The sequence below is a fragment of the Callithrix jacchus genome, chromosome 11 (assembly GCF_049354715.1).
Source record: "Callithrix jacchus isolate 240 chromosome 11, calJac240_pri, whole genome shotgun sequence".
Taxonomy (NCBI): Eukaryota; Metazoa; Chordata; class Mammalia; order Primates; family Cebidae; genus Callithrix; species Callithrix jacchus.
The window spans coordinates 41,251,940-41,324,028 of record NC_133512.1 but is presented as its reverse complement, the minus strand read 5'-3'; positions in this window follow the sequence as shown (position 1 = coordinate 41,324,028).

Genomic DNA, 72,089 nt, shown 5'->3' with positions numbered 1-72,089 from the left:
GGGGTCCAGTTTCCATTTTCTGCATATAGCTAGCTGTTTTCCCAGCACCATTTATTAAATAGGTAATCCTTTCCCCATTGCTTGTTTTTGTCAGGTTTGTCGATGGTTGTAGATGTGTGGTGGTATTTCTGAGGTCTCTGTTTTTTCCATTGGTCTATGTATCTGTTCTTGTACCAGTACCATGCTGTTTTGGTTACTGTAGCCTAGAAGGATACTTTGAAGTCAGGTAACATGATACCTCTAGCTATGTTCTTTTTACTTAGGATTGTCTTGGCAATATAGGCCCTTTTCTGGTTCCATATGAAAATTAAAGTTGTATTTTCTTTTTTCTTTCTTTTTCATCATTTTTACAGGGGTTGACTTTTCTTTTTAAAAATGCCTTTTTGTATTGGCTACTGTTTCTATTAGAGTAATAAAAATGGTGATAGCAGATAAGTAATATCTAATTTCATTGCAAGGTTTTCAATATTTTATCATGAAGCATGAAGTTTTCTGTAAGAATTTGATGAACACTCTTTATTTAAGAAAGTTCCATTCCATACCTAGTTTGCTAATAGTTTTCATTGTAAATTGCTATAGGATCATATAAAATGTTTTCTTTTCATATATCACAATGATTGTATAATTTTTATCTTTTCTGCCAGTGCATATCAACAATTTATTTTTCAATATTAAAACACACTTGTATTCCTAGAATACATCCACTTTTTGTGATGTGTTAACTTTTTATCAAATACATTTTTATACAGCAGTTTACTCATGAGCTTGATAGTCACTGGGTCAAGTATTTAGCTCCATATTTTAACATAGATTAAGTTATCTTTGATATCTTAACTTTCGATGTTTTTTAACATTTTAAGTCTTTTAAGAAGTAAAATTGGAAATATCTACTTATTCTGACTGTTGTTATAGTAGACATGCTCATGCAGGTAATACCTCAGAAGCTTTCCAGTCATTAATGTCCGATAATGTGTAGATAAAACAGACTGATCTGTTCTTACACTTTGGATAACAAGAATTTCTACAACTTCTCCAGGCTCCATAAATCAGATATACTTTTTTTGAATGCCCAAGTAGCAATAATCCAAGTCACTATCCTACCTATCTGTAAAGTCTTTAACATCGGGCTGGGCGCGATGGCTCATGCCTGTAATCCCAGCACTTTGGGAGGCTGAGGCGGGCGGATCACAAGGTCAAGAGATCGAGACCATCCTGGTCAACATGGTGAAACCTCGTCTCTACTAAAAATACAAAAAATTAGCTGGGCATGGTGGCCCGTGCCTATAATCCCAGCTACTCAGGAGGCTGAGGCAGGAGAATTGCCTGAACCCAGGAGGTGGAGGTTGCAGTGAGCCAAGTTCGCCCCATTGCACACCAACCTGGGTAACAAGAGCTAAACTCCGTCTCAAAAACAAAAACAAAAACAAAGTTTTCCTCCAAGAACACATTTTAGCTGGGTAATTTTATGTTCCCTAGTGTCTCCTCCATTTCTCAAAGAGTATCATTCCAAAATAAAATATATTCTTTACCTTTGCAAAACCAACAGTTCCATCAAAGTATTTTTCTTTAATTAAACATGTAATTTATCCACAAAAGGGAATCCAAACTTCTCATTCTGTGGAAAATTTGAAAAACTACAATTTAGAGGATTCTGTTATTATATTTGCCTTTCCCATTTAGGAATGAATTCTGACCTTTGTATATGTTACTTATTGTGTCTTCTTTGTATTTACATTATTTTAAATATTTTTTATTATATTTTATTTCTATTTTAATCTAGAAATCAATTAAGAACAACTGCAGTTAATCTAATTATGGATTAGACGGTTGCAGGAAACATTAATTTACTCTAGGAAGGGAAACAAAAATGAGTTATTGTAAGGACACAACAGGCAAACTCAAGAAATAAAGTACCAGCACGCCACAGCAGAACTAACTAGAACTGGAAATTCAGACACAAGTTTACAGTTTCCATCTTGAAAAGGCTTATCTTTGTTTTTTCACTCTCATTTCTCTTTAGCTTTATATTTTCTACATGTCCTAGCATGACTGCTTCTCTCTCCCATAGTTGTGTGGCTTTAATACTCATGTACTCACTTTTTTTTTAATATTAGGGAGGGAAGACTCTTATCTTCCACTTCTTAGGTACCCAGATGAAGACTTTCAGCCGAAATAACTTTTCTTTTCTCTCACTCTTTTTTTTTTTTTTTTTTTTTTGAGACAGAATCTTCCTCAGTTGCCGCCCAGGCTGAAGTGCAGTGGCGTGATCCCAGCTCACTGTAACGTCTACCTCCTGAGTTCAAGCAATTCTCTTGCTTGACCCTCCCAAGTAGCTAGGACTACAGGGGCCTGCCTTCACACCCAGCTCGTTTTTCTATTTTTAATAGAGATGGGGTTACACCATGTTTGCCTGGCTGGTCTCAAACTCCTGACCTCAGGTAATCCACCCACCTCAGCCTCTCAAAGTGCTGGGATTACAGGCATGAGCCGAGACCGCTCACTCTTTTTCTTTTCTTTTCTCTTTTATTTCTTCTAAACAAACAAACAAAAAATGTATAGAATGTGCAGATTTGTTACATAGGTATGTGTGTGCCATGGTGATTTGCTGCACCTATTTACCTGTCCTCTAAGTTCTCTCTCCTTGCCCCCCTCTCTGCGTCCATGTGGTTTGAATAGTCAACTCCCACTTATGAGTGAGAACACATGGTGTTTGGTTGTCTGTTCTTATGTTAGTTTGCTGAGGATGGTTTCCAGCTTCATCCATGTCTCTGCAAAGGACATGATCTCATTCCTTTTTATGGCTGCATAGTATTCTATGGTGTATATGTACCACATTTTCCTTATTCGGTTTGTCATTGATGGGCATTTGGGTTGCTTCCATGTCTTTGCTATTGTATAGTGCTGCAATAAAAATACATGTGCATGTGTCTTTATAGTAGAATGATTTATATTCCTTTGGGTATATAACCAGTAATGGGACTGCTGGGTCAAATAGTATTTCTGGTTCTAGATCCTTGAGTAATCGCCATACTGACTTCCACAATGGTTGAACTTATTTACATTCCCACCAGCTGTGTAAAAGTGTTCCTATTTCTCCACAGACTTGCCAGTATCTATTGTTTTCTGACTTTTTAATAATCACCATTCTATCGCGAGATGGTATCTCATTGGGGTTTTGATCTGTGTTTCTCTGATGATCAGTGATGTTGAACTTTTTTTTCATATGTTTGTTGGCCACTAAATGTCTTCTTTTGAGAAGTATCTGTTCATATCCTTTGCCCACTTTTTGATGGTATTGTTCATCTTTTTTTTGTAAATATGTTTAAGTTCCTTGTAAATGCTGGGTATTGGACCTTTGTCAGATGAGTAGATTGGAAAAATTTTCTCTCATTCTGTAGGTTGCCTGTTCACTCTGATGACAGTTTCTTTTGCTGTGCAGAAGCTCGTTAGTTTAATTAGACCCCCATGTGTCAATTTTGGCTTTTGTTGCCATTGATTTTAGTGTTTTTGTCATGAAGTCTTTACTCATGCCTATGTCCTGAATGGTATTGCCTAGGTTACTCTTTATTGACTCCACATCTTGAAAGGAGAAGGGAATATTTTAGCTTGTGTGTTTGAAATAACTTGTTGAGCATGCTCTGCTTAGCACCTTTCTCCTGGCTCTGTTCAGTTGTGTCTTCCTATTGAAAGGAAAGTTTCTTACCTACTTGCATCCACATCAATCTGCCAGTGATGGGGAAGGTCAATAGGGTTCCACCTGTGCCAGTGCCTGGGTGAATACATATGTCCAATTTAGGAGTCAATTCCTAACAAGCCTATTGGGTTTTAGATTCAAAGTTGTAATCTCCAACCAGGTTGTTTTAGTAATAAAGGTGATATTTTGAATTCCATTGTCTTGCTTTTTTGTCTCAGTTCCAAAAGAAGAAAAAGATCTATTATTTAGTAATCCACATGAACCCAACATAGAAAGAAAAGAGAGTACATAATTCCATCATATAAAAAATAAATTTAAAATACACGAAGATTTCAATGAGAAAAAATAATATTTAAATATACAGGCATATCTCAGAGATACTGTGTGTTTGGTTCCAGATCACTGCAATAAAGTAAATATGGCAATAAACAAAGTCACACAAATTTGGGAGATTCCCAGTGCATAAAAAAGTCATGTTTACCCTATACTGTAGGCTATTAAGCATTTAAAACATTATATCTAAAAAGGTATATATTTTAATTTAAAAATATTTTATTGTTCAAAAATGCTAATGATCATCTGAGCCTTTAGTAACTCTTAATTTTTTTTTTTTTGGTAGAAGGTCTTGTTTGATGTTGATGGCTGCTGTTTGATCAAGGTGGTGGTTGCTGAAGGTTAGGGTGGCTGTGGCAATTCCTTAAAATAAGACAGCAGTGAAGTTTGCCGCATGAAAGGATTCTTCCTTGAACAAAAGATTTCTCTCTAGTATGCACCACTAACTCATAGCATTTTACCCATAGTATAACTTATAAAATTTGGGTCAGTCCTCTCAAATCCTGCTGCTACTTTATCAACTAAGTTTATGTTTGAATAGTAAGATTTGGAGTTAATTAAATATGCAGTGACTATTTTGGGGAAACACTGTTAGGTTCTGTGCAGAAAGAATCCCATGATAGACATTTCTAGTAGTTTCAACGATGTCTGGTGCTCCTACTCTTCTAGGCAAGTGTGAATGCATTTGAGCTTCATATATCAACAGGTCAGTTTCAGAAACCTGATATTCACTAAAGGAAGCAGAAGGCAGAACACATTCAGGTGATTGTATTTCTATGCATTACATGTAGCAAAATTATAAGGAAAATAAAAGATGGGATAACTATTGAAATATTTTTTAAGCTAAATGGAACATGCATAAATAATATTAAATAACTAACGAAGTGCTCTATACATTTTATGTATATAAAATACTTTATAATTTCCTCCAAGAAAGGTTTCCTTATTCTGAAATCATGTGTGGTAAGTAAAGCTTGTGAAATATGGATAATAATATGATACCTGCAGTCATCACCCTGGCACAATTAACACTCATTGGCTCTGTGTTCCTTACTAGAAAGAGGGTAAATGTCTACTTAGTGGGGCATAGTTCTTTTACAATTAGAATCTTACCTTCCTTTCTATACTTCTCTTTTCTTCTTCCTGCTTACAATGTGTACACTGAGTAACCAGTGAATCAATCTCAATTCCTTGAGTGTGATTTTAAAATATTTTTACCTGAAATACTTTGTTCCTTAACTTCAAACCATCCTTTACAACACAGTTAAAATATTGCCTGTGTGAAACTATTTCCAATTCTCATGCTGTGTTATATACTTTAAGGTACCATAATGGGCTTACATATCTGTATTCTCCATTAAGGATAGCTCATGGAAGTGGCACCCTGCTTATTTGTCATAGTTTCCATAATACTTAGCCCAGTGTTTGGCATGCTAAATGCTTAATGTTAGACAGTTTATTTAGAAGAGGTGTTGAAATGTTAAAATGTTCAAAATGTTGAAATTTCTGAGTTAATGACACAAACAATGATTAGCATAAAAATTCAGAGACTGTCACTGTGGATTAGAGTAATCTGGAAAGATTCCATCAAAGCTGGTGGCTCTGAGATAGGTCTAGCAGGATGGGTAAGATTTGCAGTCATTGAGGAGAGAGGTGAGCTTCCCAAGCTAACCAATCATGAGAGCAAAAGGTTGGAGAATGGGAAGTCTTCCATCATTCTGCAGATCTCCATGCATATGTGACTTCCTTTAGGAAGCTACTGGTTTTTTTTTTCTGTGTTCCATACACTGTTCACATTTCCTGTGTTTCTGATGATTTCTCTAGAATCACAGATTGTGTTAGGGCTTCAGATTCATGAGAAATGAAGACAGAATGGGATAATACTGTAGATGAAGCTACGCAAGGATACTTGTCTCAGTTAGAAGGTAGCTTCAGTGGACGGCCATCATGGCTCATGCCTGTAATCTCAGCACTTTGGGAGGCTGAGGTGGGTGGATCACCTGAGGTCAGGAGTTCAAGACCAGCCTGGCCAACATGGTGAAACCCCATCTCTACTAAAAATACAAAAAATTAGCTGGGCTTGGTGGTGGATGCTTATAATCTCTGTTACTCAGGAGGCTGAGGCAGAAGAATTGCTTGAACCCGAGAGGCAGAGGTTCAGTGAGCTGAACACCACTGCCCTCCAGCCTGGGGAACAAGAGTAAACTCCATTAAATAAAAAAAAAGGTGGAGGAGGAGGAGGAGCAGGCAGCTTCAGCCTTATCCTATAGGAGGCTCTCAAGTGTGAGTCACACTGAATTGATCCCACCTTGAGGAAAATACAGCTGTTTATATTCCCAGATTAGCCAGTTATTAACTACAGGCTGTCTCTAGGGAAGAGTGCCAATTTCCCGGGCAAGAGAACTCTCATTTGGCTGAAGGCAGTTCTCTAGGGAGGGATCAGCTGTGACCAATGAGCATGCCCAGCATGGGTGAACTTGCTTGCTAAGGCACTACCAAAAAGTCCGCTCAGTTACCCTAGAGTAACTATACATTTTTGTCCACTCTTCTGCTTTGACCCTACTCTGTGTCATGCTGTTGTTCTCATCTTCTGGGCTATTTATTCTGGTTTTTGTTGTTGTTGTTGGGCACTATTGCTTTCAAATTGATTGTGTTCTTCTGAATACCACTAAACCTCCTGGTTAGTGGCACCACTTCTTGGCAATATGGCTATTTCTATTGGACACCACCTTTTATTTATTACCAGGCAATGTCAGCTCCTACTGCTGATTCTGCAGCTTTCTGGGTGTCAAATTCTATTCAGGGTCAAAACATGGGAGAGAGCTCCTTGTATTGTGTTGCATTGTATATGTTAAACCCAAAGGTGGAGAAGACTGTACCCTGGTGCTTTTGAGAGTTAATAGTATACTTAGTCTTTCACTTGATACTTAGAGCACTACCCTACTAAATGCTACTCAGATTTCCCTTTCTCTAGTGACTAATGCTTTGTTATTGAAACACTATTATCTTCTCAACTCTCTGTTCCCTTTCTGTGAGGTCCATCCTCACTGGTCTCTCAATCTCTCCTGCAAAAAGACTTTTGGTAGGTCTGTGCTATCAAAGCTTCAGGCTGCTGAAATGTCTGAATTCTAGTAGTGGCAAAACCATAACCCCGGCTACATATGCACAATTTTAATTAAGACTAAATTGTTTGGATACTAGAAATTGTAGTTAATTCAATATTCAGTGACTATTATGGTGAAAACACTGTTATGTTCTGTGTAGAATCCCATGATAGACGTTTCTAATATTTTTAACAGTGTCTGGGGTTCTTAACCTTCTAGGCAAATAGAAAACAGCCAGTGAGCTGTCAGTAGAAATGACTTATGGGATGAAGCATTTAATTACCAGTGTCCTTTCTGGATTGAAGTGTTTAATTGCTCATATGAGATTCCCTTGAGCTCTTATGCCCCTGCTGTATTGAGTATGGAGAAATCCTGTGGACGCATGGTGAAATCAATGATTGAGCAGTCTTTATCGCATGAAAGAGTTACTCTTGAGTTTCTCAGACCCACAGTGGATGTTGCATAAATGAGAGAAATGAGAAATAGTGTTTTTCTGAGTTAAGCCATTGAGATTTGGATTCTTTGTAAGCATAGCATAAACTGTGCTAACTTATCTTCATTAATGAAAACAATCCTGTTCTTTTTCCTCTCATTCTCCATTCAACTAAATAAATGGTCTCCATAATGAAGAATTCTGGTGAAGGCTACAAATTAAAACACTTCATAGTAATGAGTACTCCCTTTCCCTGCCCACTTTTGACTCATTGTCTCTCCTGGCACATTATAAAGAAATATCTATGTTTGAATAGAATGGTTTGGCAAAATTTTAGTGAACATAAATAGATTGCAGTTGGTTAATTTGCTCCAGTTGTTTAAATAAGTGAAATACCTAAGTTACAAAATAACTGGCCTACATAGTGTAAGAAGTGAGTGATCATGTCAGTTGCAATGCACTAGAAAGCCAAACCTTTCAAATTCTATTTTTTTTACTAAGTTGGTCAGAAGTATGCTTTCAATAAAAGTGTTCATTTTGGAAAGTCTGGTAACTAATGCTAAGAGTTATATAAATAGACAGTAAAATACATTTCCTCACTGTAATCCTCCAAAACAAATAAATCTCAGAAATACCTTTGTTTACACTCTCTTCGTGGTGAGTTCTACTGAAATGAAAAGCAAGACAGAATTTGAGATGTTTATGTAACAAAATAAGTCTGTGCTTATGGAATATTCCTGTCAAGATATTGAATATTTTGATATAAAAATTCTCAATGTATGGTATGTTTGATACGGCATTAATATTTATATGAACACATCTATTTTTTAGAAAATACATAAAACTCCATAGACAGTGAAATTTGCTTCTTTCAATCAATGACTAAAATTTGCATGTCTTATGTTGGTAAATTAATCTATTCTGAATTTTCTAATATGAAAAAATTCAAATCATAAAATATATATGATCATTTATATGATGGAAGAGAACTGATAAAACAGCTTCAGAGAAAGATACATGATATTCCAGAATCAGACAGAGCTTACAATGCTGCCCAGGGATTAGCAGTCGTTTGGAATATTTCTTCCCTGTAAGCACCTTATGACATCATATGGTAAATTGGCTTTTCTATTACGGTCAGAGAAGACCCTTCATGCAGCCTTTCTACAGAGACATTTCCCTGTGGTGGCAAACTCACCTATTTATTTAACGCTGGTATTTCAGTCATCTGACACATGGTGTTTTATCCAAAAACATAGACAATGAAACAGTGAAACATCCTTTTTCATGACCACTATTAATAATTATAAAATTTTAGTGATTAAATACAGTACTAAAAATATATACCTAACAACAACAGCTAAATATTTACTGAACATGAATTATGTCAAAACCCTCCTTTAAGTTAGATACTATTATTAGTTCCATTTTTCAAAGAGAAAGCACCGATAGGCTAAGTAACTTATTAAAAGGCATAAATTTAGTCATTAATTATACATAAATTGAACAAAGATTTGTCTGGCAGTAAGATTACAGAAATGAGTAAAACATGGGCCCAGTCCCTGAGGAACTTAGTGGGAGACATAGACATGTAAATAGCAATTTAAAATGTCATGAAAAGAACTACATACTCGAAACAGGAACTGTAATTTGAGAAAGAGAAAACAGCATTTGAGCTGGAAGTAAGATTTCATCAGAAAAAAGGGGAAGGTCATTCCCGACATCATAATCTGCATGTTTAGCAATAGAGAGGCATGAAGGGGCATGGAGTTTGGGAAATGCTGATGAGTTTGTATGGTTGGAATGGAATGTGTGGGGAGAAATAAGAGAAACTCTGTGGCTCAATTCACAGAGCTGAAATCATTCGGTTAATCTTTGCTTCAAACACTTTTACCATTTACTTCCCTCTTTTTCTTGCCTTTTCTTTATGTGTTTACTTTTGTGGAAATAGTAACAAAGATTAACTGAATTTTTTTTTTAAGTATAGGATGATTGAGATGACATATATGAGCAAATGCTGTATAATAGGTTCAGGCACCTTAAGAGGTGAGAAAAGAAATATTATTCCATTAATTAGACCAAAAGTCATTTCTAAAATTAAGCATCAGACAAATCCCTGAACATTCTGGGTGACCTAGGAAAGCAAGAAAAAAGATATTGATTGCACACAAAATTTAAAATTCTAAGTTTTGGGTATCAAGCCTATTTGTAAGGTTGGAAAATCCCTAAGGTTACCAAGGTAATTTGAAATATGCCACAACTCCTGGGGAACTACTTACAGAAAAGCAAATTTATTTTAGAAAAAACAAAACCAACAACCAGGGCGTTCTCAGCTTATGTTTAAATATAATAATGTAATTCATTTCAGAAGACACTATGCCAAATAATTAAGTAAAATAAAGAAACTTCTAAGATTTTCTAGAGCTATATAGAGTAATTAGGAAGACTTGCATGCGTTTACTACAAATGAGAAAAGTATAAAGCGTAAGTCATGAAGTGTGTTTTCTATCACGATCATGATGATTATCTATCAAAATAACAATTTCTAGGAAAAGAATGATAGAACAAAAATTAATTATTTCTAGCCCTTTCTAGCAAGACAAGAACCTGCTGTAGAAGTAAGGAGGCCAAGTATGAAAGATAGCCGTGTGTGGTGCAACACATAAGGGCCTGCAGGAATATTACAAGTAAATGATGGTTTTACTTTTTTACTCTTCAAAAACAAAGCCATTTTGGGAAACATTTTTGACATAATAGTATGTGGTGGCAAAAACTGATAAAATAATTTGTGCATGAAGGTAATAAGCAACAGCATGAGTTAGAGAGAAAGTTATGAATGCAGATATATATGTCATATATCCGTGTCATATATATCACACACTTGATACAATTTCAGGGAATATAATACAGAGGGAAAAGAGAGAGGAAGCAAAGAAGAAGGCAGGAGAGATGTGGCATACTTTTTTTCCCCAAAAATGGCCACAATGTTTCCCATCCTATTTGTTTTTGTTGATATATTTTCCGCTTTAATTTGTGTCTATAACTATGTAAATAACATTACTGTGTCAAACAAATTCTATTAAAGAGAACTATCCCACGGAGAAATATGGTGTGTCAATGGTTAAAAGAATCCACGTGATTCCTGAGGGTTGGTAATAAGAAACGAAAGTTTTCATCTGGTTTTTTTTTTGGATACTCTGCTATGGGGCTCTGAGCCACAGTTTAAGATGTTTGAGGCCACCATGCTGTGAGGAAGCGGAGGCCACACGTAGATTATCTGACCAACAGCTCCAGCTGAGGTTTCTACAGCCAGCATGCATCCAGGTGATCCTGACGCCCAGCCTTTAAGTCCTTCCAGCTGAGGCCTCAGATATCATGGAGCAGAGACAAATGTAAGACACATACATCTTATGAGTAAGTATTGCTGTTTATTTAAGAATAAAATAAAATACTATTTTTCCTTTTAGTTTATGTCTACTGTGTTTTCAAGAGGCTACTGCTGTAAGTTGGTGGGACATAACTACTTATTAGTTGTTTGGACATAATAAGTAAAACAGGTATTTCATTAAACCTAGGGACACAGTGAAAAGAATTACAGAGACATTAAGAGCACCATGAATAAAAAAGGTTTGGGCTCCCTGAATTAACTCATTTAATTTTAATATCAACCAAAGAGGTGATTCCATTCTCATTTCAATTTTTCAGAAACTGAGGCATAGAGAGGTTTACTCTTTAGCTTGTTCACACAGCTAAAGAGTATTGTTCCGGATTTGAACCTTGTCAGTCTGATGCCAGAGCCCACATCCCATACCACTACAACTACTGCTTCTAAGTCTATAGTCATGTAATTAGCACAACAGTGTCAAACAAACTCCATTAAAGAGAAATATCCTAAGGAGAAATGTGATTTCAATCAGGAATATTATATGTTCAAGCTGGTACAGGAAGAAGTTTTGTGAATCATTGTACAAGAAGAAAACTAAAGCCCTGGTGAGCCTCAAAGACAAACAGATTTAGTCACAGCAGAGTCAGTATAAGAACCTATTTCTCCCTGCTTCCAATTCTGATATACCTGCCTTCTAACTGAAAAAGTTCTGTTCAGGAGTGGCGACCAAAAAATACGATATGCAGGTAATCATAATGCTACAAGAGGGTGTGGAAAATAAACACCTGAATTTGAAGTATAGTGACATGGCAGTTATTCTTGTAGCTGACAAAAATCAATAGATTAAAAGTCAGTTGTTTTTCCACTGAACTCAGGGGATTTACAATGTTTATTCCAGTCATGCAGTAGATCAGCTGCTTTCATTGGACAGTCAAGTAATTCTCATTAAAAGGCTCTAATTTGAGCTTTCTGCTTCCATAATCTGTAAAATACTTTCTTCTTTTATGCTCCCTAGCAGACAATATAATACTCATTTATTTTATTGTTACTTGGCCTCCTCACTAGCCAGGAGTTCCTAAAGAGCAGGGACCATGCCTTTTGTCTCAGTCAGAATCTCTAGTGTCAGTCAAGAACAGTGCCTAGTATGTGCTTAAGAGATGCTTGTTAAGTGAGTTTGTAATAAATGTATGTTGGCAGGAAGCTATATGTGAGCTATGACATAATTTATTTAATCAGCCTGAATACAGACTTGTCTCCAATGTCTCTGTACAGAAACACCTGATTTGAACTCTACAGTAGCAAAAAATAAATATCTGTAAGTCATGGAGATTGTGAGGTTTATCTGCTATAAAGCCTTCTATTACTTCGGGCTAAAATGACCTCTGTTTTCAACAAAACTTAATCAAGAATCAGGCCTCGTTGTACACATTCAAGATCACTTGCAACCATTATCCAGAAGCAAGTCACACAGCAGGTCTAACATCATCCTAAACAAATGTCAGCCTCACATAATTGCTTAATGAAAACTGATTCAACAGACTTCCAATCTGATCTGATAGTATTTTATGAGGCACTAGGCACAAGGGGAAGCACGAATGTCTTCTGATAAGATTATTATTCTCACCTCTTTACCTTTGCTCATAATGTTCATGCTGCTTGGGATATTCATTTTCTTTCTTTTTAACAAAGCCAAACCCTGTCTTGATTTCCTGGCTTACACTCCACTTTGTTGTACGTTCTCTAATAGTTTCAGACCCCTTTTTTTGAACTTGAATAGCATGAGAACTTTGGGCTACACCATTTGACTCATGACTATTCTGTTTTGCTTCACATCTTATTTGTTTGTCTCAATTCCCCAACAAGATTCTTCCAACGTCCTTGACTAAAGAAATCAGTCATTACCGTATCACCATGTCTAATTCAGTCCTAAACAAATGATAGTCTTTCAGTATTTTATGGTTCACTTCATTGATACCAGCCTCACGTATTGCTTAATGAAAACTGATTCAACAGACTTCAAATCTGATCTAATAGTAGTATTTCATGAGGCTCTAAGTACAAGCAAAAGTTGATAATACTAAAGAGGAAGGAGGGGTCATTTATTGGAAACCATATATGTCAGACCACACATTGTAGCAGAGGAAGAAAAATATTGAGTGGGTGGAAGGTTAGCTGTAGTTCATGGTCAAATGTGGAAAGTCAGTAGTTGCAAGGAAATAAGAGTCAAAAGACCAGCGCAAAAGGAGCTGAAGCTTGGATTTCATTGAGTTAAGCTGTTTGTGTTGCATTGATGCCTATTTGAATACTCACAGGCTCATTCTTTCCATTTCAGTATTAGAGAATTATATGGTAGTAGCTTCTTACACGGTACATCTTCCTGTAAGAATGCTATAATTGCAGTTTTGGCATTATTATCAATATTGGCAGTGACACTGAGGAATTTGAATTCTCCTGAGATTACAAAATATGTATGGGTTTGGGCATATTTGCAGTATGGTAACGGCATCAAAGGATACAGATTATGTTTCTTAGCATGCTAGAATCAATCAGAATCTTGATGCAATTTTATATGGTTCTTTAATTGTTTATTTTGTAGTGTTCAAAACTTCTAATGATGTAACAGCTGAAAAAGGAAATGCAAAAAGCCATCGTAAAAACTTTTAGGCTATTTTATGTTGGGCACCAAAGAAGCATTTTGGCTGTGTCTTTCCATCTAAATGACAAGAACTGAAGAAATGTTCTTCCTTCTCCATGCAGTGTAACTAAATTGTCTGGAAAAAATCAGCATTCACATGTCTTAGACAAGCGAGAAGAATGCTGTTTACTGTCTTGCATCATTGGATATGACACTTTTATCACTCTGAGAAGACATAAAATAGGCCATTGGACTAAGGACACAGTGTGGAAAATAGATGAAATCAGACAATCAATAGCAAATCTGTTAAGCCACCCTTCATTTTTGGCCTTCTCTTTTTTCTTGTCTTCTCCTGTGGGGTGGAAGAGATGCTTCCCTTCAGGGCCTGCCTTTTGCTTCACCGTAGGCAGATGCTGTCCCCAAATCCAAGATAATGTATGTTTGTCCACATGGTGGACTGTACTAGCCTTCTCCAATGTAGGAGAAACGTGCCTGTATGCTACAAGGAAACAGAATTATTGAACTACTTTTGGCAAACTAATACTTTTTATTGTCTGCCATAGGTCTCATAATGCTATTTGATGTTAAACATATCCAATAACATCAATAGTTATATGAAATCAGTAGAAAGGAAGGACTATTAAGAGAAGAGTTTGTCCATCTCTTTGCCTTCAGGTACATTTATATCACGCTGCAAAGCAAAAATAGCCTAAACGTTGAAATGCCGATGTGGAAAACTATCTTGAAAATGCAAATAAAATTTGGAAGTTTTATTTCAACATTTAGGCTATTTTAACTTGCTCTGTCCTTGAGGGCAGCACAGCAACATGGTCACCCTTCTTGTAATGAAGACCAAGTCATTTTAATTGATCTACATCTCATAGAAGAGGTAAAATGGCAGAGATGCTTCTGTGGTTTGAATGTTTGTCCCCTCTAAAACTCATGTTCAAATTTAATCCATGATGTGGCAGTATTGAGAGTTGAGACCTTTAAGAGGTGATTGGGTCATAAGGACTCTAACCTCCTGAATGGACTAATCCACTCATGGATTAATGGTTTAAGCAGTTAATGGATTAAACAGCTATTGTGGGAATGGGACTGGTGGTTTTTTAAGAAGACAAGAGACCTGATCTAGCACCTGAGTCCCCTTGTCATATGATGCCCTGTACTGCCCCAGGACTCTGTAGGGAATCCCCACCAGCAAGAAAACCCTCAGCAGATGTGGCCTCTTGACCTTGGGATTTCTCAGCCTCCATAACTATAAAAATATTTTCTTACTAAATTACCCTGTATCAGGTGTTCTGTTACAAGGAACAGAAAGTGGACTGAGACATCCAATGAGGATGGTGGCTAGGAAGTGAATGATACAGCTGCTTTTTGCCCACTGCTTTCTTGAACAGGGAGGCAGCCCTTAGAGGAGTGCTGATCACAAACAGGGATTTATGTGAGTAAAGAATTATATATACCCTAAAACCATGTCATTATGGCAATTATATTAAGCATTTTGGTGAAGTCTTCAGAGGAGTATAAACCATTAAAAAAGAAAGCTGTCAGAGGGGTTTATATCCTAATGCTACTTGTGTGAGTGAAGAATACCATCTTAAAAACATCTTCAATATAATTGATATTGGTGACTTTTGTTTTTACTTCCCAATCACCTCGAAATAGTTCCAGTATTTCTGAAACTTTAACTTTTTACGTTTTTTTTTTTAAATAAGTCTTCCTATTTTGGTTTACTATTTAAGCTCAATTGTGAAGTTTAAGCTCTTGGAATGGGCCTAAACTACAAAAATTTGAACAACACCTAGAAGAAATTAAGAGTCCAGTAAATGTTTTGCCTTAAAGTAAAAGATGGTTCCAAGACGTTCAGCCTGGGAAGAAAGATGGTTGAAGTGACTGAAACAGGGTAACTAGAAAAAAAACTAATAGGAGAAAAAAATTATTTTAGCTTGTGCATAAATGTCTGTTATACAATTTCTACATTTAGATGTTTAATGGCAGTTGGAAGCATTGATTTGGACACACAAGAGTTAAGAGTAGAGATACCAATTTAATAGGCATCTACATTCTCTTGAAAGTTTGTAATAGGTAAGTGTACTGTGATCTTTCTCCCTTATTCCCTAGCCTCTAGTCAGCTATGCCAAATTAATTTCTTCTCCTGAAATTTTGACATTTTTTCTTTCTAATATGCTACATTATACTTTTGTGTGCAACATGAGGGATTACGGTCAGGGAGAGAGAAAATGAAGAGTTTATTTCTATTACTCAGCTAAGTATCAGAAACACAGCGAGGTTAAAAAGGATGTCTGCAGAAGTGCTTGAATGACAAGTTACATGAGGAATTGTGTGCAAACACAGAAACCGTTTGGTAATATGTCTCTTCGTTAAATTAAGCCTGCTGTCTGTCACCCTCTGCCATTACTGTTACATCACAGCTAGCTTACCATCCAGATTCCTTTACCAACTATTTGGGAATCTACTAAAACCATTCTTTGATAGTACAGTCAGCCCTGGGAAAGACATCTGAGCTTTAATTAAGCAATGTATATGGGGGAAATTTTCTGGTATCTTGTTTAGTAGACAAGAGTAATATATTCCTCTCTCCAAATATGCTATTAGATGACATGGGGTAAGTTTGGAGAGATTTATAACAAAATGACACTAATGTGGCAATAGAATTTGTTAGCCCATTCTTTTATGTTTCTCAGTGGAGATCTTTACGTAGTAAAATATCAGGTTAGGGCTTAGTGTAATGATTTTTGGAACAAGATAATGTTATTTCAGAACACTTCATTTAGAAAAATATCTTTTTTCTCATACTTCCTTATCCTAATTTAATTTGCTTTGATGCTCAGGGGTTATAGGAAGTGTGGTTGTGCCCTTCTTTGCTCTTGCCTCACAAAACTTTCAACAGAAACCAATCAACACACATGTGTCATTAATCTTCTTAACACTAAGCAGAAAAGACCAAATCGAAAGTCTGGTGCTCTTTCCATGAATACACATCAGGACTGGTCCGTTTATCTCTGCATAGGCATGTGTGATGAAAACAGTATGTCACTGTGTGGTTTTCTAAGTGGAGAGCTGGAACTATGTGAAGAACAAGGAGCCTCCCATGCTGTTGGAAGTTTTTACTTCTTTGCACCATCATTTATATTGCTTTGACTATGGTATCTTCCAAGTATCAGGAGATATTTCTCCCCTAAAAGAACACTGGTTGGGCTGAAAACAGTGGCTCATGCTTAGCACTTTGGAAGGCTGACATGAGAGACTCAGCTGAGGCCAGGAGTTCAAGACTAGCCTGGGCAACATTGTGAGACACCATCTTTACAAAACAAAAAGCCCTTAGGCAGTTTTTTTGAGAATAAAGCATGTCTTAGGCCACATACCTTTATTTCTTTCACCCTTGCTCTATCTTGCTAACTATTATCTCATAAAAAAAATTTCATAAAATGATTTGGGAAGGATTCCCTCTTTTTGGATTATTTGGAATAGTTTCAGAAGGAATGGTAACAGTTCCTCTTTGTGTGTCTGGTAGAATTAGGCTGTGAACCCATCTGGACCTGGGCTTTTTTTGTGTGGTAGGCTCTTAATTGCTGCCTCAACTTCAGACCTTGTTATTGGTCTATTCATAATTTCGGCTTCCTCCTGGTTTAGGCTTGAGAGGATACATGTGTCCAGGAATTTATCCATTTCTTCCAGGCTTACTAGTTTATGTGCATAGAGTTGTTTGTAATATTCTCTGATGATGGTTTGAATTTCTGTGGAATCTGTGGTGATTTCCCCTTTATCATTTTTTATTGCATCTATTTGGTTATTCTCTCTTTTCTTTTTAATCAATCTGGCTAGTGGTCTGTCTATTTTGTTGATCTTTTCAAAAAACCAGCTCTTGGATTTATTGATTTTTTGAAGGGTTTTTCATGTCTCTATCTCCTTCAGTTCTGTTCTGGTCTTACTTATTTCTTGTCTTCTGCTAGGTTTTGAGTTTTTTTGATTTTGCTCCTCTAGATCTTTCAATTTTGATGATAGGGTGTCAATTTTGGATCTCTCCACTCTTCTCATGTGGGCACTTATTGCTATATATTTTCCTCTAGAGACTGCTTTAAATGTGTCCCAGAGATTCTGGTATGTTGTGTCTTCATTCTCATTGGTTTCGAAGAACTTCTTTATTTCTGCCTTCATTTCATTGTTTATCCAGTCAACATTCAAGAGCCAGTTGTTCAGTTTCCATGAAGCTGTGTGGTTCTGAGTTAGTTTCTGAATTCTGAGTTCTAACTTGATTGCACTATGGTCTGAGAGACTGTTTGTTATGATTTCAGTTGTTTTGCATTTGCTGAGGAGTGATTTACTTCCAATTATGTGGTCAATTTTAGAGTAGGTGTGATGTGGTGCTGAGAAGAATGTATATTCTGTGGATTTGGGGTGGAGAGTTCTGCAAATGTCTATCAGGTTTGCTTGTTCCAGGTCTGAGTTTAAGTCCTGGAAAAAATTTTTGCAGTTTACCCATCCGACAAAGGGCTGATGTCCAGAATTTACAAAGAACTCAAACAGATTTACAGGAAAAAACCAAACAAGCCCATTCATAAATGGGCAAAGGATATGAACAGACAGTTTACAAAAGAAGACATACAGGAGGCCAACAAACACATGAAAAAAGGCTCATCATCACTGGTCATTAGAGAAATGCAAATCAAAACTACATTGATACCATCTCACGCCAGTTAGAATGTCAATCATTAAAAAATCTGGAGACAGATGCTGGAGAGGATGTAGAGAAATAGGAACACTTTTACACTCTGGTGGGAGTGCAAATTAGTTCAACCATTGTGGAAGACAGTGTGGCGATTCCTCAAGGACCTAGAAATAGAAATTCCATTTGACCTAGCAATCCCATTACTGGGTATATATCCAAAGGACTATAAATCGTTCTACTATAAGGACACATGCACATGAATGTTCATTGCAGCACTGTTTACAATAGCAAAGACCTGGAACCAACCCAAATGCCCATCGATGATAGACTGGACTGGGAAAATGTGGCACATATACACCATGGAATATTATGCAGCCATCAGAAATGATGAGTTCGTGTCGTTTGTAGGGACATGGATGAATCTGGAGAACATCATTCTCAGCAAACTGACACAAGAACAGAAAATGAAATACCGCATGTTCTCACTCATAGGCGGGTGATGAACAATGAGAACACATGGACACAGGGAGGGGAGCACTACACACTGGGGTCTATTGGGGGGAATAGGGGAGGGATGGGGGGAGCTGGGGAGGGATAGCATGAGGAGAAATGCCAGATGTGGGTGAAGGGGAGGAAGGCAGCAAATTACACTGCCACATGCGTACCAATGCAACTATCTTGCATGTTCTGCACATGTACCCCAAAACCTGAAATGCAATAAAGAAAAAAAAATTTCAACAAGGCTGGGTGTGGTGGCTTACACCTGTAATCTCAGCACTTTGGGAGGCCAAGGCAGGTGGATCACAAGGTCAAGAGATCAAGACCATCCTGGCCAACATGGTGACACACTGTCTTTACTAAAATACAAAAATTTCCCCAGACATGGTGGCATACGCCTGTCATGCCAGCTACTCAGAAGGTGGAGGCAGGAGAATTGCTTAAACCTGGGAGGTGGAGGTTGCAGTGAGCCGAGATCACACCGCTGCACTTCAGCCTGGCAACAGAGCAAGACACTGTGTCAATTTAAAAAAATATTCAACAGCTTAAGTTCAATATCTTTTATGCTTCATTCCACAACTTCTTAGTGAGTTCCTAAAATTGATACAAGCAACAAAAACTTATGTCACAAATAGAACACAAATAAGGCTCAGACATTTTAAAGCTGATGGCAACATACATCAGAATAAGATTATGCTAAAATAAGGATTGTGGATTCTGTGTGATATTCTTCATGCTTGATTTTGTGCTGATGATAGTAGGATATAAGTATAAAGATAATACTCCAAATTAGAGTGTCCATCTACTGTAACACGAACTATAATCTCTATATGATACTCAATACACTACAGACGTTTGATAAATTACTACAATAAATATCCTAAGTTTCTATAGCCATATGAAGCACCTAGAAGAACCAACTATGAATCTTTTAGCCATTTACACATCTGTATTAAGTTAAAAACTTATTAGGATTAGAAGTCAAATAGAGGGCTAGTAGAATTTGAAAAGCATACATTTTTCCCTTTGAGTTTAAAGCTCCATTTTGAATGGAGTGTTGAGTGGTGAAGTCTTTACAGCATGTCTTCTGAAAGTTTTTGGTTTACTCTTCTTTTCACCTGGGTAAAGGGAATGTAGGAATGATTAACAGGGTTGTTAATGTGTAGCAGCTGAGGAAAGGCGCACCAGTTATAATATGTAGTCTGGTAGGAAGAACAATGTTGCTCTCCACCCACTTTGTTCATCTCCTAATCCATGAAAACTATGAATCTGTTACTTTAGATGGTGAAAGGGATTTTACAGAGGTGATTAAATGAAGAACATTGAAATGAGAGGATTATACTAGCATATCCAGGTGGGACAAATCTAGTCACCCTAGTCCTTAAAAGCAGAGAAACGTTGCCAGCTGTGGTCAAAGAGCGCTATGTCGATGCAAGAGTTACTGGGATGCAGCCTGAACATGGAAAGGGGCCGTGGGTCGAGGAGTGTGGGCAGCCTGCAGAAGCTGAGAGCTGGAAAATGTGGGGAATGGAGTATTGGTGAGTCGAAATTGGTTTAATAATTCCCTAACACTAATGTGCACAACAAACTCATGGACTGCTTGTTTAAAATGTTTATTTCCAGTCCCCATCCCAGGCATTCTGATTCCTTAAATCTAGTTTGAGGCTTTAAAATTCTGTAATTTAACTCCGTTTCAACAAGTGATCAAGATAGGCTTTGAAGTTCATTTTTGTTCGATCTTATGAAAAGCACATTGCCATATTTAACATTTAATAGTCTTATTTTCTATTTTTGTGTTTCAGGATCAGGGAAAAGTCTTCTGTCTCCCTCTCACACACTCACAGGCACACACACACTCTCTCACACACACAATTACTCTTGACTGCTTTCTATTAGCTGGCATGATGTAATCTCTCTAGAGATTCACAAATTTTGGACCTCAATTTTTTTTTGAGATGGAGTTTTGCTCTGTCACCAGGCTGGAGTTCAGTGGCACAGTCTGGGCTCACTGCAACCTCCACCTCCTGGGTTGAAGTGATTTTTCCACCTCAGCTTCCCAAGTAGCTGGGACCACAGGCACGTGCCACCATGCCCAGCTAATTTTTTTGTATTTTTAGTAGAGATGGGGTTTCACCGTGTTGGCCAGGATGGTATTGATCTGTTAACCTTGTGATCCTCCCGCCTTGACCTCCCAAAGTGCTGGGATTATAGGCGTGAGCCACTGCACTCGGCTGGACCTCAATTTTTGAAAACTTTTGAATCTAATCTAATACATGATTAGAAAGATCAGTAATGTCTTATTTGTTTAATCTGTGTTTTCTATGCTAGACTGTAAGCCCATCAGAGTCAACCACACAGGTACGTCCGTCTCATTAGTAGCTCTACCCACTAATGAATGTCCGACACTATTAATCAATAAATACTTTCTTTTGAGGAAAATGAAAACCATGCAAGGGTAGTTTGTCATAGGAGAGCTGTAGGGCAGAGATAGACTGGAGAAATATGACCCAAAAGACATGAAATCGCTACTTTGTAAAGATACATACACTGTTAGGTTTATGGCAGCATAATCCACAATAACTATGATATAGAAACAACCTGGGTCACCAAATGAATGAAGAAACTGTGTGTGTATATACATACATAATGGAGTATTATTCCAACTTTTAAAGGGATCCTGCCATTTGCCATAACATGAATGTACCTGGAAAACATTACACTAAATGAAAGAAACCAGACACGAAAAGAAAAATGCTGCATGATCTTAGTTATACATGGAGAAAAAAAGGTCAATGATACAGACAGAGAATAAAACAGTCATTACCAGGGCAGGGTAAGAAGGAGGAAGTGGGGAGATACAGGTCAAAGAATTCAAATAGGAGATATGTAGGATGAGCAAGCCTAAAAATCTAATGTATAACATGAGGACTATAGTTAATAATAGTGTATGGCATTCAGGATTTTTGCTAAATGAGGGATTATGGCTGTTCTTGCCACAGACATTAAAAAATGAGTAACTATGTTAAGTGATGGATATGTTAATTTATTTAACTATAATAACCATTTTGCTATATATGTATCTCAATACTATTTCATCTACTTTAATACAATGAAATTTATTTTAAAGATAAAAAGGAAAGATATTTAGGAATTTAAAATGAGCAGATTTGCCAATCTAACAAGGGATTACAGAAAACTGTTCTCAATCTGTAAACTAGGTTGTTGGATGGAGATGTCTGCAAACAAGGAAGAAGCACATAGGGTAGAAAACTAGTTTGCTTTTGGAGATTATGTGTTTGAAAGGCCTATGGGAGGTGATAAGCAGAGAGTAACTGCAGATATGTAAATATACAGTGCTTCAGTGTGATAGCAAAACAGTAGCCCCCAATGATAACCATGTTGTAATTCTCAGAATTTGTGAATGTTATCTTACATGGCACAAAGCACTTTGCATATGTCATTAAGGTTAAGAACCTACAGGTAGAGAGAGTAGCTGGGTTTATCCAGGTAGGCCCAAATCTAATCATATGAGTCCTTTCAAGGAAAGTTTGCCAGATGAAGATAATCAGACATGGAAGCAGCATTGAGATGGTTGGGCCCTGCTCTTGATGGCTTCGAAGACTGAGAAAGGCAGCCTCGAGCCAAGGAATGCAGGCAGCCTCTAGAATGGGTTGGAAAAGGCAAGAAAATAGAATCACTCACAGAGCCTCTAGAAGGAACCCAGGCTTGCTAACCACCTTGACTTTTGGCCTGGTGAAGCTGATTTTATACTCCTAACCTTCATAACTGTGAAATAATAAACTCATGCCATTTTAAGTAGCACGCTTATGATAATCTGTTACAGCAGCAGTATAAACTGAATATACCAACATCTTTCCTGCCACTGCTACTAAAAGAAAACCAAAATGTACAAGACTTATTGGCACAACTCTCTTAGGCCACATTTTCTGGAGCCAAGAAAGGAGGAAACGCTTCTCCTTGATTCCCTTTGTCTGTGAGACATTTTTTTAGTTGTTCTGGGTTTTCACAGACAGAAAGCTGCTGAGTGAACTCTCGGGAAAGTATTCTTCGGCGCACACAGAAAATCAAGACACGTTTACATTCCGTCAATCCCAGGGTGAAAACCAGACTTCAAGAGAAATCCACACGCTCTCAGCCATTTCCCATTCTCAATATGTAGCAGTTATGGTTTGCCCCATCACTAGTGAAACTCCTCTGAGGGCTTCCTGAGAAGACAGGTGAGCTGCATGTCTATGAAGAGTCTGACCCCATCAGATCTGTCAGCATGGACATGTTTAGAAGCAATGTTCTTGGTTACATAGTTTTTTTTTCCTGTCATCTCTCATCCTTCTTGTTCAACATTACAATCCATTCTCAAATGTGTTTGGAGAATTGAAAATGGGCCTGTCTGGCCATTGTGGGGGAAAAAAAAAAAAGAATATTAGGCAAGACCAGAGGAGTGGTACTTGAGATGGCACAAGCTGAGAACCTGCATCCAGTGAAGCTGTCTGATGTTTAATCTTGTGGCTAAAATGGGATTATGGGCTTTTGGGTGGATAACAGTCTTTCCTTGCATACCAAGGAGAGTGTATCCTATTGACCTATCTTATCACTGCTGATATTACCTTAGATCACCTGTCCATTTCCTCCAAAGTTAGTCTTCTTTCATCTTTCCATGTTCTAGTCTTTAAAAGGAAACCACTATGTACAGCCTGCGTGGAAGGAGTGGGGAGTTATGTTCTGCCTTCTTGAATGTAAAGTACCTATACAAGTTATCTGGAATTTTTCTACATGGGAACTTGTCTGTTCTCTTCTATTACTCAATTATTTACAGTGTATGGACTGAGTGTTTACTTACACTTTGGTTTATCATTTGTTACTATATTTTTCTGCTCAAATTGTTTTAGCTTTGGCCACTGTGTGTTCTTTCAGTTGACACCTGTGACCCTTTGACATACCATTATCTATGTGTTTTGTTTATTTTAAGGACTTTTTTTCTTTCTGGCACTACAAAATGCCCTGGGCTTATCTTATATATTTTATGCTCTATTCCTGAAATCAGTCACTCCTTCTTTCCAGGAAATTCTGGTTACTTTTATTGGTGAACAGTGTTAGGAACCAAGATCTGGGTTAGATATGCTTATTGCTACTGGGGAATTGTTGCTTCTGAGGCCTCCTCAGCTAATAGAGTAAGAAAATAATAGTACACTAACTTAAGGATATATACATGTAAATATTTTATGTGTCACTATATTGGTCTACATTAATCAGAAAATGAGATCATACAGATGCCTACAGCTCTAATCCATCACCACATGGGTCATTCCACACTCCTCCCCTTTCCTATTTCTAACCTCAGATACTATAATTGACAAATTTGGATTCCACTGCTCACCACTCACTTTACTGAACTGTTCAATTCTATCATACTTACATAGTGGTTTCAGATTTATTGCCCAGACATGCAAGAAAAACAGCTTTACCAACTAACTTTATCAACTAGAGTACAATGCTTGTGTAACGGTCTTTTAACTTTATTCCTGCACATCTTATTTCCAAGGTTAATTAGGTCAGTACTTTACCCCCATTCCTTTGAAAGAGGCTGTTCCACACATTTGTAATTCAGTTAGAGTCTTCTGTCATAATTTTCATTTGATCATGATCATGTGATCCCAAACTCCTTAAGTTACTTGAAAAAAATGCATATATTTAATGATTATTTTTTTCTGCTATAGAGTTCTATGGGTAGTGTCATAGGGCCATCATTGTAGCTCCATATATGATGGTTTATCCACCCCCCAAAGCTCCTGTGTTTCACCTATGTAACCACTCTTTAGTCCCTAGCACCACTGATCTATTATCTTTATAGTTTTTCTTTTTCCATAATATCATATGAATAGAATTATATAATATGTAGCCTTTGCACACTGGTTTCTTTCACTTAGCAGTATGTATTTCAGATTTACATGCCTCAACATAGCTTGATAGCTCGTTTCTTAAAATCACGGAATAGTATCCTACTGAGTGGCTGTACCACTTCTGGTTTATCCGTCTACTTTTTGAAGGACATTTGTGTTGTTTCCCATTTTTTGTAATTAAGAATAAAGTGACAGTAGAAATTCATGTGCAAGTATTTGTGTGGATACAAATCTTAAGTTAGGGAAATAGTAGGAACTTTATTGTTAGATTATATGGTGAAACCATGTTAAATTTTTGAAGAAACTTGACACTATCTTGCAAAGTGGCCATATTATTTTGTATTTCTGCTAGCAGCGATTGAGAGTTCCTGTCACTTTGTATCTTTGCCAGCAGATGGTATTGTCAGGACATCTTAATTTTAGTTCAGGGAGCCCCACATAATACTTCTCATGTATAGAATTAAAAAATAATAAATTTTCATTGTCTTAAGCACAACAGGTATACTAATTTGTTACAGAAGCAATAGAAATCCAAACACATGTACACAGTGTTTATCTTTTAAAGAATACAGAAATGTTTGTGTTTATCTTATGGTCCACATCCAATGATGTCTTCTTTAGGGGCCAAATGCCATGATTTCTTCAATAACTTAGAAACTTGCTTGTGAGCAGAAGAGCTGTTAATATTATTGTATTTCTTGTCTCACTTTATAAGAAAGCAACTGTTAGTAATAAGCCATTATGAGACATTAGTTGCCAAAATTCCCAACTATCTACCTCTAGTATAAATGAATGATAATAGCTATTGATTTTAAAAATACTTTGAAGCTCAAGAAAATATTGTCCAACATTGTTATGTAGCAAGTTAAATGTAACTTTATTTTTCTTTTCCAATTTATTTTTAAATGTCTCTGCTTAGTCTCATTTACATGATTTCCTTGACAATTTCCATTTATTGAACTATATCTTTTGATTAATTTTTAGATTTATTAAGATTTTATGGAATAGTGAAGAAAATTCAAGAGTGAAAAACTCAGTTATTTTGAGAAATAGTCTTATGACTAATATATTTCATTTAACAACAGCACAGAACTAAAAATGTCATTTATAAACATTGGTTTGTGGAGATTTGTTCCTCTAAGCAATTTCTTACTGCTTTTTGGTTTTCTTCTAATACGTTTCCTGTTTCTGATCTATAATTTCTGGCTAATTCTTTCCTATATTGGGCTGTCAATTCATTCTGTCATCTGCTTTATTTCCCCCTACATTAACCAATCACTTCTAGAGTGCTTTCATTCAATATTTACACAAAAGGTGGTTTTAAACTCCAATTCATTAGAAAAAAAGCTAATTACTTAATTTTTAAAGAATAGAGTTTTTTCAGTCTGCATTGAGAGATGTTACAAGCAATGTTCTAAAACTATAACAGCCTGATTTTAACACACAAATTCCCTTATTCCCAATCCTTTAACAATTCTCCTATATATCAAGATTTCATAAGAATTATACATTTAAAAAACGTAACGAGAAATATGTAATAGAGTATAGCTACCAATATTTAGTATACTGGATAAAAGCAGGAATACAAACATCCTATTAATGGCAACATACCTGATCATGAGATGACTGGAATAGATAAAAGCACAATTTATACTTAACGTATACTCACCTGAGAGTAGAACAATTGCTGTTTAGTCTTTGATTGCAGCAGAACATACAGATGATTTCCACTAAGAGCAAAGATGAAAAGAGCATTAATTGTTCTGATTTTCAGTTGAGCACATTATCAATTACAGCAAGACATGATTTTCTTTACTTTAGAACTTTACAATCTAGAAGGAGAATGACAAATATAAATGTAACTGTAAGGTAAAATGTGACCACCGTCATAAAATAAAGGGTCTGACGACCTCAAAGGAAAGAGAAAGTGTGTCTCCTTGAGGGAACTGGGCTAAGTCTCAGGGAGGAGGGAGCATTTGGGTTGGACTGATTACAAAATTGGCAAGAAGAAAACATGATAAGCAAAGCTAGAGTGGGAAGGTTATCGTGATAGTTAAGAAGCATGAACTAATTCAGCACAGGGTTTGGGTAGGTCAGGAGTAGGCAATAAGTAAAAAATTTGGCTAGATCTACATTTTTGAAGTCCCTAAAAATAGCCATCAGAGACTTTTGATTATTTTAGCAAAGATATCTAAGACAAATTGGATGAAACATTAACATGACTGGGTTAAGAGGTCATCTCAGTTCTCTCCAGATCTAGATTTCAAACATTAGGGTGCATACTTCTCTGGAGCAAACAAGAAAGCCAGTGACTATGACTAGGCCCCACCCTTGATTATGATTCAATTCATAAGCTGTGGGGTCCGGAAATTCTTATTTTTTTTAACATCAGGTGACTCTGTGCACATTAAAGTTTGAAGTTTCTGAGTGTCTAAGTGAAAGGAGAGAGCCTGAACTTGAGTGCAGCAGAAGACATGGCTAATAGGTTAGAGGTGAGATCAACCTGGCACCCTGGCTGTAAAACCTGAATTGTTACAGATGACTCACTTTCAATTCTAAGGCTTACTTTACTGAAGCATCAAAAACAATGAACGTTTCCTAAGCTCTATGGTGCTAATTCTCAGAATTGCTTCCTGAAGGTGACTAAAACTGAGCACCACCTTGACATACATGGTTTGTGGTTGGATCTAACAAGTTGGGACTAAGATGAGACTGCTTCTTACCCTCCTAATGTCTTAAAAGCCTGGTTGGGCTTCTAAGAGAGATTACAGGAAAAGAATAAAGATGAGATTGAAATCTTCCAGGGCAGGGATATTAACTAATTCATCTCTTGTAACAGGGTCAATGTTTGTAGAATGAATAAATGAGTGAGTGAATGAATAAACAGGAAATGTGGGGTTGACTTTTGATGGAAGTTTATAGGACAGTCATTCAAATACTATCAGAAGACCTAATGTCACCAACATCCTATAAAATATTGTTCCAGGAAGGCACAATGACTTTCTACTACAACTAGAAGCAAATGTAACACAAAAAGCGAAACCCTTTTCTTTCTTGTGAGCCTGTATCTCCTATCCTCTGGAGTTTTCTACTCAGTAACAGTCCAAGCAGACAGAATATTTTAAATGAGCCTATTCCTGAGGAATATTTGTCTCTTTAGGACAATGCTCATTTCTCATACTATATTCTCCTTTTTATCCATGGAAAATTCTGTCAAAGATGTCATGAAGCTCTGCCTTAGAAGAGAGCCTCAAGGGAAAGATTGCTACAGGGCAGACTTTATTTGCTCCAGAGAAATGTAGCTGCAATAAACTCTGCATGCACCGTATTTACAAATAATCCATCACTTAATGGAAAAAATCTTGGTTGCTGCTAAGAATGTGTCTGGCTGAACAATGTTATATTTTGGAAAATAACTATTTTCTGGGCTGTGTACTAGAATGTAATGATCATCAAAATATAATTATTCATGGAGCATTTTTTAAAACAGTGAGAATGTGTTTAGTTCAATGACTACTGAATTACTCTCTCCTGTGAAAAGGAGGAGGCCAGCAACAAAGAGCAGCATTTCTCTACATTCATATCCATAGAGCAGTATTCCTAACATGTTTGACTTGAGTTCTCACTTAAAGAAATAGATTCCATAGGAGCTTAATTAACTGGTGTTTCAGTTTCTAAAATGTTATATACAGTGTAGTGTTTTACATTGAAAAAATGCAGATGGGAGTCTAGAAGGTGTTTCATTTATAGCTGAAATAATATAATTCCTTTTTCTAGCAGAATACTAACATTATTATGCTTAAATGATTTAAAGTAGATACTGTTTATTTTTTTTTACTTTTACTAGGATTATAAAGATGACAGTGCTCTACTATAGACGAGCTTTTCTTACTCTAACAGAATAAATGCATTTCTAGCCATTATATCATGGCATACATATTCACACTGTAAATAGTTACTCAATGGAAATGATGAGGCCACTAATGTAGACAAAGTAGCTATTGTCCGAGAGCCCCTGAGTCATCTTGTGTCATATAAAATATAGTTATTAATTTTCATCATAACCATATGGCATTTTAGAAACCTTAGTACCCAACTCCAACATATATATATATATAATCATAAAGAAACTTAGACTTAAATTTCACGTAGACTGGCATTATCAACTTTGCCTTCTACTAATGATTGGATAGCTGATCGGAAACTATGTATTACATGGCCTTATGAAATTAGGCAGCTTTTAAAATTATGCATCATAGGCTGGGTGCGATGGCTCATGCCTGTAATCCTAGCACTTCGGGAGGACGAGGCTGATGGATCACCTGAGGTCAGGAGTTCGAGACCAGCCTGGCCAACATGGTGTACCCCGTCTCTCCTAAGAATACAAAAATTAGCCAGGTGTGGTGGCATGCACCTGTAGTCCCAGCTACTTGGGAGGCTGAGGCAGGAGAATCACCTGAACCGCCCCCCAGGAGGTGCAGGTTGCAGTGAGCCTAGATTGCACCACTACACTTCAGCCTGGGTGACAGAGCGAGACCTTTCTCAAAAAAATAAAAAAGGAAATGTGTTCAGAATGCACTGGCATTTTGGAATTCAGACAAAATGAATATAAGCATAAAATTAGATTAAATAATGGCAGCTAACTGCAGGCCCCAGTCCTGTAACTAATGACCCCCTCCTTGCCCCAACAAAAAAGAAGTGTGTTTTCACTTTCACAATGTTCAATATAAAGATTGAAGTTACATTCAGTAGCAACTTTTATTTGACATTTAAGTTTTTGTCTTATCAGGAGTTTTCTAATTTCAGTTGAATTTTTTGTTATTTATTGTCTTAGAAGTGTTCTGGCTTTCATATTCTAGACAAATACAATGAAGGACTGTGAGAAAATTTAATTTGTGGCACTCTTCATCTAAAACCAGAAAAATTGGAAATTCCAAGAGAAAGATGAGTGACTCTTTAAACTACTTCTGCTGAATGGACTTTTCATACTAATTTTATGGGGAAGTATTGAAATACTGTACATGGAACTAATCCAAGTATTAGTGTCTTAGGAGAAAAGTCATTGGTTGCTGAAAACATGGGTGGAGATATTTTAGTATATTTGTTTATGAAATGTCAAAATACTACTAAACTGTACGAGAAGAAAATAAAAGCTACTAGCATTTGAGGACACATTTACATGACAGATCTTACGAGTGTATTTCCTGGAAATGTTTCACTGATTAATTTAATCTCATTCATTTATTTCAACACTTATTCAATACTTTGCAAGTAATAAACTCGGGAGATTCAAAGAGGAGCTTTGTTCTTTGGCCTAAAGGAAGCAATACAGTGCTTCCTTGTGCTTCAGTACTTCAGAGTTATTAGTGAACACAGTTCCTTCCATTTGTAATTTCAGCTTTCTCTACTAATTATCAGAAATGAATCAAGGCAGTAAACAAGGCTGACTAACAGACACCAGGATGCACTCACAATTGCGATACTGTTACTGGACTAATTTCCCTGCCTGACAACACCCTTCTCTTAAAAGGATGTTTTTCTAAGGCTTCTACATGAAACAAGTAAAATGATTCCCAACAGGCTCTTCTACTAGGGTACAAGTCACGCCCAAACATGATGGCATTGGGCAAAGCTCAGACTCCAACAGAGATTTTCTATTAAAGTTAGATTGAGTTCAGATTGGGAAGTATATCCTCTATCAAGCCAAGGAATGGCTTGGATTTTATCTTGTAGGAAATAGGAATAGGTTCTTTGGAAAAACTGAAGGATGAATAGGACTTGGATGGATAATTGAATGGGCTCCTGGGTGAATGAAGTGATTGAAACTGGATTATGGAAACGTAGCCTTAAATATGTGCTTTTCCTGAGAAATTTAAAATTGGCTTAAAATTAGCTAAGCAAATGACCTTGCAATAATGGAGCTTAGTTCAAAGCCACAGTGCACAACTGTTGTCAGCTCTTCACTTTAAAAACAGTGAATATTGTTCAGATGTGCAAAAGGGTTATACAGAAGTTCCAAAGAAGTCACAGACCAGTGATGTAGCTGTAGCTGATGAGTGATGGGAAAACCAGGTCCGTAGAAAAATTTCCCGCTTCATTCCCCTGAGTTTCTCCTTCCAGCATTCTTATGTTCCACTCACATATTCTTATCATTTTGCAACCTCTTTCCTTCTGGACAAATGGGTTGTTAAACATCTTTGGAGTTGATTCTCTGAGGAAAATTCTTTTGGTTTCAAAGGAATGATTTGGATTAAAAATCTGAGGCTGAAATAATTTTAATGTTCATTTAAAATGAACATTTCCACTAAACCTGTATCATCAGATAACACTAAATATCACAGAGTACACACACAAATTTTATTTGGCCACAGGATGTAAATGAGGAATAGAATTAAGTAATCAGACTATAGCACACTGAGGATATAGTATCTTATTACCATCAGTAAGAAAATCAAAATGTTACTCATTCTTTTTCCTCAGAATTCACTTACAGGGTTTGCATAGATCCTATGAGTCATGGTACCATCTTCAGCCCTGGGAAACTGCCCTCCTTCTTTTGGCTCCACCTCCAATACCCCGAAAACCATGCGGAGAGATGGAGAATGGCTTGATTAAGAAGCTGTGAAGTTGCCTTAACATTATTGTTTTCAAACTCACACTGCAGACAGAATGCTTTGCTAACTTAAGATAATCGTATTTCAGATAGAGATACCAGAGGAGGTTTCTCCAGCAGGTTCCTGCAATGGTTTTCATGTCTTGAAATTCCCATTCAAGATTGGCTTGAGCCCTGGAAACTGAGATATTAGAACAATTAGATTATCTCATCAAAACAGATTGAACATACTTTTGTAACTCACACTGATCTTGTCTACCAAAGGAGTTTGGTAAATGATTAAGCTTTAGAAAGTGAAAGTAACATTTAGTTTGCCCTCTGTATGTGGCAACAATTCTGTAGTTTATAAGTATATTTCTTCTAAAATTTTCACTTTACATTTGGTACCCATTTCTCCTCAATATTTTTACCCATATTTCCCTAAAATTGAGATACTTGGTTTAAAACTGCTTTCTTTCTTTACATGTTTCTGTGCTTCCTAGTCAAATTAGGTTTGACTGATAGGAGAAAGCAAATATAAGAGCAGGCTTTTGTTTCCTTAGCTGTACTTCTGAAACTCACCTCTCCATCACCTTCCTGCCACCTACCACGCTGACAAAGATATTTCAGAAAACTATGAAGATTTGATAAGTAGTCCACCATTTAAAATATTCTCCAGGGGGAAATACTGCTCCCAACAACAGGTCCATTTTTAGGAATGGGGAGAGCATTGGTTTTCAGCAGGCAAAATCTTAGCTATTAAATTGGCTGTGGTCTTCCAGACAATTTATGATCTACATATCTGTATGTATACAAATATATGAGGTAGCTAGGGCATTAGAATTTCCTAAGTGCTTTGGATTAGGGAGAAAAAGCCTAAAAAGATGCCTAAAGAGGCAATAGTAAAATTTAAAAAGGTTAACAAACACTGCTTTGAAGACCATAGCCTCCTGTTCAATTCTAAAATAATTACATAGAAACAGTCCCTTTCCTAGGGACTGCTCATGTGCTTCTTTATTTTGGCCTTCTCTGTTTTCCTAATACTGTGTTTTTATGTGGTTTGAATATCATTTGTTCAGGTTTTACAATTTTCTTCTGCCTGAAAGGATTTTTAATAGTACTTCTGCCTTTGCTAAACTAATTCATAATTAGGAAAGAACCCACCTAGAGTGTGTGGTTGTTAAACATCCTGTTGCTTCATCTCTTTGATAACCGAATCCTTCTTTATCATTAGTATTAGATCACTTTGCTTTAAAACTTTATTTCCAGATCATCTCTGGCTGTGAAATCAGGATTGCCTTGAGTTATTTCATGGATGACACTTTCCCTTTTTGTTCGAATCTCTTTTTGTGGCACATATGCCATTTCTCATTTATTTAAAATATAATTTTACAACATACTTTCATCCTTATTTTATATGTACAGTAGTTGACATTTGCATGATACAGGAGTTAGGGAAACCAACCCCCCATCTGTGTCTAACTTTACTCCCCAGAAACTTAACTACTGATAGCCTACTCTTGATTGAAAGCCCTCCCAATAATATCGTCAATTAGCATATATTTTGTATGTTACATGTATGATATACAATATTCTTAAAATAAGCTACAGAGAAGAAAATGTTATTAAGAACCATACAGAAGGGGAGTTATGTGCACTCAGTGTAACTTTTATTTTAAAAATTTGTAAACAAATGGATCTGAGTAGCTCAGATCTCTGTTGTTCAAGGGTCAACTATAAATATATACGCATATGTATATCTGTATGCTAAATTGTGTCTATAGACAGGCTGAGTAGCACAGCCTTCTTTAAATATTCAATTATATGTGCCTATTGTGGACTCACCAAATATTTCGCACGTATATATTTAGTGATCAGTTGTGTTCTTTTTTAAAAAAAAATTGTCTTCATTCAGATGTTTTTAAAACCTCATCAAATTGGCTTTTTAATTGTTGTAGGCTTCTTTTTCAGGAAAACTGATATATAATTAAGAAAATACAATTACTCTTTACAAGGGGAAAAGCACAAATATTATGCATAAGTTATTACATCAAATTAACATGGCCTTACAAACGTTTTATAGTGATAACTTCCAAATGTACTTCTCCAACTGAGATATCTCCCCCAAACTCTAAACCAGGAGTTACTAGACTGCAGCCCTCAGGCCAAATTCAGCCATAGCCTGTTTTTTAAAATAAAGGTTTGTTGGAACACAGCCATGTCATTCTCCCACATACTGTCTGGGGCTACACAAAGGCAGAATAGTTGTGACAAAGAACATCTGGCCCACAAAGCCTAAAATATTTACTTTCTGGTCCTTTATGAAAACGTCTGCTGACACCTGCTCTATTCATATATAGAGCTCCCTCCTTCTGTCTTCACTTAGATGTCTAAAAGTGTACCAGATTTACGATGCTCAAAACCAAATTCTCTTCTTTCCTCTAAAATATGCTCCAACCAGAGTCCTTTCCATCCCAGTTCATGGTAACCATCTTTCAGGTTAAGTGAGAAATGGTGGAGTCACGTCTTCACTCCTTACTTTTTCTCATGCCCTATTTTCAGTCCATCAGATAGAAACTCTCCTATTGGCTTTATTTTTAACATACTCAGAATTCAGTCTTTTATCAACCCCTCTGCTACTAACATTCTGACTTGAACCAGTGCCATATTTTAACTCGGTTACTATCATCTTTACAACATGCATCCAGAGCAATCCTGAAAACATGGAAGTCAGACTATGTCCCTTCTCTACTTTAAACCTTATGGTAGCTCCTGATTTCCCTTAAAGTAGTAGCCAATGCCTGTAATAGCCCACAAGCCATACGTTGTCTGGCTCTCCTCCAGTACCTCCCTGACCTGTTCTTCACCACTCTCCTCATCAGTTGCTCTACTCCAGCCTCTTGAGCCTCCTTTCTGTTCTCAAAAGCACCACCTGTGCTCAAGCCTTTGCCTGAACTGTCTTTGGCCTGGAATTTGCATCATTTTGATATCCACATACCTCACTCTCTCAGCTTTTTTGGAGTCTTTTCTCAGTGAGGCATACCTCAGTCATCTTATTTGTGATTGCAAACTGTCACCTTTCCAACACCTCTTCCAAAGGCTTTATCCCTTCCTTTGCTCTATTTTCACCAGAGTACTTACTATCTTTATCATATATAATTTACTTAGATATGTCTATTTTTTATTTTATGCTTCCCCCTTGTTAGAATGTAAACTCTGTTAAACAAGGTTCAGGAGATATTTTATTTACCTGTCTTCATCCTAAACACATAGGGTGCCAGCCCATAAAAGGCCCAAAGAAATGTTTTGTAAATGAAAAATGAATGTTGATTTCAAATTTTTCATTGAAAAGCATAACAACAAACTTTTTCAGCTAACTTTTTTTAAGGCTTTGTATGTGTGACTATATATGTAGCTTCTGTTGGATATTTATTCTTGTCTCATAACAAGATATTCAACTATGATAGCATTTTCTTATGTAAGGCCACTTCAACTTAGTGCCCCTGAGATTACTGCTTTTACCGCCTTTCTTCTAAGTATTCAATACATTATTTCCATGTCACACTGAGAATTGCTGATGTTAGATGGTGATCTATTAGCCATCTTATCCTTCCAAATCTACTTCTATCTTTATAAACTTACAATTCTATTAATGTTATAAGAATATTTTGACCCTATCCACATTTAAGAAAATACTTGCCCATCAAAACTTTGTCTTAACCTAGGCTCTTTAGAAACCAGAGCCTGAAGCAAAGATTATAATAGTTACTCTTTACTGAGAACAAGCTTGTGGCAGGGATGTTAGAAAAATGATGGTAAGACAAGGAAAGATGCAAAGCAAAGCAATGCAATGGGCTATTGCACTAGTTACCCTTCTCAACAAGTTGCAAAAAGAATCAGTCAGGGCCCTGCATAGGTATGTTCTGGTATGCAGGAATTTCTTTGCGAGGATTACAAGGAAAGGCCATAGTTCAAAGTAGCCAACCAAAGAGACAAAGGGAGATGTGTTTGCCTGGCACCTTCTGGCTCCTACTTCCTGGTGGTGAAAATTGGCCTCAGGGAATTCCTTTTCCTACTATTATACCATCTTGCTCTCCAGGGTGCAGAGGAGGTGACTTGGCAGGGATAAGCACGGCATGTGAGAAATTAGACCACCTGGGCCTAGTATTTAAATCTTACCTGAACCAACTCTGAAAACTATGCAAGGGAACTGGTAAAGTCACTGATGGTCTGCAAGGAGGGTAGATCCTTCAGGACACTGAGGGAATCTGACAAGGTGCACAAAGCTTATATATTAATACAAAGCCACTAACTCCAGTTATCAGCTTTACTCAACTTCAAGCTATGCTCAGAAAAAACACTCCCTTTACCTTTATTCATTGTATTCCTTCAAGTTTTCTAACTCTTCTTGGTTACAACCTAAATATTTGCCACTTTTTTTTTTTAAGACAGTCTCACTCTGTCACCTAGACTACAGTGCAATGGCACAGTCTCGACTCACTGTAGCCTCCACCTCCCAGGTTCCAGCAATTCTCCTCTCTCAGCCTCCCAAGTAGCTGGGATTACAGGAGTGAACTACAACGCCCAGTTAATTTATTGTATTTTTGGTAGAGATGAGGTTTCCCCATTTTGTCATGCTGGTCTTGAACTCCTGACCTCAGGTGATTTGCCCATCTCAGGTTCACAAAGTGCTGGGATTACAGGTATGAGCCACTGTGTCCAACCCATATTAGCTCCAAGCACCCCCCACAACACACACACACACACACACACACACACACACACACACCTTCATTGCTGGATTCATACCCCATTAACTCCCTTTTGGTCTTCCTTGCTTTATTATCCACAGACAGTCAGTTGGGGGTTGCATTTACTTGGAGGCCTAGCCCATAGTCAGGACAGTCTCCAAAACTTACCTACTCGGTCTGTTCCTATATTTGGGTTGCCAAGCATACTGGAAAAAGTCACTTAAATGTTACTCAAATTCATACTATTTATACTATCTTCATTGCTTTTCCTGTAATCCTCCTATTTATTTCAAATGAACTCTGTAACATTTTTGCCATCCAATTGCAAACGTTATGTTTTTCTTAAGCCCCAAATTCGAATTTGTTACCTCACTTGTTTTCATAAATTGTATTCTGGTAAGAGCATTTAACATGAGATCTACCCACTTAACAAATTTTTAACTGTACAATACAATATTGCTAACTATAAGTAACATTGTAGAGTAGATCTTTAGAACTTATTCATCTTGTATTAATTGAAACTTTCTGCTTATTCATTGTCAACTCCTTATTTCCTCCTCCCCTCCCATCTACTTCCCGCAGATTATTATATTTACCGGTTTACTATTTCATAAACATTCGGAATGGGCCACTCTCATACAGGAATCTTTTCTAAGTTCTTTTATCAAAGTTTTTTTTTTTTTTTTTTTGAGACGGAGTTTCGCTCTTGTTACCCAGGCTGGAGTGCAATGGCGCTATCTCGGCTCACCGCAACCTCCGCCTCCTGGGTTCAAGCAATTCTCCTGCCTCAGCCTCCTGAGTAGCTGGGATTACAGGCACGCGCCACCGTGCCCAACTAATTTTTTGTATTTTTAGTAGAGACGGGGTTTCACCATGTTGACCAGGATGGTCTCGATCTCTTGACCTCGTGATCCACCCGCCTCTGCCTCCCAAAGTGCTGGGATTACAGGCGTGAGCCACTGCGCCCGGCCCAGAGTATTGTTTTTTTCTGGTGCCATAATTCCATCCTGAATTACCTCCTATAGAAATTTACCTCAGCAATTTGTCACTCTTACATTTTTTTTCTCTCCCATTTTTCTGTATCCATCAGCTGAAGCTGCTAACCAAGGTCTCTTGTGTCCTAAAATTGAAACATACAAAAAGGAAGTGAAACAAAGCAGTTAGTCACTATATCATTTCTTGTCCTGTGTGTGTGTCAGTTACAACCTAGTGCAGATTTAATTATATGGCAAAGACAATATTTCCATCAGTATATATTTTTAGAGATATTTAGATCAGACATAGCTTGGAAATGAAAAAGTCAAGTACAAACTTCCGCTTTTACTATGTGAAAGAATTCACATAGTTAAACCCAAAGTGGCATATTCAGTTGTTAGCAGTAAAAGTAATTTGAGTAAGTGCATAGAAATTGACCATGAAGCATAGTACAGCAAGCAAGCAAGCTCATGTTTCTTTACAAGACAAAAACTGAGTTAAGATGCAACCTTACTACTATTGAATTGTAAAAATTTTTCTCTTATACTTTATCAATTAGTATTCAACCTCAACAATTAAAACAAATGCACCCATTTCCTGGTTAATAATTATTTACATAAAAATAATAGAAGCACTTCAGGAACAGTGGTATGAAGGACTCTGTGAACTCACTCCCCATAGAACCAATCATAATTGGTGACAATTATAAAAATCAATCATTTAAAGTATTTGTAAATTGTCCTAAAGGCCTACACCAAATGGAGAAACATTTATTGGAGAAAATCTAAATCTCAGTAAGAAGCGTGAGAGTCTATAGTTTTCAACTATAACCTCATTTCCAGCTCCATGTGTTGGATGCTCTACTCTAGGTAAGTGTAACCCAGAAAACAGGGCTCTTTTCTCCCACATGTTCTTGTCCAGGGCAGTGGTCTCTCCCTGACAGGCCACTCAAATTTATCACTGCCCCAACTCCCAGGCTCTGAGTTGTAGAAACTCTGTTTAGGCCAGCATGGCCAATAGATCTGGGGTACTTCCTGGACCCATTTTCCACTCACAAGGTGGAAGTGCTGGCCTAGCTATGGAAGACTGAGAATATGGAATCCTAATCACTGCTGCTCCAGCTCATCAGTAAGAGTAGTTATTTCATGACAAAAGAAGGTAGCAGAGAAAACCAGAGGCTTGAGTCCCAGGCCTGTGACCTCCCAGAGGAGTTAGGGAGGGTCCTCTTTAAGGGAAGATCCTTTTAAGAGAAGCTAGTGACCGTCTCCACCCCTAGCTCAGAGTGGTACAGAGTTTCTTCCTGAAGGCAAACAGCAGCAGTAGGATGAGGGAAGTCCGTAGCTCTCTCTAGGGGAACTGACTTTATCTGGAACAGAACATGGGAAACTTTACTCCTAAGTGTGTCCTCAAAAACGCTGGAAATTTCGGTGCTTAACATTAAGAGGATGCGCAGACTATAGATCAACTTATATGCAATATATATAAAAAACATATAAACTGTTAAACCTCAATAAGAAAATTAACAACTCAAAAAGGGAAAAGACCTAAACAAAGACCTCACAAAAGAAGATATACAGGTATATGTCAAATAAGTATATGGAAAGATGTTCAAAATTACGTCATTATGAAATTCCAAATAAAAACAAGATACTGCTATACATACATTAGAATGGCTAAAATCCAGAAATCTAATAATGCCAAATGCTGGTGAAGATATATACTAACAGGGACTATAATTCCTATTATTGGTGGGAATGTAAAATGGCATAGCCACTTTAAAAGACACGCAGTTTTTTTTTAATCAAGATAAGCAGTCCTACCATTTGATCCAGCAACCACACACCTATGTATCTACTCAAATGCGTTGACGCCTGGGCACAGTGGCTCATGCCTATAATCCCAGCACTTTGGGGAGTCTGGGCAGGAGGACTGCTAGAGCCCAGGAGTTTGAGCCCAGCATGGGCAATATGGCAAGACCCAGTCTCAACAACAACAACAACAAAAATAGACAGGTCTGCTGGCTTAGCTACTCAGGAGGCTGAAGTGGGAGGCTTGCTAGAGCCAGGGAAGTTGAGGCTGCACTGAACGGAGATCACGCTGTTGTACTCCAGCCTGAGTGACAGAGCAAGACCCTGTCTCGAAAAATAAATGAACCAACATATGAGTTGAAAATTATGTCTATTAAAAAATCTGCATGTGAATGTTCATAGTAGCTTTATTCACAATTGCCAAAAACTGGAAGCAGCCAACATGTCATTCAGTAGGTGAGTTGATAAATGTGGCCTATCTGTACAATGGAATATAACTTGAATGTCTGTCTCCTCCCAAACTCATGTTGAAATTTAATTGCTATTGTACAATATTAAGAGGTGGGACTTATAAGAGATGATAAGGCCATGACAGCTCTGCTGGCACGCATGTATTCCTTGTAAAACGATGAGTTTAATTCCCTTGTGTCTGTCTTGCCCTCTCTCTGCCCTCTGCTTTCTGCCATGGGATGACTCGATCACAAGGCCACCAGATGTCAGCCCCTTGATCTAGGACTTTCCAGTCTCCGAAACTGCGAGGAAATCAGTTTCTGTTCTCTATAAATTACCCGGTCTGTGGTATTTTGTTAAAGAAGCACAAGATGAACTGAGAGAAGTATTACCTAGAGATAAAAAGAAATTAGCTATTAAGTTATGAAAGAAATAAAGGAAACTTAAATGCATATTGTTAAGTGAAAAAAAAAAGCCAGTATAAAAGGCTGTATACTGTATCTTCCCAACTACATGACATTGGAGGAAAGGCAAAACTATAGAGACAGAAAATATTAGTGTTTTTCAGAAGCTCAGGAGGAGGGATGATAAGTATAGGACAGGGGATTTCTTAGGATGTTGGAACTATTCTGTAAGATATTATAATGGTAGATATGTGGCATTTCACATTAGTCAAAACAAATAGGACTGTACAACACAAAGAATGAACCCTAAAGCAAACTACAGACTTCAAATTGTCACCAGTATTTGGTATTATCCCTTCTTTGGATTTTAGCCACAGTTAATAATGTATCAGTATTGGTTCATTGATTGCAGCATCGATTGTAACAAATGTGCTACACTTATACTAATAGGAGAAACTGGGGAGGTAAGAAAACATGAGCTACGTAGGAGCCCTCTGTACTATCTGTTCAATGAAATCTTAAAAACAGCTGATGGAATGTAATAAAAAAGACTACTCAAAAGGCCCCCCCTTTTTTTGCCATGTTGAGCATGCCATGTTTGGTCATGATTACTTTCAACATCTGTGTAATTTTGCCATGTTCACTTGCAACATCTTTGTAATTGCCTATAGTCAGCTCTGAGAGATGACACGTAAGATTCTGACCTGATGTCAGACTCCTCAATGATTAAGCGACTACCAGGTTTCCCATTTTTTATAAGAGCTAACTCAGCTCTGGAAACCAAATTACTAAAATCAGAAAGAAAAGATAGGACGTCACTGCCACCTTACAGAAAATTTTCAAAATAATTATAAGGGAATACTCTGAGCAATTAACACTAACAGATGAGTTAACATAGATGAAATGGACAAGTTCCTACAAGGACACAAACTACAGAACCTAACTCAAGGAATTGAAAATCTGAATATACCTGTAATAAGAAAGTGATTGAATTAGTAATTTAAAACCTGTCCACAAAGAAAAGTACTGGCAAAAATGACTTCACTGGTAAATTTTACCAAATGTTGAAAAAAGAATTAATGCCAATCCCTGACAAACTCTCCAAAAAAAAAAATAGAAGACATATTATCCAATTTTGCCTATGTGGCCAACATTACCCTAATACAAAACCTGAAAAGGCATTATGAGAAAAGAAAGTGAAAGTGACAAATTAATGTCTACTAAAATATAGGTATACAATAATTAACAAAATACTATCAAAATGAATGTAGAAACACACACACAAAAGGATTACACATCAAGACCAAGTGGGATTTATCCAGGAGTCAATGGTTCAATTAACATCCAAAATAAATCAATGTAATAGAATATATTACAAAAATCACATCTCAATTGATCAATAAGAAGCATTTGTCAAACTGAACATCCTTTCATAGTACAAACATATAACAAACCAAGAGAGGGGACCTTTCTTAAACAGAAAAATCTATGAAAAAACCCAGAGCTGTCATCATGTTTGATAGTAGAAAGTAGAGAGCTTTTCACATAAGATCAGGAATGAGACAAGGATGTCTGTTCTTTCTACTTCTATCTATGACAGTACTGGGCGTTCTATCCAAGGAAATTGGGCAAGAAAAAATAATAAAATGAATCTAGTTAGGAAAGGAAAAAATTACACTCTTTCTAATTGTAGATGACATGACTTTGTATATAAACAATCCTAACGAATAAAATAAACTCTAACAACTAATAAAAAGTTCAGCAAGGTTTTAGGATGTAAGATCAATATGCAAAAATTACTGGTATTTATACATATAAATATATTCAGCTCCTGTCTCATATCCATGGATTTACTCAACTGCAAATTGAAAATATTTGAGGAAAATTGTACTGAAAGTGTACAGATTTTTTTCTTGGTCCCTAAATAGTATAACAACATTTACATAATATTTACATTGTATTAGGTATCATAAATAACATAGAGATGATTTAACATATATAAAAGATATGCATAGGTTATATGAAAATACTATGCTATTAGGGATTTGAGCATCCATGGGTTTTGATATTTCCATGTTGTCATAGAAACAATTTCTCATAGATAACAAGGGACAATCAAACAATTAACAATCAGGAAATGAAATTAAGAAAACAATTCCACTTACATTTGCCCTAAAAAGAATAAAATACCTATAATTAAATTTAACAAAAGAAATGCAAAACTTGTCAACTGAAAACTACCATAAAACATTGTCAAAAGAAATTGAGGAAGACATAAATAAATGGAAAGACATCTCATGTTCACAGATAAGAAAGCTTAGAACTGTTAAGATGGTAATACACGCCTCCCTTGATATTTGTGGGAAGACTGGTTTCAGGAGCCCACATGGATAGCATATGTATATCCATGCAATAGAATGTTATTTGGACATAAGCAATGGAGAATTGATATATGCTACAATTTGAGTGAACTTTGTCCATTATGCTGACTGAAACCACTATAGTAACAGAAAAGTTACAAAAGACTACATATTGGGTGATTCTATTTATATTAAATGTCAATAGGCAAACCTAAAGAGATAGAGCAGAGATTAGTGGTTACCTAGGACTGTGGGTATGACTGCTAACGGATACAGGGTTTCTTTCTGGGTAATGAAAAGGGGTTAAACTTAGATTGTTGTGATGGTTGAACAACTCTGTGTCTATACTAAAAGTCATTGAGTTATAGACTTCAAGGGGGTAATTTTTTTTTTTTGCCAATCAGTTTGAGCTTATGAGGTTGCTCAGGTTAGCCTTGAACTGATGACCTCGCCTTCGCGAGTGCCATGAGCTCCGGTGGGAGCCACTTTGGACCCCAAGTGGGTAATTTTTATTGTATGTGCATTAAATCTTAATAAAAATGTTATAAAAAATAGTGGGGTAACCACTTAAATAGTTAGTATATGATGTCCAAACTAGTACAGGGAACAAAGCCTCAATCTAATAGAAATCAAAAGAGAACATAAACTGGAAAATGAATTATATAGGATAGGATAATAGAAATAAATGTTAACATACTAGAAATTACAGTGTAAGTAAATGGACTAAGCTCATTAATTGATAGTGTCATACCAGTTTTTACATGATATTTACTGGAGATACACAAAGCCTAAAGGTATTCCTAAACCACAAGTAAAAAAAAAAAAAAAGCCTAAAGGCATAGAAAGATTGAAAGTCAGACAGCAAACTAAATACCATGCATATAGTAAGCTAAAGGAAAGATAATGCTGTTATAACATCAGGAAAAAATATCTTTTAAGGTATTTTTTAAGAAAACAATAATTAGTGATAAAGTAGATCTCTACACAATAATAGACTTAATTTTTAAAAATTATTTTTTTTTAGAAGGAATTTCTATCTGTTGCCCAGGCTGGAGTGCAAAGGCAAAATTTCAGCTCACTAAAACCTCCGCTTCCTGGGTTCAAGAGATTCTCCTGCCTCACCTCCCTAGTAGCTGGCATTACAGGTGCCCACCACCACACCCAGCTACATTTTGTATTTTTAGTAGAGACAGGGTTTCACCATGTTGGCCAGGCTAGCCTCAAACTCCTGACCTCAGGTGATCCGTCTGCCTCGGCCTCCCAAAGTGCTGGAATTACAGACATGAGCCACTTCACCCAGCAAGAGACTTAATTTTAGAAAGAAAATGTAATTATTCTAAGTAAAGCTTCCAAATATATAAAGCAAAAGTTGAGAGGATTACTAAAAGAAATAACAATCTGCAATCATGGTCAAGATATTAACAAAGCTTTCCCCGTAACTTGGCAGATCAAGTAAATAAAGAACAAAAATTACTAGACCATTAAGCATATCCCCAAAGAGTTTAAAGAAACCAATCATAAAACTCCTTGTCTAACTGATTTGTACATAATAGACAATAATCGAAACAGAAGTTACATTTAAAGTACATTTCTATCAAGTGGTGGACCTTAGTTTGCCTGTTTGAGGTTTTACCTGTTTATTTTCATAAGTCAATTTTGATCTTTGTGGAAAGGGAGCTAGCATTTATCAAATGCCTAGTGTGTACCAGATGTTTTACTTCTAATCCTCAGACAACCTCATGAGAATAATTATCTTCATTTAACAAAGAAGAAACAAAGACTCAGGAAAGTTAATTGATTTCCTAAATTCTGTTAAGTGGTAGAGTTCATGTTTGGACTTAAATTTGTCTCATAGAGTGCTCCTCTGAGTATAGTTTAGAAATGAGATATTGTTTATTGATTAGGTGCTTGACTGCTCCCTTGAGACAAGATACTAAATTTTAAGCATGGGTAAATGTATGTAATTCTACCTTAAAGAGAAATTCATATGAAATTCCTTTTTATGTCGTCTTTTCCCTCTCTTCATTTCTTTTCTTTTTATAAACACAAATCACTATTAATAAACAGTTAGGCTGGGTGCAGTGGCTCACACCTGTGATCCCAGCACTTTGGGAGGCTGAGGCGGGCAGATCATGAGGTCAGGTGTTCAAGACCAGCCTAACCAACATGGTGAAACTCTGTGTCCATTAAAAATACAAAAAAATTAGCTGTGTATAGTGGCGCCTGCCTGTAATCCCAGCTATTCTGGAGTCTGAGGGAGGAGACTCGCTTGAACCTAGGAGGTGGAGGTTGCAGTGAGCCAAGACCATGCCACTGTGTTCAGTGACAGAGCAAGACTCTGTCTCAAAAAAAAAAAAAAAATTAACACTCCTCATCATTATAAATTATTATCATTATAAATTATTTGCTATAAGATTTAGTGCAGAAGAAAATGAAAACTCATCCTACCAATATTAGGTGAATAAGACGCTGGTGGTTACAAATTGGAGTAAAATTAACCAGATTTAACTAAGAGATGTTATGCCAAAGAGTAGAAAAATTGAAGAGAAAAGAAAGGGAAAGTTGAGCTTTCTTAGACTGTGTGTGTGTTAGATAAGGTATAATAGCTGATGCTTATTTAGCCAGGCTTTGTGTTTTAAACACAACTTTATTTGTATATTCCGTCAATCCTATGAAAAAGATACTCCCTATATTGCACATTATAGATGAGAAAAAGGAGGCTCAGAGCAGTTAGATAACTGTACCTAAAGTTTCACTGATAACATAGACCCCAAGAGTCCATGATGGTAACCACATACACCATATTTGCCTCAAAGGTATGTGAATGTCTCATAAGAGCAGAAACATTTTTTTTTCTGGTAAAATCAGACTTTCTGTATTTTCTTCTATTCATTTTTTTCACTTCTAATCCAGATCACACCTTCATTTCATTCATCCAATCTATCGGACAAATTGAGCTTTTCTGGATTTCTTTTGAGGGCACTGACTGTGACCAGATGTGTGTTAAAGTGGACAATTGTCCTATTATTCTCTGAAGAGATCCCAGTCTCTTACTCTTATAGGTGTTCTATAAGAGTAAGAGAAAGCATTGTCTACATGAAGAAATTTAGAAAAAACAGGGAAAACCAATCAGAAGACCAAAGTTGAGGAAGACTCATGTCTAAGAAAATGAAGGAAGTCAAATTGTCTCTATTTGCAGATGTTATGATTGTATATTTAGAAGACCCCATCATCTCAGCCCAAAATCTCCTTAAGCTGATAAACAACTTCAGCAAAGTCTCAGGATACTAAATCAATGTGCAAAAAATCACAAGCATTCCTATACACCAATAACAGACAAACAGAGAGCCAAATCATGAGGGAACTCTCATTCACAATTCTACAAAGAGAATAAATACCTAGGAATACAACAAACAAGGGATGTGAAGGACCTCTTCAAGGAGAACTACAAACCACTTCTCTAGGAAATAAGAGGATGCAAACAGAAGAACATTCCATGCTCATGGTTAAGAAGAATCAGTATCCTGAAAATGGCCATAGTGCCCAAAGTAATTTATAGATTCAATGCTATTCCCATCAAGCTACCCTTGACTTTCTTCACAGAATTGGAAAAAGCCACCTTAAACTTCATATGGAACCAAAAGAGAGCCTGCATAGCAAAGACAATTCTAAAAAGGCAACAACAAAGCTAGAGGCATCACACTATCTGACTTCAAACTAAACTACAAAGCTCTGGTAATCAAAACAGCATGGTACTGGTACCAAAACAGAGCTATAGACAAATGGAACAGAACCAAGGCCTTAGAAGTAACACCACACATCTACAAACATCTGATCTTTGACAAGCCTGACAAAAACAAGCAATGGGGAAAAGATTCCCTATTTAATAAATGGTGTTGGGAAAACTGGCTAGCCATAAGCAGAAAGCTAAAACTGGATTCCTTCCTTACACATTATACAAAAATTAACTACAGATGAATTAAAGATTTAAATGTAAGACCCAACATCATAAAAACCCTAGAAGAAAACCTAGGCAATACCATTCAGGACATAGGCACAGGCAAGGACTTCATGACTAAAACACCAAAAGCAATGGCTACAAAAGCCAAAATAGACAAATAGGATCTAATTAAACTTAAAAGCTTCTGCACAGCAAAATAAACAATCATTAGAGTGAATGAGCAACCAACAGAATGGGAAAAAATTTTTGCAATCTACCCATATGACAAAGGGCTAATATCCAGAATCTACAAAGAACTAAAACAAATATACAAGGAAAAAAAAAAACCATCAAAAAGTCGCCAAAAGGTGTTAACAGCCACTTCTCAAAGGAAGACATTTATATAGCCAACAAACATATGAAAAAATGCTCATCATCACTGGCCATTACAGAAATGAAAATCAAAACCACATTGAGATACCATCTCACACCAGTTAGAATGACAATCATTAAAAAATGAGGAGACAGATGCTGGAGAGGATGTGGAGAAATGGGAATGCTTTTACACTGTTGGTGGAAGTGTAAATTAGTTCAACCATTGTTGAAGACAGTGTGGTGGTTCCTCAAGGATCTAGAAATAGAGATACCATTTGACCCAGCAATCCCATTACTGGGTACCCAAAGGATAATAAATAGTTTTATTATAAAGATACATGCGCATGTATGTTCATTGCAGCACTGTTTACAATAGTAAACAAAGACTTGGAACCAACTCAAATGCCCATCAATGATAGAATGGATAAAGAAGCTGTCGCACATATACACCATGGAATACCATGCAGCCATAAAAAAGGATGAGTTCATGTCCTTTGCCAGGACATGGATGAAACTGGAAACCGTCATTCTCAGAAAACTGACACAAGAAAAGAAAATCAAACACTGCATGTTCTCACTCATAAGTGGGTGTTCATCAATGAGAACACATGGACACAGGGACGGAAACATCACACACTGAGGCCTGTCAGGTGGTGGGAGGGCCAGGGAAGGGATAGCAAGGGGTGGAGGGGATTGGGGAAGGATAACATTAGGAGAAACACCTAATGTAGATGACGGGTTGATGGGTGCAGCAAACCACCATGGAACATGTATACCTATGTAACAGACCTGAACGATCTGCGCATGTACCCCAGAACTTAAAATATAATGACAACAACAAAAAAGAAAATGAACACATACATCAGGCTTAGGTAAAAGAAGGCTAGGATACAGGAAAGAGGGTATTCAAATCTGAGCTGAAAGCTGACCGTTGACCAGCACCATACTAAAATAAACGCACTATATAGAATAAATGGGAAGATTTTTAATCTCACATGTAGACGAATGCGTTCTGCTTCTCTCTTCATGTTCTGAGAACTAACCGGCAAGTACCTTTAGCTGTAGATGAAGTCTGAGAGAGATCAGGGCTAACAGAAGTATGCCATGTGTTTGGAATGTGTGTTCTTCCGCCATCTGTAGGACATGGAGTGTCTCCTCTTGGGTGCCTGTAGCCTAGCTTGTTTCTTTCTGGAATCTTTAGCCATGCACTACATCAATTATCGGAATAATAGCTATGAAGGACTCCAGGTTTTCCCATTTTTCCTATATCTGAGGTGAGAAAAGACACAGATTAGGTAAAATGCTGTTCCCATTTCAAATATTCAGCCTGACAAATCAACACTGCTTTCTCAAGCAGTTACAGTGTAACTAGAATGTAGTCTTCGGGATTTAAAAGCCCAAGGGGCTGGGTGCAGTGGCTCACGCCTGTAATCCCAGCACTTTGGGAGGCCGAGGTGGGTGGATCACGAGGTCAGGAGTTCGAGACCAGCCTGATCATCATGATGAAACCTCGTCTCTACTAGAAATACAAAAATTAGCTGGGCGTGGTGACACACGTCTGTAATCCCAGCTACTCAGGAGGCTGAGGCAGGAGAATTGCCCGAACCTGGGAGGCAGAGGTTGCAGTGAGCCAAGATCGTGCCACTGCACTCCAGCCTGGGCGACAGAGTGAGACTTTGTCTCAAAAAAAAAAAAAAAAAAAAGCCGAAGGACTCAGACTAATGCTACTCTAATAAAAAAGTTCCTTTTACTGGTTTCATCCTTATTGGTAACAAGTACATACGAAATTATTGTGTATTTGTTTAGCATTAAGTGTAATTTTTGAAATGTACTCACCATTTACTAAAGGTGAAAAAGCAAGACACTATTTTAAATGAAGAATCTAATGAATAATTTTAAAAAACATCCTACCAGTGACAAGTTAAAAAAAATAATACCAAAGCTGCCCTATTGCTTCATATGTGTTAACAGATATTTTCCACAATGTCTAGAATAATGAATTTTATATAGCTTCTGCTCATGAAATATTAGTCAATTTTTTTCCATAGAGGATTCATTTCAAGCTATGTCCCAAACCTAGGTGAGCTAAAGTTGAATCTGTCTCTCAGAGGTGGAAAACCCTACTTGTAACTGAGAAGTCACTGGGGCTTGTGTACTGATGCCAGTAAGACGCATTCAACATTGCTGTTGATGTTGGCACACCTGTTTATATGTTACAGGTATAGAAAAGTCTGAAATAATCATGTTTTGCCCAGACAGATATGGGGGCATTTTCTGTTTTTTTTTTTTTTTTTTTTTTTTTTCTAGAGAGAACACTTTTTCTCATTGTGTTTCCAAATGAGTTGGCAGACAGTGAGAGTGAAAGGTGTTTTATTTTTACTATTGACCCTCAAATTTGCAGTAAACCACGTGGTTTCTTTCTTAGAAATAGAAATTATGAGCTGGAAAGAACCTTAGAAAACAGCCCCATTGTTTTACAGATGAGGAAACTGGAGCTGAGAAAATGAGTACCTTTCTAAGGTACCAGATTTAGTTAGTAACTGAGCCAGAGCTGGAGTCTATATTTGCCTTATTCTACCTCCAGTGTTGTTTCCCCACCACACACAATCCTGTTTTACATATCTTAGCCCAAAATAACCAGTCAGTTCACCAAAGAAAGGCCAGTTGGTTGTCTGACCGCTTAGCCTGTAATGAGCTCTGCAAAATTCCCCATTCTTTGTACTTCATAGGTAATACTGTTATTCATTGTATTAGACAGTGTCTACTTCATGTAGACAATAAGGAGAACATGACTTTTCTGAACTTTGTACCACAACATGTTATATTTTATTCTAAGAAACTGAATCCTATTTTAGAAACAGGCACTGAATTCTGTGCCTGATTAAGTTTCTCTTTTCTAATTGGCTGCTAGACAGCTAACAGCAAATGTGTGGCCTAATTTTATTAGTGGAGAGGATACTGTGTAATCTAGTGTTCCATTATCCTTAGTCCTGGCTTTATTTTACACCCTTATCTTCGATTTTTTTTTTCCTTTACATTATGCTGCTATATTTGATCATTGAAACTTAAATCCTTGTGACAATATAAATATAAATAAATATAGATGGGATTGATTTTAACATGCAACTATTTTATTACGATAGGTTGTTTCAGTATTCCACAGTTTATTTTGAATATATCTAGGAGTCTTTTATAACTCAACTTGATTAGTTTACCCTCTTCAACCTTGGGCTACTCTCATTTTGATAAGTTTACATCATGAAGATGACATGAGGAAATGAAATTATTTTGTAACTTGTTTACATGATTTGATTTGCCTGAACTACATCTGAACCTGAATTCAAACTTAGAGAAGATAAATAGCAAATTTGCTATAAAAAGTATCTCATGAGTGTGGAGAGAAATTAACCGTCATTAGTTTTAAAATTCTTTTTGCCAGGTAAAATGTTTGCTTTACTGGGCATTTTCTTAGAGTTGAAAAGCTGTCTGCATAGCAGATAAATTTCTGAGAGATCAGTAGTATTGACCTAAACTTCAAAAGGTGTCCTTTTCCCAATATTAGCATTGAGGAGTCACTTAAAGAGGTAAAGATACATGGTGGATTATGGAGTAGCTCAGATTTGTCTAACAGTCCTCATTCATATTTGCGGTTTGTTCGGGGCTTAGTAATGATATGATTTTGTCTGAAAGCTAATTTACTTTATGTAAGATTTGCTATTCCTGATTATTCTGTTCACAAAAACAAGACTTCAAAAGTAAGATGTTTCATTGTTTTTTCCTGAGTTTCTTTCCTCAGTTTTTCTAAAAATTCAGCTGTGCACATCCTTGTCTGTTATGTGTGTGGTGATATTATTACTTGTAGTTAAATCCCAAGACTTGAAAAGAATCAACATGTTGTTGAGATTCTGTGATTTTAAAGCATCCTGAAAGCACAAGAAAGTGTGTTTCTGAGAAATAAACCTTATCAAATAAAACAAATTATAACATATGCCCTGAGAATAGTGCATCAGTTGCTTCAGTAAGTTCTCACTGAGAAACTTAGAGAACACAACATCACGTGATATGTTGCTTAAGTTATAGTCACCAGACAAAACAATATTTATTAAATAATGGAATAAACACATGGTTATTTCCAACAATAGCTAAGTTAGATCTAGGGCTACAGTATCCTACAGAGCAGCCACTACCTACATGTGGCTTAAAGTGTGCCGAGCACAAATTGAGATGTGTTGTAAGTATATATGCTGAATTTCAAAGATGTAGCACAAAATAAAAAATATTTCACTAATAATTTTTATGTTGATTTCCTATAGGAATACTATTTTAGATATACTTGATTAAATAAAATATAGTATTAAAAGTAATTTTAGCAGTAAAATCCTGAGGATTGGCAGAAAACGATATAGAAAATTTCAACATGGAACAAGATTAGTTTTAATGCTCATATTGGTAAATTTATCCCTGGAAATTTACTTTTTAGAGACAAGGTCTCATTATGTTGCCCAGGCTGGTCTCAAACTCTTTGGCCCAAGTGATGTTCCCACCTCCACCTCCCAGAGTGCTGGGATTACAGCTTCACCTATCATGCCTGACCTCTAATTCCTGGAAGTTTAAGAAATAATAGTAATATTATCTATATGTACATCATATATAATGACCACATGTATACACCAATAGTATGCAAACGTGAATGCATACTCACTGAGTCCATTAGGAAATACTTATTGCTTAACAGCAAAAGAATTAACAAATTTCAGACAGACAATTTGAAATGTGTATATGTAAATTAAATATGATATATAGAAAAATCAGAAACAAGGTGATATGTAATAAAATTGCACTGTGTATGCAAATCAAATGGGACCATAAATAAATATTCAAAATAACATTGGTGTGCTGATGCAATGAAAGTATAAGTGATTTTTATCTTCCAGTCTTTCAAGATTACAGATATACCATCTTTTACATTATTTTTTAAAGAGATAAAAGGGAGAAAAGAATGTATTACGCAGACACTAGCAGACCTTGTGTATTAGGCTGCTTGGGCTGGCATAACAGAATACCATAAACTAGGTGGCTTAAACAACAGAAATCTATTTTCTCACAGTCCTGGAGGCTGGGAGGCCCAAGGTCAAGGTGCTGGGCAGTTCTGTTCCTGGTGGAGGCTCTCTTCCAGGCTTTCAGAGAGCTGCTTTTCTTCCTGTGTCCTCAGATGGTAGGGAGTGAGCAAGCGATCTTAAAAGATCACCAATTCTGTTAGGTTAGGGGCCCACCATTATGATCTTTGTAAACTGTAATTACCTCCTAAAAGCCCTGTTTGCAAATATAGTCACACTGGGAGTTAGGGCTTCACTATATGAATTTTGGGGGAAACACAATTCAGGCCATAGCATCTTACAAGGTGACCTTATGCTGTCATAGAACATAAACATTGTATTTAAAGAGGCTTGAAATTGAACTCAAATTCCATTATAAAGAAGCTATTTAACTTTTCCAAGTTTCCATTTGCTTAACAGTAAAGTGGGAAATGAACATTTATTTCGTAGGATTGTTTTCTTTCTGTCCCATTTTTTTCTTTAGTCCTTTTTTTCCTCTTATTGCCCTCTTTTGGAGTAATCAAGTTTATTTTTTCGTTTTTCTCTATGTTTTCAGTTACAAGATTTTTTATTCTTGTGATTTTTTTTGAGATTACCATATGCATCCTTGATCTGTTAGAAACTCTATAAATTAATAGTATTGCTGCTTTTTAGAAAATAAAAGAATCTTACAACATGTAAGCTGTTCTTATTCTCCTCCTACATTTTGTGCTATTCCTATCACGTGTGGACTGCTGTCAACAAATTGACAACATTTCAGCTCCAATTTTACTCTTTGATGTCTGTTCTGTGAAAATGAGAATGGGCCCAGGTCTATCTTTGTTTAGTGCTGCTATAACAAAATGCCACAGACTAGATAATTTATAAAGCATAGCAATTTATTTGGCTCATAGTTCTTGAGGCTGACAGTGGCTTCATCTGGTGGCTGAAGGCATCATATAACAAGAGCGTGCAGGAGATACTGGAAGAGAGAACCCAACTTGCTTTCATAACAAACCCACTCAGAATCACAAACCTACTCCTGTAATAACATCACTCATCTATTCATGATGGCAGAGCCTTCATGACCTTGTAAAGGTCCCACCTATCAGCACTGTTGCACTGGGGATTAAGTTGTCAACACATCAACTTTAGGAGGCACATTCAAATCATAGCAGGACCCATAAACTGTGTTTCCTTTGCCAGCTGTGGAGGTTAAACTTTGATGGTAGCGGGCACGAGGAAAAGTCATTACTGGAGGAGAGTGTATTCTTTGTTGATTCTGCTATGGCTGTCTCACTGGGTTTCTCCAGGGTGTGCTTTTTTTCTCCACTGCCCAGCCCATGTGGTTTCCTGCAGGTCTAGGCACCTCCAGGGTATAACCTTCTGCAGCATTTCGCTGTTGGGTGTTTTCTATAAGTATTCACTTGGGTAGCAGTGACTCTGGCCCAAGTCATACAAAGAAGTGGGCTATATTGCTGTTGAGCTCTTGAATCCAGCTCCTGAATCCCAGATTCCCTCTGTAAGCTCAATTTCCTCTGTCTACCTGCCCATCAGCCTTAGCTCACCTGTGTTTTTTTACAAGTTTGTTTCCTGTGATCCTCTTATTGCAGATCCTATAGGGTTCTCTAGAGTGACGGAACTAACAGGATATATGTATATACCTACTATATACATATATAATATTACATATATATAGTATTGCAGATACTATGATGAGTGTATTAGGGTTCTCTAGAGGGACAGAACTAACAGGATATATGTATATACCTACCACATACATATATAATACTACATATATATAGTATTGCAGATACTATGATGAGTGTATTAGGATTCTCCAGAGGGACAGAACTAACAGGATATATGTATATACCTACTATATATATAATATGACATATATATATATAGTATTGCAGATACTATGATGAGTGTATTAGGATTCTCTAGAGGGGCAGAACTAACAGAATATACGTATATACCTACTATACATATAATACTACATATATATAGTATTGCAGATACTATGATGAGTGTATTAGGGTTCTCTTGAGGGACAGAACTAACAGGATATATGTGTGTATATTAGTTAATATTAATACTTAATAAACTCTCCTTTATATAAATATATAATACATATATTTTATATACAAATGTCTATATTATTAATACTGAATAAACTCCCCTTTATATAAATCAGAGGTCCCATAATAGGTTGTCTGCAAGCTGAGGAGCAAGGAGAGCCAGTCTAAGTCCCAAAACTGAAGAACCTGGAGTCCCATGTTTGAGGGCAGGAAGCATCTAGCATGAGAGAAAGATGTAGGCTGAGAGGATAGGCCAGTATAGCCTTTTCCCAGCCTGCTTTATATTTGCTGTCAGCTGATTAGATGGTCCCACTGAGATTAAGGATGAGTCTGCCTTTCCCAGCCCACTGACTCAAATGTTAATCTCCTTCAGCAACACCGTTACAGACATACCCAGGATCAATACTTTGCATTCTTCAATCCAATCAAGTTGTGAGTATTAAGCATCACAATGAGCCGCAGACCTCACGTCTACAATCCCCTTCTGCCTTCTCACTGTACAACTGCCTACAATTATCATCTTGCCTGAGTGAACAGAAGCTCTTTCCTCTTTGTTTGTCTCCTATGGGTTATATCTGGCTTGGAATACCCAGATAATTTCTCCAGCATCTAGTGGGTTACAACCAATCTTCAATAAAGTCTGATTTCCCGTCCAAAGTTTGTCCTTTGTTGAGTATTCTCCTACCTCCACAGAATACTTGTTAGAGTTCTCTTTTTATAGTTACTCTGTTGTTTGTGCCTCCTGCTAGGGCTCAGAAAGATACATCTGATAATTTTACTGTGCATGAAAATTTGAAAAGGCAACTTCTATTGTCAGTCTAGATGAAGAACCTGGGACTGAATATAACTGTCTGCCGGAAATAAGTAAAAACTGGACAAATATAAGAAACACTTGTTTTAAAACAGTGGCTATGACACAGCACAGTGACTCTGAGAGATAGGAATAAACTAGGAGAACTCTATGACTTCCCTAAATTACTGATGTGAAAGACTTTCTAAATCAGTGCATAGGGAAGGCAAATCCAGCAGGAGCCTGGCAGTGTTCCTCAATTATGAGAAACTGAGAGATGGAAGGGAGTTTAGGTGGCCAGGATTTTCAGGGAAGAGTTCCAGAGTTGGGGAGTCTGGAGGCCCATAGAGAATTTCAGTTGAGTCTTGAGTTGAGTGTTTGATAAGAAGAAACTCTCTGAGTCTGAGCAAAAAGACCACATGAAAGCATTAGAGAAAGCAATCCTCAAAACATGAACAGAATCAGCAATAATATGTGTTCCCATCAGCCAGAATGGAAAATAACTCATAATTTGAGGATATTGAGTGGAGTATTGCATCCATAGTGAGTAAAATTAGCTCTAGATTAAAGGTTCCTCCAATTATGTTTAACAAATTTAAAAGTGAGACTCCAAAAGTGAGACTCAAAGTCTGTCCATGTAACTTTACTGCATCTTAGAGTGAAGTTCAAGGATATTAATAGGATTGCAAAAATATCCAGCCCTCAACAAAGTAATATTTACAATTTAAAAATTGTCAGGCATGCAATGAGACAGAAAATACAACTCATATGAAGAGAAAAACTCAATCAAAACAAACTGGAAAATTGATTCAGATGAAAGAGCAGACAAAGACTTTAAAAAACTGTATTTTGTGAGTTCAATAAGGTGAAAAAAAATTTAGCATGTTAAGGGATGTGTAATATGTCAAAAAAACAAAAATCAACTTCTAGAGATAAAATCTGCAATGTCTGAGATGAAAAGTTTACTAGAAGGGATTAACAGAAGATTAGGCACTGTAGAAAGATTAGTAAACTTGAAGGCATAGCAATTGATGGGGTTCAAAACACACTACCCAAAAATGACATCTTGGCATATGGAGTATTTTAAGCTGAAGGGGGTTGAGAAAACCTCAGAAGCATAAAGGCTCTGACCCCTCCTACCTTTCTCCCCTCTAGCTGGTGATAAAGCTTAGAAAGAATCCTCTGACGTCTGTCCCAATGCAGGTCATAAAACTTAGAAATAATATTCTGACCTTTCCCTGAGGCATATTATAAGACCTTCATGTGAGAGGTACCCTGCCTGTACCCAAATGTCTTCTCTTTGAAGACATAGGGACATAGAGAATAATCAGAACAAACAAGCCTTGCTAAATTTCCCTCAGTTTATCATCATTAGATCATGCCTTCTTTGTCTAATTCTACTTCTCAGCAACTATCCATTTCTTCATCAAACTTAGCATAGAAATATGTTTCCCTGTTTCTTTGGGTCTTCATTTCTGAAGGCTCTCATGTCACATAAAACTTAATAAATAAATTTGTATGCTTTTATCTCATTAATATGTCTTTATCCATTTTATTGTTAAAGCTGATCAGGGAACCTAAGAGGTTCAAGGAAAATCTGCTTCCCCTAATTAAAATATCCAAATAACAGAAGGCAGTAGAAAAGAAAGGACTGACAAAAAGTCACACTAGTAAGCTTTGGCACAACTTTAAGTTATTCAATACATATGTAATTTGAGTCCAAAAGTATAGCAGTAAAAGAGAGGGACATAAAAATATGTAAAGAAATGACTTATATATTTAAAAATTTATAAAAATTTGGAACCTCCAGATCCAAACAGCTAAATGAACAAGAAACAAGACAAGGAGAACTACATCAGGACATATAATAAACAAATTGTTTAAAACAAGTAACAAGTTGACCACATTGAAAGCAGCCCAAGGAAAAAAGATATGTTACAAATGGAAGAACAGACAAGGATGACAGCACATTTCTCGTCTGAAACAATGCAAGCCAAAAGACAATTGAGCAGTATATTTAAAGTACTTAAAGAACAAATATGGTCATCAAATAAACTTTCTGCAACAGAGCAAAGCTGAAACAATTCAACAGCAGTGGAACTGCACCAAAAGAAATAGTAAAAAAGTTCCTTCAGACAGAAGCAGAGTGATAACAAATGAGATCTGTACCTGTAAAAAGGAATGAAGAATATAGTCATCCTTCAGTATCCACAAGCAATTGGTACTGGGATCCCTGTTGGATACCAAAGTCCACAGATGTTCAAGTCCCTTATATAAAATGGCATACCCTATGCATAACCTGTGAAAATTTTCTGTATACTTTAAATTATCTCTAGATTACTTGCAATACCTAATACAATAGCAATGCTATGTAAATAATTGCTATACTCTATTTTTTAGGGAATAATGACAAGAAAATGTCTGTACTTGCTCAGTATAGATGCAACCATTGTAGGCCTAACTACATAGTACATGGCAGCAACGGTGTAACATTTTCTGAAATTTTAAAGAAGTATGTTCAATCCACAATTGGTTAAATCTATAAAAAATCTATAGATACAGAACCTACAATGCAGAGGGCTGACTAGAAACAAAATATATGTATGTAAATATAAATTAATTTTAACTTATGTTTTATCTCTTTAAAGTATCTTAAGTAAAACCATAACAACATATTCAGGGGTTTGTATTATATGCAGAAATCAAATGTATGACAATGATAGCACAAAATCAAATGAGGGGGAAGTATAATGTTTTAAGGTTTATATCTGTACATTAAGTGGTATAGTATTACTCAAAGGCAGATTGTGGTAAATTAAACAAGTATACTATGAGCCTTAAAGCAACAGTAATGACAAAACAGAACAAAACAAATAACTTTTGGTAAAATTCTTACAAAAGAGATAAAATTGAATCATAAAAAATAATTTATACAAAGATAGTTAGAAAAAAGAAGGGAATAAGGAACATTGGGGAAATTAAGAACTAAAGAGCAAGATGATACATTTAAGTCCAATTCAATAATTATATCAAATGTAAATAACAAAAACATTCTAGTTTAAAGGCAAATACTGCTGAATTTAAAAAGCAAGAAAATATAGTGTTTATATGAAATACACTTACATATGAAGACATAAATAGGTTCAAAGTAAAAGGACAGGAAAAAATACCATGATATCAGTAGACAACAGAAAGCTGGATTGGCTATATTAATATCAAAGTAGGTTTCAGAGCAGAGGATATTACTAGGGATAGGAAAGTTATTTCATAGTGATTAAGGGGTGAACTTAATCAAGTGACCTTAACAATCCTAAACATTTATGCACTTAATGATAAACCCTTAAAATAGACAAAGCAAAAGGAGAATTGAAAGAATTATGCAGCTGGTGGCACACGCCTGTAATCCCAGCATTTTGGGAGGCTAAGGCAGGCGGATCACCTTAGGTGGGGAGTCAAGACCAGCCTGACCAACATGGAGAAACCCCGTCTCTTCTAAAACTACAAAAATACCTGGGTGTGGTGGCACACACCTATAATCTCAGCTACTTAGGAGGCTGAGGCAGGAAAATTGCTTGAACCCAAGAGGTGGAGTTTGCAGTGAGCTGAGATCATGCCATTGCACTCCAGCCTCCAGCCTAGGCAAACAGAACAAAACTCCATCTCAAAAAAAGAAAAAGAAAAAGAAAGAGAGAGAAAGAAAGAAAAAGGAAAGAAAGAAAGAAAGAAAGAAAGAAAGAAAGAAAGAAAGAAAGAAAGAAAGAAAGAGAAACTATCCAAAGCCACAATTATGATTGGAAATTAACACCTACTTTAAATAATTTATTGAATAGATAAAAATATAAGGATAAAAAGACACTATCAATCAGCTTTATCTAATTGATATTTATATAACACCCCACCCAATAGCAGAATATACATTCTTTTCAAGTGCACATGGACATTTTACAAAGATATATATTATTGTTGCTATAAAATGTCAATAAATTAAAAAAAAAATCAAAAAGTATGTTCACTGACCATAATGAAATTAAATTAGAAATCGATAGCATAAAAAATCACTATAAAATCTCTAATATTTGGGAACTACAAATCCTACTTCCTTTTTTTTTGAGGCAGAGTTTCGCTCTGTTACCCAGGCTGGAGTGCAATGGTGCGATCTCGGCTCACCGCAACCTCCCCCTCCTGGGTTCAGGCAATTCTCCTGCCTCAGCCTCCCGAGTGGCTGGGATTACAGGCATGCGCCACCATGCCCAGCTAATTTTTTTGTATTTTTAGTAGAGACGGGGTTTCACCATGTTGACCAGGATGGTCTCGATCTCTTCACCTTGTGATCCACCCACCTTGGCCTCCCAAAGAATCCTACTTCTTAATAACCCATAGGTCAGAAAAGATAGAAGGGAAATTAGAAAAATATTTTAAACCAAATCAAAATGAAAAAGCAACATGGTAAAATTTGGAGGATGCAGCAGACACAGTGCTTAGAAGTAGCAGAGAAAGCCTGTATCAGAAAAAGAAGAAACTTCTCAAGTCAAAGGTCTCAGTTTTATCTTTAAGGAAGGAGGGGGGAAGGTGGAAAAAAAGCAAGTCAAACACAAATGTAGGCAGAAGAAAGGAAATAATAAAAACAATTGCAGAAATCCATAAAACACAAAACAGAAATATAATAGAAAAAAATAATAAAAGCTGGTCCTTTGAGAAAGACAATAAAATTAATAGAGTCAGACTGACAAGCAAAAAAGGAAAAAGCAGAAATTACCACCGTTTGGAATGAGAAGTGACACCACTAGAGTTCCTACACACATTTCAAGAATGTAGCAAGAAAAAATATTATTTTGGTAACTATGTTATTAATTTAGATGTCTCAAACTAGACAAATATCTTGAAAGATATAGCCAAGAAAGCTCATTCAAGGAGAAATAGCCTCAATAGTCTTATATCTATTTTCAAAAGTAAACTTTATTTTCCCTTCCATAAGTTCCCTTGAGCCCCACCTCTGTGGAAACACTTAGTGTAAGATCTACATTCTTAGCAAATTTGTAAGTACAGTAGTCTCCTTTTATCTGAAGTTACACTTTCTGCAGTTTCAGTTATCTATGGTTAACTGTGGTTCCAACATATTAAAGGGAAAATTTCAGAAGTAAACAAAAATTAATACCTTTTTAACTGTACACCATTGCGAGTAGCAATGGTGAAATTCATCTGTAGATAAACCAATAAATGCCAGGATATAGTATTCCACAGCCCTTATCACCCCAGGGCCAGGTACTATGTGACTAAGGACAGCCTCTGTACCCCAGAGCCCACGGATGTTATTCAAACTAGCCAATCCTCACTCACCTTGCCTTACCTAACCTGGGGAAACCACACACACACACACACACACACACACACACACACACACACACACCCGTCATCCATGCTTGCTTTCCCCTCATTCCTTCTGCCTTTAGACTGACCTGGGTACTTCCTAAGTGGCCCAGCATGGCATGCCTCTTCTTTGGGAACTGTATGTAAGTAAAAATCTATCTTTCCAATGGCAGTCCTCACCTGATCTGTTGGCTTCACTATACCTAATAAAAACAAAATCACAGCCACATTTTAAAATAGCACCATTTACTCTGTGTAAGTTATACCTCAATATAGTGATGAAAAGAAAAATAAATATAGTAATTTAAAAATTGAAAAGCCCCTTTCAGAACCTTTATAATTTTTGTTTCCATTTCCATTTTCCCTCAGAGAGAATTCTTGTTTCTTCTGCAGACTTTAGAGCAGAGTACCTGATAGAACTTTCTGCAATTGTGGAAAAATTTTCTGTGTGTCCTTTCCAATATGCTAGTGCCTTGCTACTTATGACTGATGAGCAGTTGAAATGTGGTCATTTGAGGAACTCAACTGTTAGTTTAATTCAATTTCTACCAATTTTGATTCAAATTTAGGCACATGTGACCAATAGCTACTGTATTAGACAGTGCAGCTCTAGAGGTTGTTGATGTGATCTCCCCCAAAGAACATACTGTCTTATTTTAGTAGATAGGAAATCTGTTTGATCAGTAAGGAATTAACTTAATTGATTTGAGGCTGCGTTTCCATTTTGTAAGGCTCTGTTTTGACTTGCTCTTATCCTGGAGTATAGATCCTCACAAATCTCAATTAAGTTGTTAGTGGGACCTAACCCTTTTTGTCTTTGTAGCCTATAATACTACTTTTGTTTGTTTCTTGCCCAAAGCAGTTTAAGAATCAGCAAATGCTTTGAGTGGCACAAGGTGCCAGGCTCACTTTTCTGTGATTTTTCTTGACTCCTTGATCTTGGCCCCTCAATTTCTGGTTGTCGTAATTGTTCTCCAAAAACTTCCAAGAGCTGATGTTTGTAGCTTATCCAGTTTACCTAGTTATTCTCAGCATGAAGAGTAATTGATGCAAGCTCCATTACCATATTAAGATGTGGAGATCCTCATGGATTCTTCTGTAAAATATTGATAGAAAGTTTTTTTTCATCCTTTCTTAACTTAGAAGTAGCAGTAAGTCCTAATGTACTAGTAAAATTTGATTTCTGTAAGCTTAGGAAGTCTAAGTAGTAAAGTTTAAATATCAGCAACATCTCAGTGCCCTTTCTCCTGCTCAGGTTGTCTCTTAGTCAATTAGATGCTTGTAGTTTACCAAATCACCTCTCAGGATTTACTCCTTGCTGTGATCTCTCTAGAGCTGCCCTTCCCTCACCTCAAAACTCAGCAGTGTCTGTGCCATATTCTCACTTCCAGTTCCTTTTACTCTTTGCTCTGAAAGCTTACCATGCCCATCTATTAAAGCAGAGTCAACCATTAAGTGTCCTCCTGTCTCTACATGCTAGTGTCTTTCTGCATCTTCATTTTCCATGCTCTGTGTGAGATAACTTTCTGAAATCCAGGCCTTGTGCTGTCACTTTACTGGTTTATACCTCTCAGTCATTCCCCGTTACCCATAGGAAAAAGCCCAAACTCCTTGACATGGTGCATAAGACCCTTCAGGTACCAGTCACAGGTGACCTTTCCAGCTGCATTTTTAGCTTGACTTCCATATGCCTCAAAAAGGCCAGTTTTCCCAGATGATTTCATGGAAATGGAGTTTTAATTTTCTTCCAAGAACATGTTATATCTGTCACATTCTTCTATTTTTGTCATGTGCTACTCTTTCCCTTAAATGATCTTTCTTCCTCCTTTCTCCGAAGAAATTCTACTCACCCTTCACGGTCCATTGAAGCATCACCTATGTTGTGAGACTGTCCTTCTGATATTTTTCTCCAGCTGGTCTGTTAGCTCCTGAGGCTTATGCTATTTCTTATTCATTGTGTGTCATTTTCTTATATCCCCTCAGCACAGCCTTGACAAGTAGTAATTGCTTTACAAGTGTTTATTTTATACAACTGAATTGCAGTGAATAGAAGGGCTTAAAGCTTCAGCTGAATCTTTAGACAGAAAACTAAGTATTTCTAGTCCTTCATTTAAGTCCCAGGTGAGCCTGTTTTGGTCAGGTGAATGTTTTAGCACTTGTCAGCTTATGGCATGGCGGTAGTTGCCAGCTGTCCCTCACATCTTGGGCCAATCCTGGATATCATAAATGATTTTGTCATTTTTAAGCACAACGAAGTTGTTTTTATATTCCCTTCAAAGGAACTAAGTTTTATACAGTTGCAAGTGGGAAAAGGCTGTATGTAAATACTAATATCTGATAATTTGAGCCATAAGCTACATCTGGACCTTTAAATTTCCTTCTGAATTGTCATCACAGTACGTTAGAGACTAGCTCCATGATTCCTTCATAAGTTAGCTGATTCTCCGCTGGGGGAGTAAATTTTCTTGAACAATTGAGGTCAGAGGTATTTGGGTGACTTTTTAGATGAAGGTTGTTTTCTAGCATATGCTCTGAAGGTCTAAACTACAATGTATCTTTTGAATGCAAAACGGGCAATGCATGTGGTTGAAGCAGTGGGAAAATGAGGTCTTAGTACACATCAGGATAGGTTTCTTAAATATACACTGTGCTATAAAATTGAAATAATGAGAAGTAAAAAATAAGTGAAAACACTTTAGGGTATATACCCTAGGACATCTAAATAATGTTGGAATGGAAAAACAAAATAAATTCAGTTATACCTTGGAGAGCTATAGAAAGAAAATAGAATGTCTTCTAGCTGAAAATTTGATGTCCCCTTGAAAACCTGCAGGCATTTATGTTGCTGTCTGCAGCTGGAAGAGAACCAGTGTTTCCATTGCAGGAATGGATGCAGAGACATGAACAGAGGCTCCATTAAGTCATAGAAATTTAAGAGGAGTATAATCCCATAAGGAAAGCCACTGAGAACGATTCAGCTCCAAATCAGAAGGTAAACCAGGGCCAGGGGTGGGAGTGACAGAGTGCATCTTTGAGGCTTAGGCAAGGTGCTCTCTTCCTAGCTCCTAAAACTGGGAAAAGCAACAAAGAATGTTTTTCAGTGACTACCTTACTCCAGAAAGACAATCTCGAAAAGGAAATTGCTCAGATCTATACTACACTAGACTAAAGCAGAGAATTTCTGGAGCTGGTGATACCAGTGGGTTGGGGTAGGTCCCCTAATGCTGGTGGTGGGAACTCCACCCAGAGCCAGTGTCCAGGCTCTTGACAGCATTGTGAGAAGGAATTTAAAGATGAGTCACAACATAGTGAAAGTATGGAGATTTATTGCAAAGTGGAAAGTACACCCTCAAGAAAGCGGAATGTGGGCATACTTTAGAGAGTTGAGCGCAAACGGGTTTGGGGGTGCTACCTTTATGAATTTCTTTAACGAGGGGTGGAATAATTCCTTTAAAAAGGTGGAGAGTTCTTGGAACTTTGGTGCCTCCCATTTTTATACCTAATATGGATGTTCCTGGAACTGTTATGGTGTTGTTGGGTATGTGATTTAGTGTGTTGATCAGCATATAATGAGGTCCTAAGTGAACCTAGGTCAAATCTGGCACCATATTGGGTACAGTCACCATTCTTAGTGGGCTTGGCCCCCACCCTGTTTTTCAGGATCTTATCAGCCCATGGCCTTTAGTCATGTGAAACTGCCTGGAATGTTTTATTCTTCTACGACCACCCTGTATTATTCCTGTTTTACTGGGATGCTACCTTCCTCCCTAACTCAGTACCTGTGCTCACCCAGGAGCATATATAGCTAGTGCCTTCCTGTGTAAGAGGTTGGAATTTGGATAGACAAATTCTGTTCCCAAAACTAATAGTAGGAACAAAATAAAATATAGGGCCAGGCCTATAGGATCAATGTTTAAGGATTTTCCATTATGCTGAGGACTTACACAGCTTTAGAGGAATGGAAAAAAAAAGTCGGTTCCTGATTTGTGCCTTGAGTGGTAATCAATATTCATCCTATGCATCGTGTATTTTGGAATTGTTCCCATGTGTTATTTAATTTTTAAAATATATATTAGATGGCAAAAACTGTGAGAGCCCTAAAATGAGTCAATAGTGACAATTGTCAGATGAGAATTTTCTCATGGAAAAATAGACTTAGTCATTTAACATAAACCATGACAGAGAAAAAATAAAAGTCACCAATCTTTAAAACCTCCACCCCTAACAAATGTTATCCCAACAAATAATTTATTTTTTAGAGGACTAATATGACCTAAATTTATTTCACTATTTATTATATTAACAAATACATACTAAAAGATATAAAAAGATCATCTAAGCTTCTCTAAGCTTTTGTAGAGAGCTGACTCTGTGAGGTGCCAACATTCCACACTTGCTGATCAAATGAAAAGCAACATGAAATAACAATCTATAGCACATTTTTCATTCATTTCACAGAGCTAGCCTGAGGCTTGTTTAAAAAAGTACCAGATGTTGTTGTTTTTTTAAAAAAAGAAATATATTTGTCTTTGTGTGGTGACAGATAGTCTTTGAAATTATAAAGTATGTAATAGCAGAGTTTGCCATTTGAAATCTGTAAATTTCCCCAAATCACATCTGAGAGACAAAGCTCACTCTAAGTACAGGCCTGCCGCTTTGAATTCTAGCTCAACTAGGAGGGTTAACAAATTCCTAAAGGCCGAGAGTCCACCCAAGAAACATTTCTTGCTTCGACTGGGGCGTCAGGTGTATTAACATATGCAACTGATCTATACCACAGTGTAAGTGCTATGCCATGTTCTTGTACTTTGCGCCTTACAAATGAGAATTATACTCTGATGAATGAGACAAATTTTTCGCTTTATAGATGGGAGAAAAAGTTTACATTCACAAGAGAAGGTCTGTGTGCCATAGAAGTAGTCATTGTACTCCTGAGAGGATATTATTAATTACAGGTATTATAAAGGTCAATAAATAGAGCCACACAGTTACAAAATATGTTTGACTGGTTGACAAGGTAAAGAAAAATTGATAGATAATACACTGTGTTGACAAGTGTGTATGGAAACTAGCATTCTTATACAGATACTTGGTTACTAGGAAAATAAAGTGGTGACACATTTTCAGGGAGCCAATGTGAAAATAAAGTTACGAAGCATAGATTTGAGTCAGCAATTCTACTTCCAGAAATTTATCATGCACATATATTTGCAAGGACATGAAGACATGATGTTCATTGCAATAATGTTTTAACAGAAAAAGCAAACTAAATGTTAATCAGTGTGGGACTGGTAAAATTAATTGTGATTTATCCAAACAACAGAATACCACCTACCAGTAATATTACATAGCTGTATAAATGCTAGCTTCCCTTTTGGGTAAAAATAGGAATATATATACACACATCCCCACACACATATACACACACACACACACATACACATACACATACACATACACATTTATATAAAGTCCTTTGTAAGCTTTTCTATGCAATATATCCCAAAAATATTTCTGGAAGGATACATAGAAACAGCTATGCTGTTTCTTCTAGGAAGGGAAACTGAGGCCTGGAATGGGAAAGTGACACACTTTTTATTGTATTTATTATTTTATACAGTCAGAAAGTTTCTCTACATTCGTGAATTATTTTTTATAGTTAAGTTAGAAATATATATATATTTCAGAAGTTAATTTTAAAATAAATTCTATTTTTTTTTTGTCTTATATGTTACAGAGGATCAAAATTCTCAATAGGCCTATTGGACAAAAATTCAGATTGTGGCCAGCCCTTACTGTGTGAGAGGTTGTGGCATTAATAATAGTTCAGGTTCTGGCTTGGTGCAGTGGCTCATGCCTGTAATCCCAGCACTTTGTGAGGAGGAGGCAGGCAGATCAGGGGGTCAAGAGATGGAGACCATCCTGGCCAACGTGGTGAAACCCTGTCTCTACTAGAAGTACAAAAATTAGCTGTGTGTGGTGTAGTAGGCCTGCAGCTACTCGGGAGGCTCAGGCAGGAGAATCACTTGAAGCCCCAGGGTGGCAGTTGCAGTGAGCCGAGATTGCACCACTGCACTCCAGCCTGGTGACAGAGCAAGACTCCATCTCAAAAAAAAAAAAAATGTTCAGGTCCCACCTGTGCCTTTTCTGTTCTTCCTGGTCTTCTAAACCAGTAATAATAGCAATGTGGTTTGGCAAAAATGCATTTAGTTGTCATCTACTTTCTGCCTAGCGTTCCTTTTCTTTTGGAAATACCGTCTTTCTTTCTTTGTGAATCCTTCTTAACTCCTTCAACCACATTGGAGGATAAGACATTGGAATAGATGTTCCCACCTGCAAAGACAACAACATGTGTCCAACAGCAATTGGGAGTTTTTACCTGTTTCTTTGGCCAGGGTTTCCAGTAAGGACAATAGAAAAGCCTGGCCTTCCCTGAGCTTGTCATTAGGTTGATATTAAGCCTGCGTGTGCACGCGCGCACGCACACACACACACACACCACACACACTATTTTTGAACATTATTTTTCAAATTAGAAATAAGAATATTTTGAAAATGACTTAGAACATACTTGTGTGTATGTTACATGCACCATAAATAGCACAAGATTCCAAACTCTGAGAATTGTATTTAGGTTAAAACTTAATTCAGTATTTCTATTTGAAATTTTATTTAAATTTTGGGGGTTTCTTTGAAAAGAATTTTTCCATTAAAGATTCCAGAGATGCCAAGATGAAAAATATTTCTGTAGCCACATTGGAGAAATACCAAAAAGAAAAACAACAAAAAAGCTATGGGAATTATGTTACATACTTGCTTTTGCTTTTTATTGGAGCAAATACATTTTGTATCATACTGTGGCCTTATCCTGGGAAAACCTCTGAGAACTCATTGTTATTTAACAGTTTATTATTTGATTTCATGCTTCCTGTAATATAAATGCACCCATCATAAAAAGTTTTTGGGTAATCATTTAATAAGATAGGTATAAACACTTTACTGACCAGAACTACTGACATTCTCAGAAGTCTCCTTTTCAGTCTGAAAAGTTTTCATTTAATTATTCTATGTTATAAATTAGGATTTTACAAAGCATTAACTAAAATAACAATAGGAAAACACCATGCATATCCAACAGCAGGAGATTGGTTTAAAAGTAGAAGAAAGAGCAAGTAGAGATGGAATGTTTCTCTTGAGAAAAGGGCAAACCCTAGAAATGTTGGTAGGATCTAATTAGTTGTGGTAGAGGGCAACTTCAAATGCATGATGATCAAAACCTAGGATTTTATGTTTTGTCCGACACAAAGACATTGGAGGGTAAGTGATCAGACTTACCAGCCAAGCTGGAATAGATGTTCCTACCAACAAAGTCCTGAGTGATCCCTTTGGAACTGTACCGTGGACCAAATTATAAGAAGCAATAAATGACATGATGATGATAGCAGTGCTTAAGCAAAAGAAATCTTATGGCTCAGTGAAAAGTGAACTGAAGGGGGAGGAAGCTATTTTATATAATGCAATCTGAGGGATGACGGAAACAATGACAGAAACTCATGACCAGTCAGTTATTGCAATGATTAACAGTTACTAATATTTATTTAGTACTTACTCAGTGTGGGCACAATTCTAGGTGTTTTAGAGAAAAACATTATTTCATTTCATTCTCATAATAACCATAAGGAAACTTATTATTACTCCAATAGAGGTTCGAAGAACCTAAGCAGCTTGTCCAAAGTGCACAGGTGGTAAGTAACAGAGCCAGCATTTTACACTAGTACTGTCTAGCTCCACCATGCTGCGCTGCTTAATGGGTTTGATGTCTTGACTCCTTCCTTATCCAGTCTCTCTGATCCATCCGTTGCCACTTTTGTCCTTGCCTCCTCTCCTTTATCCAGGCTGGCCTCTTTGCTGTTTCAGAGCAAACCCCGTCCCACCCCAGCCTTCATTGTTCTTCCTCCTGAGTGAGTCGCTAGTCCCTGAGTGAGCCAGCTGGCTTTTCCCTCACTTTGAGAACCTGCTCAAACACCTTGTCAGTGAGGAATCCAGCTTTGCCGCTGTCCTGATATTTTTATCTTACTCTGTTTTTCACCATAGAATGTATCTAACATGACAAACTATGTATTTACTTAATTACTTGTTAACTGTCTCTTGAATCCCCCATTAGAATATAAGATCCTAGAGGGCAGCACATTGCCTGATGTTGTCTGTGTTTTCACCCCTTTATTTATTTCAACACTAGGCACAAAGAGGATCTTTAGAAAATACTTGTTGATTAGATGAATGAAGGGAACACATAAAACTCCTTGTTAGAAATTTGATTTAAGGACTTGTTTCTAAACCAGCAAACTTGTATCTTTTGCTAGACAGTCAGCCCATGATGACATAGATCATATCCCTTCAGCTTTGTTTTCCCGGTGTCTGGTACAGTGCCAAAATAGAATTATGCACTCTATTAATACTCATGTCTCAAATATGGTAGGTATCCACCCGAGACATGAATGGAAACTTTGCTTCTACGCACTTCAGGTGATTGCCCAGTTGGGGTTTGCGTTTTCCTGTCTGCTCACTCCCTTTTATTTGATGGCCAAAACTTGGTTCTGTGGGCTCCTGAGTGACTTATTTATTTACCGAATGCATCTCTACATCGCTCCCTTCTCAGGGCTGTTTTTGTCTGCACCATTTATTTGACATTTCTTACTTACAATTTTATCTTTAATTTTGTGTGCATTCATATCTTTTCAGTACAACTTGATGTTTTAATGATTTGTATCTCTCTGATATTTCTTTGTATTGTATACAGAAGGATGTGCATGAATGAGTAAATGAATGAATGAATTTGATGGTGAAAAACATTTTATGACAGAAAGTGAGAAAGAAGATAAAACAACTATGCATAATAATCAAATAGAGTTAGCCACCTAAATATTTAACTAACTTAAATGGAACTTACTTAATAGACTACTTACTGCAATCCTCCAAATACCTCTGGAACAGAGGCAGGAGTGAAACTTATAGCATCCTCTGAAAGCAGAATGAAAACAAGAAAACTCCCATAGGACTTTTTCCTAAGTTTGAGTTTGTTCATTCCTTTTTAATTTGACTAGTTTTCATTGAGAAACAAATTTTAAACAAAAAAAATCTCAAGTATAAAAATCACACCAAATGTTTTAAGTATATTACTTATTAACGTATTGTTTACACAGTGTTCCCTTTCTATGTTTATGAAATTATATGATTGCTTTTCTGTTTCAGGATATATAATACTAAGGAGTAAGAACCATATTTGCCATGTTTATTTGGCTGAAGCAATAATAAACTTATTTCTATATATTCTATAGGAGGGAATGACTGTGGATGTTGAGAAGCTCAGGAAAGGAGATTTTTGCAGAAATGAGGTATGTACTTCTCCTGATTATAAATGAATAAATGCAGTCACAGTCCAATTTGGGGATATGCCAAAAGCACATAACTGGAGAAGCTTATGCTAGTGCTCATGAAGTATAATTCTTTTGAGAAATGACACAATGCCTCTTAAAAACAATTGAGCTCTTGCCCCCCAAAAATGCTCAATAAATCAGAATCAGAATGCATGTGACAAACTAGATGAACACAAGCAGTTCACCAAAGAGGTATGATTCAGAAGGTTAACCCAGTTACTAATGGTTTGATCAGCTGGAACAATTTTCTATCTAGAGAGTGCCAGAAACAATCTGAAAGAAAACAGAATAGACATTTAAAGTCAAAACCAAAGTGTTGGTCATGTATTCAAAAATTACTTTCTGAGCTATATAAACTAATTTCACTATCTCCTGATAGGTTTTGGCTCACCATGTCAAATTCTGGCAACTTTAGGGTTATAATCTATTTTATTTGCCTCTAGGGAGAAAAATTCTCACCCAGATGCAGACATCTGTTTGTTCTTAGCACTATTGTTTCTTTCTGGGCTTGCCAATTTTGTCAGTTTAAATATGGCATTTAAACTATTCTTTCAATATGACAACCTAAGTATAGCTTGTGATAAAACACAATCCTCTAAGCAAAGTTGGGCAAAATAAATTTTTGAGAACAAGAAAGCAAGTCAATGTGAAATGGATATATTATACTTAGGAATGGGATCCGTGAGTTCCTGTAGTCTCATTTAACAAATGTCTGTTTTATATAATTTTATAAATTATATAAATTTATAATTTATATAATTATAAATCAATAAAAATATGTTAAAGAGGAAATCCTGATACTAAAAAAATAAACTATTTGTTGATTTACTATAATTTGTCATTAAAATAATTCCCTCTCAAGATAGAATATCAAGCAAACACTAATAAAAATGAACTTAGCAGTTAAATGAATGATCATGTAAAACATTAAACCTATTTTGAAAATTCACACATTGCTAGATTCAATTTAAAAATTAACCTTAACCTCTCTACAGTATGTAGAGATGTAAATGCTATAATTTTATGTATTACTAAAATTCTAATGTATATTTGGGATTTAATATAATCATTTGGGAATATGAATAACCATGACAACAACAAGAAAAAAGAGGACATCTGAAAATTATTTGTCGATACAGATTTCTAACAATATAAGATCATGTAGGTTGTCTCCAAGGACAGAAGTAATAAGCAACTACATTGGATTGATAGCTGAGAACTAATTATCTGCCATTAAGCCCCTAGAGCTCATATCAGAAGTGGCATGTTGTCCTCATAGAGATGTGGACTCAATGGTTTGGCAAATATTTTTATGTAGATGTGGACCTGAGGGTACATTTGGCAGTCATGCTGGCAGCTTATTTTCAAATAGTCCAAAGAGTAAAGGAGTGCTTATTTTGAAATTACTTTTCGGTTTAAGTACTTCAAAGCCCAGTGTTACCCAATCAGAAGTATGTGTGTGTGTTGAATTAAAAGCAATAAATTAAATCTTTTCTCTCTAGAGTAATAGAGCCAACAAACATTAAAAATGCCCTTTGCCACCACTTTAAGTCTGTTTAATTAAAATTAGAAAGACGACTAATGGGTAATTAAACCAGCAATCACAGGGAGAGTGCAGGCCTGCAAAAGTGAAAAGGTTTTATTTAATAAGGAAATAGGGAAAAACCTACAATTGGTTGTTTATTTCCATTGTTCCTGAAAAGAATTAAGATTTGGGATTCCAAATACCATCGGAAATGACTGCCTTTGGGATATTATTGCATAAGGAAAAGGCTTAAATATCTAAACATTAAATCCCATTGTCAGATGCCTAACAATGAACAATGAGAAGGTTAAAAATGACTATGTTTTTCAAAGAGCTGAATCTCCTCCATGGCCAATAAATTAGATTACTCATTTCTAAACTACAATGGTCTAATGTTGCAGGAACTGATGTTTACCTATAAAAGGAATACTTACAACAAATGATGCTCTTCCGATTCGATTATTTGTATGATTTTTATGCTTCCTGATAATAGATACGTAATTGTTTTATCATTATTACGTATTTTTGGAGTTATCTAGTACTTTGATTTAAAAAAAAAAACTTTCAAGTTCCGACAAAATAGCAAAAATAGGTCATGGTTTTACGATGCAGTTTCTCAGAGTGTAGGTCCAACAACTGATTTGGCTGGACTGGCCTCCTGTGAACGGTTTGACTGACACATGGCTCTTCGCGCTTCCCATTCTTATGGGTAAGGTTCGTATCTTTAAGCAATTAGGAAAAAACAAAAAACAAAAAAACTCTTGCTCTCTGAGGAAGACGGGGGTCATAGTTGCGCGGATCACGGATTGCGGATCGCGGATCTGCAGGCTCCTGCTCCTGACTCGCTGCTGTTGGCTCTCACGGAGGAACAAGTTGTTCAGGAAGCCGCGCAGCAGCCACGGCTTTTCAGGATGCGGAAAAACCACCCGTGGAGCGGAAGGTGGCAGTTCACTGAATTCAAATCACTCTAATGAGGCGCAGCGTAAAATCCCTTAATCTCGAAGTGAAAGAACCGGTTCAAATGCCTACCAAGACTGAGAATCACTGCAAGAAAATCTTGTAGTGAAGGTTCTAAGACATGGGATCATTTCCAGATGAGAATCCAGAAGCGACTCGTTGACCTTCGCAGTCCTGAGGTTGTTAAACAGATTATTTCCGTCAGTATTGAGCCGTGAGTTGAGGTGAATGTCACTATTGCAGATGCTTAAGTCAACCATTTTAATAAATTGATTACCAGCTATTAAAAACAAAGAAAAAATCCCCATCCTACTGAAAATAAAACTAATGTTTGAGGTAATATATTAAAGCTGTACTTCAGTAGATTATAGTCAGTTTTTCAGTCAGAAACATAAAGTGTGGCTTTAACTCCTCTGTTTTAACTACTCTGTTTTGAGGTGGGGAGGTGAAGCATCCATGATATATTAAAGAACTGTACCAGAGAGAAGAAGATGCTGCAAAAACGA